The following is a 72089-nucleotide window of genomic DNA, read 5'->3' on the forward strand; positions in this document are numbered from 1 at the left end:
CCCTTCACCTGTTCTTGAGCCCATACATTCCTCTCTCACCCCTCCTTTCATTCCCCACCACCACCATTCACTCCACTCTCATTCCACCCATCCTCTCACCTTTTATACCATTTACTCTACTTTCATCCATGACAAACCAACATTTAAACGAGAAGTCAATAATAATCTGGGCAGCACTTCCAGTGTATGCAACCATTTATAAAAGAAAACCAGTCTCAAAAATTATATTTCAACTAAAAATTGAGATAGTTATAGAAAAAGTTTTCCCCAGTACTTGGAAGCTAGAAATCTTCCGTCACCCACTAAAGGGGTTTCAGCTGGCGCCACAAATGGGACCAACTGATGACATCCAATCTCTCTTCCTCCATTTCCATCATCCGCTTCACCTTATGTAGTATTAAGCCCTCCACCACTTCACAGGGAAGGATTTTATTTCTCAATGAAACCTGACACCGTGCATTCCATAAGTGATACCTGACAGCTAGACTTATCATAAAAATTGTGCATAAATCAAAATCCTCATATCCTTTGAATGCCCCATATGCCCATCCCTGGTAATCCAAACCAGAAAGACAAGGTATTCCTAGAGCGCTTGACACTCTTTTGCAAATGTTTATATTAAAGGTACACTGAAGCAAGAAATGGTCCATACTCTCCTCCTGACCTTGACACTCCTCCCGTGGACAATCACGATCATTGGCTCTTCTAAACTTCAGGTTCCCCCTAACATAGAGTTTCCCTTGGAATGAGAACCAGGCAATGTCCCTAAATTTCAACGGGATCCTCTGAGAATTTATCAGAGAAATCCCTTCTGAACATACAGTTTCTGGGCAATCCTTCAGGGCCAATGGAAGTGAGTTTGCAAGACCCTCTTCCCCAACTCCTTCATACTGAGATCTCTTAACTCCCCCACTCCCAAGCCCCATCGCCCAATCACCTTCAAGCACTGGATCACATAGATCGGGAGGTGGCCTCTTCTGCGCCGAGAGTTTCTCAAATGACCTGCTTCTATCCATACTGTGAGGAAGGGGGATATCCATTCTCTAAAACCGTCTGCCCACTGAGGAGGGGTCTCTGAAAACAGACCACCAAAATTCATTTTTAAAAAAGCTGTTATAAAAAACACCACCGGGTTGACCATATCCAGTCCCCCCTTGGTCCTCGGTTTGCTTGCAATGCCTCTCTTGACCATATTAATTTTGTTTCCCCACAACAGCAAGAAAAACAAAGAGCCAATTTTAGACCACAGTGGTTGTGGCAAAAAACATACATAACTGACATATAAGAACAATGGAATCAGATAGGTTTTACACAAATCAACCCTTTTCCTCAGGGAGAATTTCCATCCTCTCCAACTTCTTACTTTCCGGGTCGCCTCTTCCAGTATCCTTTCCCAATTTGCTGTGGCATAATCGCCCTGGTCAAATCTTATTCCTAGAATCTTAATTGGATGACTGGCCATGGGGAGGCTGTCCGGAAGGTCGAATTCTCGACCTTCCTCCCCCATCCAGAAAGCTTCACACTTGTCCTGATTTATCATGGAGCCCGAAGCTCCTGAGTATTCGCCAATCAGTTGGTCCACATCACAGGCCTCTGTGTTTGAAGACAGAACCACTGTGACGTCATCAGCATAGGCAATTACCCTTAGTGGCTCCCCCTGGCCCAGCTGCACCCCTCCCACCATGCTGTCCTCAATCCTCCGAATAAAAGGATCGATCGCAAACACGTAAAGAAGAGGGCTCAGGGGGCAACCCTGACGGACTCCAGAGTTCACCACAAAGGCAGGCCCTACCCAACCATTAACAAGCGGGAAGCTCTCGGCCTTGCTGTACAATATACGTAGCCAATTGACTAGTTTAACTGGAATGCCATACCTTTCCAGCAGAGTCCAGAGGTACTCATGGTTGACTCGGTCAAAAGCTTTGGACTGATCCAATGCCAGTAAGTATTTCCCCCACCTCTCAACCCTGCACCGCTCTATGGCCTCCCGGACACCAAGAACAGCACTAAATGTGCTTCGACCTTTCACAGTACAGTGCTGAGTAGTCGAGAGCAACTGCCCGGAAAATTCCATCAGCCTATTAAATATGATTTTTGCCAACACCTTCCTATCCGTATTGAGGAGTGCTATGGGGCGCCAATTCTCAATGCGGACTGGGTCCTTTCCCTTAGAGAGTAAAATAAGTGCAGAAAGCCTCATGGAGGGAGGGAGTTCACCCTCTGTCAAGCCACTATTAAAAACCTCCACAAGACGAGGTGCCAGGACGTCTGAGAATTCTTTGTAGAATTCAGCTGTCAAACCATCTGGCCCAGGTGTCTTTTTTGATGGTAAACCGCCAATCGCTTCCCTGACCTCCTCCACAGATATCTCACTCTCTAAGCAATCAATTGAGGCATCCGGTTCCACAAGGCCTGGTATCCACCCCAGAAATTCCTCCATCCTCTCTCTGCTAAGTGCCTTCTCGGACAGCAGATCAGTGTAATAGGTTCTAATGACTTCCAGGATGCCCTCTCTTTCCTCCTGCACGACATCCTTTCCATCAATCAGACCTCTGATTTCCTTTAACTCGTTCTTTCGCCTTCAATTCTGGTAGGGATCTGGGGAGTGGTACTTGCCATAATCCCTCTCCTGAATCAAAGACGAAAGTCGACTTTACTGCAACTGCTGCATCCGAGATTTCACCCGGGAGATTTCCCCATCATCTCCTCTTTCAGAGATCAGGAAATCTAATTTCCTCCTCAGAGCATAGTAGGCATTTTTTAATCAAGTTTTTCTTTACTACCAGCCACTTGATAAACCCTCGGGTCCTCTTTTTGACCTCCTCCCACCACTCCGATCTACTCCATTCTGCCTCCAACAGTGTTTCCTGTGCCTGGAAGAATTCCCTAAAAGATTGTCTTACCTTCTCTTCCTTTAAGAGCTCTGAGTTCAGCCTCCATAGGCCCCTTCCTTTCGAGATGGACTGTGAGGCATTCAAAGAAAAAGTCAAGAATCCGTGATCCGAAAATTCTACCAACCTTACCTGTGAAGGCAAAGTCTTAGAAATTTCTTTAACAAAAAATCTATCTATTGTAGTCCTACTCTGTCCACTAAAATAAGTGTAACCCATGAGGTCTGGATGGTGTCGAATATGGACATCAACCAAACCAGCCTGCCTAACCATTGCTACTAAATAATTTGAATCATAGCCCATGGCTTTTTTGGCTCCTCCCCTGTCTTTTGGCCTAACTACTGCGTTGAAATCGCCACCAAAAACAACCTGCTGGGCCGTAAAAAGAAATGGCTTGATCCTCTTGAAAAGGCATTTCTTATCCCAGGCTGTCTGGGGCCCATAGATATTGATCAGCCTCAGGTCATGCCCTCTCAAGGTGACATCTAAGATCATACACCTTCCAATTTGCAACTCAATAACGTTGTGCATAGTTACTATGCCGGCAAAAAGTACCGCCACCCCACCGTAAGGCTCAGCTGCAAGAGACCAATAGGAGGGCCCTCCTCTCCACTCGCTTTTGGCTTTGTGGAGAGCTGCCAACCTGTTAACCCGGGTCTCCTGCAAAAACAAAATATCAACATCCTGGTTGTTAAAAAAATCAAAAGCCATAAACCGAGCCTTATCGGAAAGAACGGAAGCAACATTAATCGTGGCACATCGTATAGGGTGGAGATCCATGTTTCTTTGGTGATTGAGTTTCACTACCCATTATCCTTATTCACTTTTCCCCGTCACCACCATCACCACCACCACCAACACCACATTCCATTCTTACAACAGCCTCTCCTTCTTTCATCCCGGCTCCCTCCACACCTGAACCAGGTACCGGGGGTTTCCGGATAGTATCCTTTACCGGAGGTTCCTTCTCTATCAAGACATTCTGTCCTCCCCTCTCTTGCGACTCCTCTGTTTCTTCCATCTTCGGTTCTTCCATCTACCTTTTATTTCTCTTTCCCCACTAGGTTTGAGCCTGCCGGGTCCCATTCAAGTTCACTTTCTGATTCCCTGCCTGAACTTTCCCTACAACTGTCCTTCCTCTACTTCTTTTTCCTTCCCTCTTCCCCACTTCCCCTTCCTCTCTGCCTCCTTTTCCTTACCTTCTTCTTTCTCAGCACCAACCCACCCCTTTCCTTCACCACCTCCCCCTCCTCTTCCTCCTCTTCATCAGTGGGAACTCCCTCAAACCTATTAAATAATAATAAGTCCTCCTTAATTACTGTTTTCTTGCTTTTCCCACCCTTTATTACTAGCTGAAAACCTTCCTCCTCATCTTCTTTCCCCTTCAGCCTTCCTCCTGCCAAACTCCACTCCGTCTTTCCTTCCTTCAGCATCACTGACCCTCCTCTCACTTCTTTTCCCATTCCTTCCACCACTCTTGCTCTATTCTTTATACCCACTTCCTCAATACTTTCCCTCCTTCTTCTCCATTCCTTTGTTTTTTCCGCCTCAGGACACCTACTGTAAGGGTGCCCTTCACCACCACATAAGTTACAACAGATGTTATTGCATGACCTTGAGGTGTGGCCCAGTCCGCCGCATAAATTGCATTTGACCGCGTCGCACTCATGGCTCAAGTGCCCAGGGCCACCACACTTGAAACAAGTCTTGGGCTGGCCCTGGTAGAACACCTGAATGCGATCGCGGCCAATATACGCGGCGGACGGCAGATGTTTCACCCCCTCGCAGCTTTTCGTCAAGCACACATTTGCAGACCATGCTCCACCCCATACCCCCAACGTATAATCCGACTTCCCAAGGTTTAGTATTTTTTCACAATGCCTGCTCAACCAAAACTTTATGTCATTTTCAGGAATTGTCTCATTTCGCACAAGAATGGACACTTTTGTGCTATCCACTTTCCCTGTCATGAAGAAAGTTAAGTCATTGAAAAAACTCCCCTCCCCCAGATCAGACAACTTTGAGAAACACTCCTGCATCACCCTGTTTGCCATAAAAGCCACATCAAACTCATTTGAGTTCACAGGGTGGATGCAGGAGTACAACTGCCTGGCCACAAATCCCAACTCAAAAAAATTTCTCAAAAAATCAACTTTTGAAGGAGTGCCTCCTTCACCCACCCACTTAAAATGTATTATTTTTCTTTTACCGAACCCTCCCGCCTCTGCACTACCTCCCCCCGTGTTTTCATCCTGCCCTGAAACAATTGGATTGCTCAGTATCTTAGCATAAGATGCTTCCACTCCCCTCAATACACCATCAGTACCTGTAGCAGAACCAAAGACAGGGGTAGGGCCTGGGGGAGGAACAAGCATAGGCATCACATTCATTTTATTTATAACAGGCACCAAGTTCTTACTTTTGTCTTTATGTTTAAGAGTTACTGCACTTATCAGCTTCGCAGTGGCCCGCATCCTCTCAGGTGCCTGCAAATTTCCATATACAGTTTCCACAACTTCCCTTTCATGCTCTGAAAGTAAACTTTTGTCCAGCCTTGGCAGACCTTGGACTTTGCTAGACTTCTCATCCTCTTTTTCCTTAATTTTTACCTTTTCTTTTGAGTTTTCTTTGCTTCCACCTTGGTCCCCCTCCCCCCTGAAAAGCCCAACTGGGCCCCCTCCACCCAAAAATTCTGGTGCTCCCCCAGTTGCCTCCTTTCTTCCTTTGCTAAGGTCACTCACCTCCAGCTTACTGTCTCCAGTAAGCCCCTTTCCATTCTGCGCAGCTGTTTTGCCACTACTCATGCTGGCCGGGCCATCCTCTGACATCATCTGCTTTGTCACCGGGGTCCTTGCACCACTCCTCTCCGATACCTGGGACCTGATACTTGTGGCTCCGTCCACCTCTCCTCTCTTTCCTTCACCTGCCACATCACCAGGATCCCCCTGCTGCCACTGCTCTGGGCGCTCCGTCTCATCCTTTATTCCGCCAACCGGAGTAGTCCCAAGTTCTGCCACAGCTTTCCCCTCTGCTTCCATAGAAACTGGACTCTCCTTTCCACTGGTCGCATCATCAGGGTTCCCTGTACACCCTTGGTACTGTGGCACTGCTGGCTCCTCCTTCACTTCTCCGTCCCCAGGGACTCCATTCTGGGGACACTCCCCCTGCTCCGCTGGACCTTGCATTGCTACAGGGAAATCCTTAGCAGCCAGCAATGCTGTTAACCCTTGCCGTGCCAAAGGATTTTCTCCATTTTCTTTCTTCCTAAATTTCTCCTGGGCGGCCACCATTTTTCCCTTTATACGTGCCTGATACAGGGTAAGTCTTCTATTTGATCCCTGTACCGTTGTCTGTCCCATACTTGACATTTGTTTCTTTTCTTCTTTGCTTCTGTAATGCGGTTACTTATTTTCTTGAATTCATATATCAGCTCCTGTAATGACATTCCTGCCAGGATCTCCTCTGTACTCGAATCTTCCTCTGATTCTGAATTTAACCCTTCCGATGCTGAACTCCCATTCATACTGTATTCTTCCTCTTCTTTAACCCCTAACCCCCCAGCATCCGCAGATCTCCCCCGGGGAGCTGGCATGCCCACAAGGATACTCTCTGCCTGCTCGGGAGGCTCGGGGGAGGCATCATACCAGGATATTTGTCCAATATTTTTTTCTTTCATTTTTACAACCAGTGGCACCAGCTGCTCTCCTCCGTCCTGCAGCTTCCCCATACTCCCCTCACAGGGACTCCCGGCCATTACAGCATTTCCCCCAGAGACTACACCACCCCCATGGGTACCTGCTGCTGTTGGAACTGGAAGGGGGGCTGCCACGGACAGGGACCCTTCTTGGGATTTCTCTGCTCCATGCAGTGCCGATCGCCGCTCCTCTTCCTTAGACGGACCCGCAGGCACAACTTCCCCTTCAGGAAGAGGACCTTTTGCGGCTCCAGCTCCAAGGATCTCTGCTCTCAGCGCCGTTTGTTCCGAGGTACCCCCCCTTTGCACAGATGGGGTATTTTGCACCGCAGGTCCTGGGCACTCAGATCTTAACTCTGGCACCTTTTTCCTCTGTTCCTTTGCAGCAGCAGACAACATTGCAGTCCTGCCAGATATTTCTTCATTCCCTTTCTTTTTTACTTTCACTGGGGAAGCCAGTAAAATCCTCCGTGACCTCCTCATGATTAAAGACACAGACCCGAGCCAGGCCCTTCCAGGCAGGGGAATCCCTTAGCACAGCTGCCCACTCCCCAGCTCCCACAGCTGGGAGAGGGGGCGGGATACCTCAGGTAACCAGATGGAACTCAGGAGCTCCTGCAGACACGTCCAGACACGTCCAGAACTGAGTAGAATACTATTGTACTATAGTATTATATACTGGTCACCACAATGCAGCACTGATACTGAGCATAGATATTGAGCACTGATGAGGATACTAGAACTGACATGGAGCAGCAAGATACAGCTATGGACTATTGTACTGTATTATTATATACTGGTCACCACAATGCAGCACTGATACTGAGCACAGATACTGAGCACTGATGAGGATATTTGAACTGACACGGAGCAGCAATATACAGCAATGGACTATTGTACTGTAGTTTTATATACTGGTCACCACAATGCAGCACTGATACTGGCCACATATATTGAGCACTGATGAGGATAACAGAACTGACACGAAGCAGCAAGATACAGCAATGGACTATTGTACTGTAGTATTATATACTGGTCACCACAATGCAGCACTGATACTGAGCACAGATATCGAGCAATGATGAGGATACTAGATCTGACATGGAGCAGGAAGATACAACAATGGACTATTGTACTGTCGTATTATTTACTGGTCACCACAATGCAGCACTGATACTGAGCACAGACATTGAGCACTGATGAGGATACTAGAACTGACACGGAGCAGCAAGATACAGCAATGGGCTATTGTACTGTAGTATTATATACTGGTAATGTTTTTTATTTGAATATTGCAACCTTCTTACATTTTATTTACATATTTACAAATTTACAACAAATAAATAAAGTAAAATTGAATAACAAACAAAAATTTCCCATTTATTCTTAACATTTCCTCCTTTTAACATTGCCTTCAAAATGTTACCTTAATTCTAACAATTTCCGTAGGAAACTTTCTTTTTCTGAAACTAGCCTCCTCATCCTCCTCCGTATTCCCCCTTCACCTGTTCTTGAGCCCATACATACCTCTCTCACCCCTCCTTTCATTCCCCACCACCTCCATTCACTCCACTCTCAATCCACCCATCCTCTCACCTTTTATACCATTTACTCTCCTTTCATCCTGGACAATCCAACATTTAAATGAGAAGTCAATAACAAATCTAGGCAGCTCTTCCAGTGTACGCAACCATTTATAAAAGAAAAACAAATCTCAAAATTCTATTTCAACTAAAAAGTGAGATAGTTATAGAAAGTTTTTCCAGTACCTGGAGGCTAGAAATCTTCCATCACCCACTAAGGGGGCTTCAGCTGGCACCACAAGTGGGACCAACTGACGACATCCAATCTCTCCTCCTCCATTTCCATCATCCGCTTCACCTCGTGTAGCATTAAGCCCTCCACCACTTCGCAGGGAAGGATTTTATTTCTCAGTGAAACCTGACACCGTGCATTCCATAAGTGATACCTGACAGCTAGACTTATCATAAAAATTGTGCATAAATCAAATTCTTCATACCCTTTGAATGCCCCATATGCCCATCCCGGGTAATCCAGACCAGAAAGACAAGGTATTCCTAGAGCGCTTGACACTCTTTTGCAGATGTTTATATTAAAAGGACACTGAAGCAAGAAATGGTCCATACTCTCCTCCTGACCTTGACACTCCTCCCGTGGACAATCACGATCATTGGACCTTCTAAACTTCAGGTTCCCCCTAACATAGAGCTTCCCTTGGAATGAGAACCAGGCGATGTCCCTAAATTTCAACGGGATCCTCAGAGAATTTATCAGAGAAATCCCTTCTGAACATACAGTTTCTGTGCAATCCTTCAGGGCCAATGGGACATGGAAGTGAGTTTGCAAGACCCTCTTCCCCAACTCCTTCCTACTGAGATCTCTTAACTCCCCCACTCCCAAGCCCCATCGCTCAATCACTTTCAAGCACTGGATCACATAGATCGGGAGGTAGCCTCTTCTACGCCGAGAGTTTCTCAAGTGACCTCCTTCTATCCATACTGTGAGGAAGGGGGATATCCATTCCCCAAAACCGTCTGCCCACCGAGGAGGGGTCTCTAAAAACAGATCCCCAAAATTAATTTTTAAAAAAGCTGTTATAAAAAACACCACCGGGTTGACCATATCCAGTCCCCCCTTGGTCCTCGGTTTGCACGCAATGCCTCTCTTGACTATATTCATTTTGTTCCCCCACAACAGCAGGAAAAACAAAGAGCCAATTTTAGACCACAGTGGTTGTGGCAAAAAACATACATAACTGACATATAAAAATAATGGGATCAGGTAGGTTTTACACAAATCAACCCTTTCCCTCAGTGAGAATTTCCATCCTCTCCAACTTCTTACTTTCCGGGTCGCCTCTTCCAGTATCCTTTCCCAATTTGCTGTGGCATAATCACCCTGGTCGAATCTTATTCCTAGAATCTTAATTGGTTGGCTGGCCACAGGGAGGCTGTCCGGAAGGTAGAATTCCCTACCTTCCTCCCCCATCCAGAAAACTTCACACTTGTCCTGATTTATCATGGAGCCCGAGGCTCCTGAGTATTCGCCTATCAGTTGGTCCACATCACAGGCCTCTGTGTTTGACGACAGAACCACTGTAACGTCATCAGCATAGGCAATTACCCTTAGTGGTTCTCCCTGGCCCAGCTGCACCCCTCCCACCATGCTGTCCTCAATCCTCCGAATAAAAGGATCGATCGCAAACACGTAAAGAAGAGGGCTCAGGGGGCAACCCTGACGGACACCAGAGTTCACCACAAAGGCAGGCCCTACCCAACCATTAACAAGCGGGAAGCTCTCGGCCTTGCTGTACAATATGCGTAGCCAATTGACTAGTTTAACTGGAATGCCATACCTTTCCAGCAAAGTCCAGAGGTACTCATGGTTGACTCGGTCAAAAGCTTTGGACTGATCCAATGCCAGTAAATACTTCCCCCCCTTCTCAAACTTGCACCGCTCTATGGCCTCCCGGACACCAAGGACAGCACTAAATGTGCTTCGACCTTTCACAGTACAATGCTGAGAAGTTGAGAGCAACTGCCCGGAAAATTCCATCAGCCTATTAAATATGATTTTTGCCAACACCTTTCTATCCGTATTGAGGAGTGCTATGGGGCGTCAATTCTCAATGCGGGCTGGGTCCTTTCCTTTAGAGAGTAAGATAAGTGCAGAAAGCCTCATGGAGGGAGGAAGTTCACCCTCTGTCAGTCCACTGTTAAAAACCTCCACAAGACGAGGTGCCAGGACATCTGAGAATTCTTTATAGAATTCAGCTGTCAAACCATCTGGCCCAGATGTCTTTTTTAATGTTAAAACGCCAATTGCTTCCCTGACCTCCTCCACAGATATCTCACTCTCTAAGCAATCAATTGAGGCATCCGGTTCTACAAGCCCTGGTATCCTCCCCAGAAATTCCTCCATGTTTTCTCTGCTAAGTGCCTTCTCGGACAGCAGATCAGTGTAATAGGTTCTAATGACTTCCAGGATGCCCTCTCTCCCCTCCTGCACGACACCCTTTCCATCAATCAGACCTCTGATTTCCTTTAACTCAATCTTTCGCCTACAATTCTGGTAGGGATCTGGGGAGTGGTACTTGCCATAATCCCTCTCCCGAATCAAAGACGAAAGTCGACTATACTGCAACTGCTGCATCCGAGATTTTACCCGGGAGATTTCCCCATCATCTCCTCTTTCAGAGATCAGGAAGTCTAATTTCCTCCTCAGAGCATAGTAGGCATTTTTCTTTACCAAGTTTTTCTTTGCTACCAGCCACTTGAAAAACCCTTGGGTCCTCTCTTTGACCTCCTCCCACCACTCCGATCTACTCCATCCTGCCTCCAATAGTGTTTCCTGTGCTTGGAAGAATTCCCTAAAAGATTGTCTTACCTTCTCTTCCTTTAAGAGCTCTGAGTTCAGTCTCCATAGGCCCCTTCCTTTCGAAATGGACTGTGAGGCATTCAAAGAAAAAGTCAAGAACCCGTGATCCGAAAATTCTACCAACCTTACCTGTGAAGGCAAAGTCTTAGAAGTTTCTTTAACAAAAAATCTATCTATTCTAGTCCTACTCTGACCACTAAAATAAGTGTAACCCGTGAGGTCTGGATGGTGCCGAATATGAACATCAACCAAACCCGCCTGCCTAACCATTGATACTAAATAATTTGAATCATAGCCCATGGTTTTTTTGGCTCCTCCCCTGTCTTTTGGCCTAACTACGGCGTTGAAATCGCCACCAAAAACAACCTGCTGGGACGTAAAAAGAAATGGCTTGATCCTCTTGAAAAGGCATTTCCTATCCCAGGCTGTCTGGGGCCCATAGATGTTGATCAGCCTTAGGTCATGCCCTCTCAAGGTGACATCTAAGATCATACACCTTCCAATTTGTAACTCAATAACTCTGTGCACAGTTACTATGCCGGCAAAAAGTACCGCCACCCCACCATAAGGCTCAGCTGCAAGAGACCAATAGGAGGGCCCACCTCTCCACTCGCTTTTGGCTTTGTGAAGAGCTGCCAACCTGTTAACCCGGGTCTCCTGCAAAAACAAAATATCAAAATCCTGGTTGTTAAAAAATTCAAAAGCCATAAACCGAGCCTTATCGGAAAGAACGGAAGCCACATTAATCGTGGCGCATCGTATAGGGTGGAGATCCATGTTTCTTTGATGATTGAGCTTCACTACCCATTTTCCTTATTCACTTCTCCCCACCACCTCCATCACCATCACCATCACCAACACCACATTCCATTCTTACGACAGCCTCACCTTCTTTCTTCCCGGCTCCCTCCACGCCTGAACCAGGATCTGGGGGTTTCCGGGCAGGATCCATTGAAGGCGAATCCTTCTCTATTGTGGACTCCTGCACTCCCTCCCCAATTTCCTCCATGTTTGATTCTACATGATCACCTTCCTCCTTGTCCTTCCCCACTAATGTAGAACCTACTGGGTCCCACTCCAACTCACTTTCTGATTCTTTCCCTGAAACCTCCGTTAAACTTCCTTTTCTCTCCTTCTTTTTTTTCCACCTTCCCCACTCCCTTTCTCTCTCTTCCTTCTCTTCCTTACTTTCCTTTGCTTTAGCACTAGCTCTCCTTTTTCTCTCATTATTTCCCCCTCTTCTTCATCTGTAGGTGCCCCTTCAAACCTATTGAAAAGTAGTAAATTTTCTTTAATTATCCCTGCCTGCCTTTTTCCTCCCTTTACTACTAGTTGGAACCCCTCATCTTTTTCTTCCTTTCCTTCCTTTCCCTTCCCTCTTCCTCCTGCCAACTTCCATTCCACCTTCCCTTCCTGTACCTTCACTGATCCTACTTGCACATTTTTCTCTCTTTCTTCCGTCTCCTTTGCCCTTCTCTGTGTTATTAACTCCTCTACACTTTCTCTTCTCCTCCTCCATTCTTTTGTTTTCACCGCTTCCGGGCACCTACTATATGGGTGACCTTCACCCCCACATAAATTGCAACAAATTATATTACATGTCTTTGAAGTATGGCCCAGTCCGCCGCATAGATTGCACTTGACCGCGTCACACTCATGGCTCAAGTGCCCAGGGTCACCACACCTGAAACAAGTCTTTGGCTGACCCTGGTAGAACACCTGAATGCGATCGCGGCCAATGTATGCGGCGGACGGCAGATGTTTTACACCTTCTCCACTTCTCAACAAGTGCACATTTGCTGACCAAGTTCCCCCCCAAACCCCAAGTGTATAATCAGTTTTTTCCAAACTTAATACCTTTTGGCATTGCCTGCTGAGCCAGAATTTTATGTCTTTTTCTGGTATTGTCTCATTTCTTACCAGTATAGAAACCTTAATGCTTTCAATCCTCCCCCTCATGAAAAAGGAAAATTGATTGAAATAACCAACTTCCTCTACGTCGGTTAATTTCAAGAAGCATTCCTGCATCACCCTGTTTGCCATAAATGCCACGTCAAACTCTTTCGAGTTCACAGGGTGAATACAGGAGTACAATTGTCTGGCCGAGAACCCTAGGGCAAAGAATTCCCTCAAAAAATCTACCTTAGAAGGAGTTTCCCCTTTCCTATTCCATTTAAAATGGATTATTTTTCTCCTTGCAAAGCCTCCCGCATCCCCTCCATCTCCCCAAACATCATCACTTTGTCCTACCGCCACTGGTTCACTCAGTACCTTTGCATAAGATATGTCACCATCCTTAGATGTACCACCTTTACCTGCAACAGGGACAGGGACAAATACAGGGGCAGGGGTTGGAAGAGGGACGGATGCAGACTTCATTTGCATACATTTTATAACAGGCACAACATTTTTACTTTTATCTTTATGTTTTAATGTTTCTGTACTTATCAATTTTGCTACCGCTCGCATCCTCTCTGGCACTTGCAGTTCTCCATAAACAGTGTTCACCACCTCCATCTCCTGTTTCGACAGTGAGCTTTTATCCAGTCTCGGCTGTCCTTGCACCATAGCAGGCTTCTCCATATTCCCTCCTTCTTTATTTGTTTTATCATTTTTACCTGTATTTCCTTTATTACCGCCTTGGTCCCCCTCCCCCCTGAAAAGCCCAAGTGGGCCCCCTCCACCCAAACAAATTTCTGGAGCCCCCCTTGCCTCCTTCACTCCTCCACCGCCAGGGACACTCATTGCCTGCCTGCTGTTTCCAGCTGCTTTGCAGATTTCCCCGCTGACCGGGACTCCCGCTGACATCACCTTCCTTTCAGTCAGGATCCCCGCACGGGTCTTTTCTGTCTCCTTTCTCTCAGAGTTTACCGCTCTGGCCACCGCTTCTTGGTCTTCCTGCTGCCTCTGTATCGCCACTGGCTCACCTTCGTCCACGGACCCCGGCTTTTCCTCCGTCTCCATGGCAACCGGGGTTTCCTTTATGTCAGTTGCCGTGTCACCGGGGTTCCCTCGGCTGCCGCATTGGTCTTCTGCTCTCAGGACCACCTCCTTACTGATGTCACAGGGAAATCCATCCTGAAGCTGCGCCTCCTGCACTGCTGACTCCTGCTGCACTACAGGGGAATCCTTGGCAGATGGCAATGCTGTTAACCCCTGTTGCGCCGGCAGATTTTCAATACTGCTTTTCTTACAGCTTTCTTCCCTGGAAATAATCATTTTCTCCTTAATACGAGCATGGTACCGTGTCAAATCCTCTATTTGATTTCTATACCTCTGCCTCTCCCACACTTGACCTTTATTCCGTCTTTTCTTTGCTGTTATAATACGGGTATTAATTCTCTTTGACTCCATTATTAGCTCCTGTAATGACATCTTGGATAATATTTCTTCAGTGTCAGATGTGTCTTCAGAAGAAGAATTTTCCCCCAATTCTGACACTTCTTCCATGCTGCTTTCCTCTTGATTAACCCCTAACCCCCCGGTATCCGCAGATTTCCCCCCAGGGGCTGGCATGCCCCCAAAGGTACTCTCCGCTAACTCGAGGGGCTCGGGGGATGCATCATACCATGAAATTGATTCTTCAATTTTAATTGTAGCTTTTCCAACTAGCGGCACCTGCCGCTCCCCTCCGTCCCGCAGCTTCCCCCCAATCCCCTCACGGGGACCCCCGGCCATTGCAGCATTCTCCCCGGGAGCTGCACTACCCCCAGGGATACCTACTGCTAGCACAGGAAGGGGGGCTGCCCTGGACAGGGACCCTTCTCGGGATTTGTTTCTTTGCTGTGCCGTTCTCCGCTCCCCTTCTCTGGACGAACCTGCAGAGACCACTTTCCCTTCTACGGGTGGACCTTTCTCAGCTCTGGGATTCTCTGCTCCCACCGCCTCTTGCTTTGAGGTACCCCCCCTTTGCACGGAGGGGGTGCTTTGCCTACCTCTTGTTTTCTCAGGTCCCTGGCATTCAGCTTTAGTCTCCTGCATCTTCTCTTTTGCTTCCTTCACAGTAGCAGCCGCCGCTGCAACACGGACAGATGTTCTGATGTTCTCTTTCTTTTTCACTTTAGCTGTGGAGGCCAACGGGCCTCCCCCCTTCTTCATCATGATGATAGGGCACCACCAGGCACCCCCTGATGTTTAGGAATACAAGACCCAGCCTGGGCCCTCCATTCAGGGGATTTTCCTGCTGCAGCTGCCCACTCCCCAGCTCCCACAGCAGGGAGAGGGGGCGGGATCCCACAGGTAACCAGATGGAGCCCAGGAGCTCCTGCAGACACGTCCAGACACGTCCAGAACTGAGTAGTATACTGGTCACCACAATGTAGCACTGATACTGAGCACAGATATTGAGCACTGATGAGGATACTAGAACTGACACGGAGCAGCAAGATAAAGCTATGGACTATTGTACTATAGTATTATATACTGGTCACCACAATGCAGCACTGATACTGAGCACAGATATTGAGCACTGATGAGGATACTTGAACTGACACGGAGCAGCAAGATACAGCAATGGACTATTGTACTGTAGTATTATATACTGGTAATGTTTTTTATTTGAATATTGCAACCTTCATACATCTTATTTACATATTTACAAATTTACAACAAATAAATAAAGTAAAAATTGAACAATAAACAAAAACTTTCCATTTGTTTTTAACATTTTCCCCCATTTTACATATTCCCTTCAAATTTTCCCTTAAATCTAACAATTCCCTTTAGATGCTTTTTTCTACCGCAACCAGCCTCCTCTTCCTCCTCCTTGCTCCCCCTTCACCTGTTCTTGAGCCCATACATTCCTCTCTCACCCCTCCTTTCATTCCCCACCACCACCATTCACTCCACTCTCATTCCACCCATCCTCTCACCTTTTATACCATTTACTCTACTTTCATCCCGGACAAACCAACATTTAAACGAGAAGTCAATAACAATCTAGGCAGCACTTCCAGTGTATGCAACCATTTATAAAAGAAAACCAGTCTCAAAAATTATATTTCAACTAAAAAGTGAGATAGTTATAGAAAAAGTTTTTCCCAGTACCTGGAGGCTAGAAATCTTCCGTCACCCACTAAGGGGGCTTCAGCTGGCGCCACAAATGGGACCAACTGATGACATCCAATCTCTCTTCCTCCATTTCCATCATCCGCTTCACCTTATGTAGTATTAAGCCCTCCACCACTTCACAGGGAAGGATTTTATTTCTCAATGAAACCTGACACCGTGCATTCCATAAGTGATACCTGACAGCTAGACTTATCATAAAAATTGTGCATAAATCAAAATCCTCATACCCTTTGAATGCCCCATATGCCCATCCCTGGTAATCCAAACCAGAAAGACAAGGTATTCCTAGAGCGCTTGACACTCTTTTGCAAATGTTTATATTAAAAGGACACTGAAGCAAGAAATGGTCCATACTCTCCTCCTGACCTTGACACTCCTCCCGTGGACAATCACGATCATTGGCTCTTCTAAATTTCAGGTTCCCCCTAACATAGAGCTTCCCTTGGAATGAGAACCAGGCGATGTCCCTAAATTTCAACGGGATCCTCTGAGAATTTATCAGAGAAATCCCTTCTGAACATACAGTTTCTGTGCAATCCTTCAGGGCCAATGGGACATGGAAGTGAGTTTGCAAGACCCTCTTCCCCAACTCCTTCCTACTGAGATCTCTTAACTCCCCCACTCCCAAGCCCCATCGCCCAATCACCTTCAAGCACTGGATCACATAGATCGGGAGGTGGCCTCTTCTGCGCCGAGAGTTTCTCAAAGGACCTCCTTCTATCCATACTGTGAGGAAGGGGGATATCCATTCTCTAAAACCGTCTGCCCACTGAGGAGGGGTCTCTGAAAACAGACCCCCAAAATTCATTTTTAAAAAAGCTGTTATAAAAAACACCACCGGGTTGACCATATCCAGTCCCCCCTTGGTCCTCGGTTTGCATGCAATGCCTCTCTTGACCATATTCATTTTGTTTCCCCACAACAGCAAGAAAAACAAAGAGCCAATTTTAGACCACAGTGGTTGTGGCAAAAAACATACATAACTGACATATAAGAACAATGGAATCAGATAGGTTTTACACAAATCAACCCTTTCCCTCAGGGAGAATTTCCATCCTCTCCAACTTCTTACTTTCCGGGTCGCCTCTTCCAGTATCCTTTCCGAATTTGCTGTGGCATAATCGCCCTGGTCAAATCTTATTCCTAGAATCTTAATTGAATGACTGGCCATGGGGAGGCTGTCCGGAAGGTCGAATTCTCTACCTTCCTCCCCCATCCAGAAAGCTTCACACTTGTCCTGATTTATCATGGAGCCCGAGGCTCCTGAGTACTCGCCTATCAGTTGGTCCACATCACAGGCCTCAGTGTTTGAAGACAGAACCACTGTGACATCATCAGCATAGGCAATTACCCTTAGTGGCTCCCCCTGGCCCAGCTGCACCCCTCCCACCATGCTGTCCTCAATCCTCCGAATAAAAGGATCGATCGCAAACACGTAAAGAAGAGGGCTCAGGGGGCAACCCTGACGGACTCCAGAGTTCACCACAAAGGCAGGCCCTACCCAACCATTAACAAGCGGGAAGCTCTCGGCCTTGCTGTACAATATACGTAGCCAATTGACTAGTTTAACTGGAATGCCATACCTTTCCAGCAGAGTCCAGAGGTACTCATGGTTGACTCGGTCAAAAGCTTTGGACTGATCCAATGCCAGTAAGTATTTCCCCCACTTCTCAACCCTGCACCGCTCTATGGCCTCCCGGACACCAAGGACAGCACTAAATGTGCTTCGACCTTTCACAGTACAGTGCTGAGAAGTCGAGAGCAACTGCCCGGAAAATTCCATCAGCCTATTAAATATGATTTTTGCCAACACCTTCCTATCCGTATTGAGGAGTGCTATGGGGCGCCAATTCTCAATGCGGACTGGGTCCTTTCCCTTAGAGAGTAAAATAAGTGCAGAAAGCCTCATGGAGGGAGGGAGTTCACCCTCTGTCAGGCCACTATTAAAAACCTCCATGAGACGAGGTGCCAGGACGTCTGAGAATTCTTTGTAAAATTCAGCTGTCAAACCATCTGGCCCAGGTGTCTTTTTTGATGTTAAACCGCCAATCGCTTCCCTGACCTCCTCCACAGATATCTCACTCTCTAAGCAATCAATTGAGGCATCCGATTCCACAAGGCCTGGTATCCTCCCCAGAAATTCCTCCATCCTCTCTCTGCTAAGTGCCTTCTCGGACAGCAGATCAGTGTAATAGGTTCTAATGACTTCCAGGATGCCCTCTCTTTCCTCCTGCACGACACCTTTTCCATCAATCAGACCTCTGATTTCCTTTAACTCGTTCTTTCGCCTACAATTCTGGTAGGGATCTGGGGAGTGGTACTTGTCATAATCCCTCTCCTGAATCAAAGACGAAAGTCGACTATACTGCAACTGCTGCATCCGAGATTTCACCCGGGAGATTTCCCCATCATCTCCTCTTTCAGAGATCAGGAAATCTAATTTCCTCCTCAGAGCATAGTAGGCATTTTTTTTTACCAAGTTTTTCTTTGCTACCAGCCACTTGAAAAACCCTCGGGTCCTCTCTTTGACCTCCTCCCACCACTCCGATCTACTCCATCCTGCCTCCAACAGTGTTTCCTGTGCCTGGAAGAATTCCCTAAAAGATTGTCTTACCTTCTCTTCCTTTAAGAGCTCTGAGTTCAGCCTCCATAGGCCCCTTCCTTTCGAGATGGACTGTGAGGCATTCAAAGAAAAAGTCAAGAAACCGTGATCCGAAAATTCTACCAACCTTACCTGTGAAGGCAAAGTCTTAGAAGTTTCTTTAACAAAAAATCTATCTATTCTAGTCCTACTCTGACCACTAAAATAAGTGTAACCCGTGAGGTCTGGATGGTGTCGAATATGGACATCAACCAAACCAGCCTGCCTAACCATTGCTACTAAATAATTTGAATCATAGCCCATGGCTTTTTTGGCTCCTCCCCTGTCTTTTGGCCTAACTACTGCGTTGAAATCGCCACCAAAAACAACCTGCTGGGCCGTAAAAAGAAATGGCTTGATCCTCTTGAAAAGGCATTTCCTATCCCAGGCTGTCTGGGGCCCATAGATATTGATCAGCCTCAGGTCATGCCCTCTCAAGGTGACATCTAAGATCATACACCTTCCAATTTGTAACTCAATAACCTTGTGCACAGTTACTATGCCGGCAAAAAGTACCGCCACCCCACCGTAAGGCTCAGCTGCAAGAGACCAATAAGAGGGCCCTCCTCTCCACTCGCTTTTGGCTTTGTGGAGAGCTGCCAACCTGTTAACCCGGGTCTCCTGCAAAAACAAAATATCAAAATCCTGGTTGTTAAAAAAATCAAAAGCCATAAACCGAGCCTTATCAGAAAGAACGGAAGCCACATTAATCGTGGCACATCGTATAGGGTGGAGATCCATGTTTCTTTGGTGATTGAGTTTCACTACCCATTATCCTTATTCACTTCTCCCCACCACCACCATCACCACCACCACCAACACCACATTCCATTCTTACAACAGCCTCTCCTTCTTTCATCCCGGCTCCCTCCACACCTGAACCAGGATCCGGGGGTTTCCGGATAGAATCCTTTACAGGAGGTTCCTTTTCTATCAAGACATTCTGTCCATTCCCCTCTTGCGACTCCTCTGTTTCCTCCATCTTCAGTTCCTCTATCTCTGATTCTACTTTTTCTTTTCCCACTAGGGATGAACCTGCTGGGTCCCATTCTAGTTCACTTTCTGATTCCCTGCCTGAACTTTCCCTACAACTGTCCTTCCTCTCCTTCTTCTTCTTTCCTCCTTCCCCACTTCCCCTCTCTCTCTGCCTCCTTTTCCTTACCTTCTTTTTCCTCAGCACCAACCCACCCTTCTCCTTCTCCTTCACCACCTCCCCCTCCTCTTCATCAGTGGGAACTCCCTCAAACCTATTAAATAATAATAAGTCCTCTTTAATTACTGTTTTCTTGCTTTTCCCACCTTTTATCACTAGCTGAAAACCTTCTTCCTCATCTTCTTTCCCCTTCACCCTTCCTCCCGCCAAACTCCACTCCGTCTTTCCTTCCCTCAGTTTTACTGACCCTCTTCGCACTTCTTTTCCCCTTTCTTCCACCACTCTTGCCTTGTTTCTTGTCCCTAAATCCTCAAAACTTTCCCTCCTACTCCTCCATTCCTTTGTTTTTTCAGCTTCAGGACACCTACTGTAAGGGTGCCCTTCACCTCCACATAAGTTACAACAGATGTTATTACATGACCTTGAGGTGTGGCCCAGTCCGCCGCATAAATTGCATTTGACCGCGTCGCATTCATGGCTCAAATGCCCAGGGCCACCACACTTGAAACAAGTCTTTGGCTGGCCCTGGTAGAACACCTGAATGCGATCGCGGCCAATATATGCGGCGGAAGGCAGATGTTTCACCCCCTCACAACTTTTCATCAAACACACATTTGCAGACCATGCTCCACCCCACACCCCCAACGTATAGTCCGACTTTTCAATGCTTAGTATTTTTTCACAATGCCTGCTCAACCAAAACTTTATGTCATTCTCAGGAATTGTCTCGTTTCGCACTAGAATGGACACCTTTGTGCTATCTACTTTCCCAGTCATGAAGAAAGTAAAGTTACTGAAGAAACTCCCTTCTTCCAGATCAGACAATTTTGAGAAGCACTCCTGCATCACCCTGTTTGCCATAAAGGCCACGTCAAACTCATTTGAGTTCACAGGGTGAATACAGGAGTACAACTGCCTAGCCACAAATCCTAAATCAAAAAACTTTCTCAAAAAATCAACTTTTGAAGGAGCGCCCCCTTCACCCACCCATTTAAAATGTATTATTTTTCTTCTACCAAACCCTCCCGCCTCTGCACTACCTCCTCCCACATTTTCACCCTGCCCTGAAACAGTTGGATTGCTCAGTACCTTGGCATAAGATGTTTCCACCCCCTTCGATGCACCATCAGTATCTGCAGCAAAACCAAAGACAGGGGTAGGGCCTGGGGGAGGAACAAGAATAGGCATCACATTCATTTTATTTTTTACAGGCACTAAGTTCTTACTCTTGTCCTTATGTTTAAGAGTTACTGCACTTATTAGCTTTGCAGCGGCCCGCATCCTCTCAGGTACTTGCAGATTCCCATATACAGTTTCTACTACTTCCATTTCTTGCTCCGAAAGTAGTCTTTTGTCCAGCCTTGGCTGACCTTGAACTTTGCCAGACTTCTCATTATTTTCTTTAATTTTTTCATTTTCTTTTGAGTTTTCTTTATTTTCATATTGGCCCCCTTCCCCCATGAAAAGCCCAATTGGGCCCCCTCCACCCAAAAAAACTTCTGGTGCTCCCCCAGTTACCTCCTTCCTTTCTTTACTGAAATAACTCACCTCCAGTTTACTGTCTCCAGCAAGCCCCTTTCCACTTTCCTCTGCCGTTTTGCCAATACTCATACTGGCCACGGCACCCTCCGATGACGTCCGCTTATCAACCGGGATCCCCTCACCTTCCTTTTCTGACATCCGGGTCTCGGCACTTGCAGCTCTGATCACCTTTCCACTGCCACCTTCATCTGCCACATCTCCAGGATCCCCCTGCTGCCACTGCACCGGCCGCTCCGTCTCACCTTTCTTTCCTCCAGCCAAAGTAATTTCAGCTTTAGACACAGGCCTCCCCTCTGTCTCCATAGAAACTGGGTTTTCTTTTCCACTGGCCACGTTATCAGAGTTCCCTCCACTCTGTTGATGTTGCGCTACCACCAGCACCGCCTCTGCTTCTCTGTCACCAAGGACTCCATTCTGGGGCCACTCCTCCTGCACCGTTGGACCTTGCATTGCTACAGGGGAATCCTTAGCAGCCGGCAATGCTATTAACCCTTGCTGTGCTGAAGAATTTCCTTCATTCTCCTTTTTGCTTAATTCCTCCTGGGCGACCACCATTTTTCCCTTTATACGTGCCTGATACAGGGTAAGGTCTTCTATTTGTTCCCTGTACCGTTGTCTGTCCCATACTTGGCATTTATTTCTTTTCTTCCTTGCTTCTGTAATGCGGTTACTGATTTTCTTTGATTCATATATGAGCTCCTGTAATGACATTCCTGCCAGTATTTCCTCTGTACTTGAATCTTCCTCTGTTTCTGAATTTAACCCCTCCGATGCTGAACTCCCATCCATACTGTATTCTTCTCCTTCTTTAACCCCTAACCCCCCAGCATCTGCAGATCTCCCCCCGGGAGCTGGCATGCCCCCAAGGGTACTTTCTGCCTGCTCAGGGGGCTCTGGGGAGGCATCATACCAGGATATTTGCTCAATTTTATTTTCTTTCATTTTTACAACCAGCGGCACCATCCGCTCTCCTCCGTCCTGCAGCTTTCCCCTTTTCCCCTCACAGGGACTCCCGGCCATTACAGCATTCCCCCCAGGAGCTACACCACCCCCAGGGGTACCTGCTGCTGTTGACACTGTAAGGGGGGCTACCTTGGACAGAGACCCTTCTTGGGGTTTCTCTGCTCCATGCAGTGCCGATTGCCACTCCCCTTCCTTAAACGGACCCGCAGGCACAATTTCCCCTTCAGCGAGAGGACCTTTTGCAGCTCCTGCTCCAGGGCTCTCTGCTCTCTGCACTTTTTGTTCTGAGGTACCCCCCCTTTGCACGGAGGGGGTGTTTTGCTCACCTCTAGCCCCTGCAGGTCCTGGGCACTCAGATCTTGACTCCGGAAGCTTTTTCTTTTGTTCTTTTGCTGAAGCAGCCGCCATTGCAATCCTGTCAGATGTTCCTTCATTCCCTTTCTTTTTTACTTTCACTGGGGAAGCCAGTAAAATCCTCCGTGACCTCCTCATGATTAAAGACACAGACCCCAGCTAGGCCCTTCCAGGCAGGGGAATCCCTTAGCACAGCTACCCACTCCCCAGCTCCCACAGCTGGGAGAGGGGGCGGGATCCCTCAGGTAACCAGATGGAACTCAGGAGCTCCTGCAGACACGTCCAGACACGTCCAGAACTGAGTAGTATACTGGTCACCACAATGCAGCACTGATACTGAGCACAGATATTGAGCACTGATAAGGATACTAGAACTGACACGGAGCAGCAAGATAAAGCTATGGACTATTGTACTATAGTATTATATACTGGTCACCACAATGCAGCACTGATACTGAGCACAGATATTGAGCACTGATGAGGATACTAGAACTGACATGGAGCAGCAAGATAAAGTTATGGACTATTGTACTGTATTATTATATACTGGTCACCACAATGCAGCACTGATACTGAGCACAGATACTGAGCACTGATGAGGATACTAGAACTGACATAGAGCAGCAAGATACAGCAATGGACTATTGTACTGTAGTATTATATACTGGTCACCACAATGCAGCACTGATACTGTTATGCACACCAGTGCCTGCAGGAAAGTACTGGTGTCAGAACTGTTATGCACTTCAGTGCCTGCAGGAATGTACTGGTGTTTGAACTGTTATGCAAAACAAATGGACTCACAGACAGACTGGGGGATATGACATAACGTACACAGAAGGTGATAGGGTAACAAAATACACACAAAAGTGAACAGAGAAGCCCAGAGGCTAAGGAACTGGGTATCTCCCTTGTATTAGAACTGCTCAGATGAGAAAAGCAAGATGTTGTGTTTTAATACGTAGAGAACCCGAAATGCTGTTGCTAAGGGCAACAGCAAAACCCTAAAGGGTTACCAACGGGTGTGGCAGTAAACTCCTTGGTCAGAGATGGAATGATAGACACAAGGAGAGTCTCCACAATCCTAATTCTCACTTGCAGTGCACAGGTTCAGCTTACTGCCACTAAACTGACCCCTGACACCTAGCACAGTGAGACAGGATTAGACAGGCAAGTCTTAGAATACAGCCGCAAACTTGCTAAGTTCACAGAGTAGTAACAGAACCCCAGCAAGCTAAACGACTGACTCCAGGCTTACTGCTAGGTCTGGATTGGCAGAGTGTAATACCAAATCCCCAGGCCTATTTGCAGTAAGCAACAAACAAATACAAAGCTACACAGTACTGGCTAACTTTCATGAACTGACTAACCAACAAAGATTCAGCAGCATCTGCTTACCCTGAAAAGAGGCCTTATAAAGCAGGTGCTGTCCACGCCCCACTCAGACCTCACAGACTGTGAGCACAAAAACCAGCACCGGATCCCCTGCCGTGCACAGAGCCTATAACCACTGCACAGCAAAAGACCCGAACCGGAGTATCAGCTGCGCTCAAGTTACTCCACTAGCACTTGTCTCCCGGTTGCCATGACGATGTGGCAGCACAGGGCAGGAGACCCTAACAGATACTGAGCACAGATATTGAGCACTGATGAGGATATTAGAATTGACACGAATCAGCAAGATGCAGCAATGGACTATTGTACTGTAGTATTATATACTGGTCACCACAATGCAGCACTGATACTGAGCACAGATATTGAGCACTGATGAGGATACTAGAACTGACATGGAACAGCAAGATACAGCAATGGACTATTGTACTGTAGTATTATATACTGGTCACCACAATGCAGCACTGATACTGAGCACAGATATCAAGCAATGATGAGGATACTAGAACTGACATGGATCAGCAAGATACAACAATGGACTATTGTACTGTAGTATTATTTATTGGTCACCACAATGCAGCACTGATACTGAGCACAGATATTGAGCACTAATGAGGATATTAGAATTGACACGGATCAGCAAGATACAGCAATGGACTATTGTACTGTAGTATTATATACTGGTCAACACAATGCAGCACTGATACTGAGCACAGATATTGAGCACTGATGAGGATACTAGAACTGACACGGAGCGGCAAGATACAGCAATGGACTATTGTACTGTAGTATTATATACTGGTCACCACAATGCAGCACTGATAATGAGCACAGACATTGAGCACTGATGAGGATACTAGAACTGACACGGAGCAGCAAGATAAAGCAATGGACTATTGTACTGTAGTATTATATACTGGTCACCACAATGCAGCACTGATACTAAGCAGAGATATTGAGCACTGATGAGGATACTAGAACTGACATGGAGCAGCAAGATAAAGCTATGGACTATTGTACTGTATTATTATATACTGGTCACCACAATGCAGCACTGATACTGAGCACAGATACTGAGCACTGATGAGGATACTTGACTGACACGGAGCAGCAATACACAGCAATGGACTTTTGTACTGTAGTTTTATATACTGGTCACCACAATTCAGCACTGATACTGGCCACATATATTAAGCACTGATGAGGATAATAGAACTGACACGTAGCAGCAAGATACAGCAATTGACTATTGTACTGTAGTATAATATACTTGTCACCACAATGCAGCACTGATACTGAGCACAGATATAGAGAACTGATGAGGATACTAGAACTGACAAAGAGTAGCAAGATACAGCAATGCACTATAGTACAGTAGTATTATATACTGGTCACCACAATGCAGCACTGATACTGAGCACAGATATTGAGCACTAATGAGGATATTAGAATTGACACGGATCAGCAAGATACAGCAATGGACTATTGTACTGTAGTATTATATACTGGTCAACACAATGCAGCACTGATACTGAGCACAGATATTGAGCACTGATGAGGATACTAGAACTGACACGGAGCGGCAAGATACAGCAATGGACTATTGTACTGTAGTATTATATACTGGTCACCACAATGCAGCACTGATAATGAGCACAGACATTGAGCACTGATGAGGATACTAGAACTGACACGGAGCAGCAAGATAAAGCAATGGACTATTGTACTGTAGTATTATATACTGGTCACCACAATGCAGCACTGATACTAAGCAGAGATATTGAGCACTGATGAGGATACTAGAACTGACATGGAGCAGCAAGATAAAGCTATGGACTATTGTACTGTATTATTATATACTGGTCACCACAATGCAGCACTGATACTGAGCACAGATACTGAGCACTGATGAGGATACTTGACTGACACGGAGCAGCAATACACAGCAATGGACTTTTGTACTGTAGTTTTATATACTGGTCACCACAATTCAGCACTGATACTGGCCACATATATTAAGCACTGATGAGGATAATAGAACTGACACGTAGCAGCAAGATACAGCAATTGACTATTGTACTGTAGTATAATATACTTGTCACCACAATGCAGCACTGATACTGAGCACAGATATAGAGAACTGATGAGGATACTAGAACTGACAAAGAGTAGCAAGATACAGCAATGCACTATAGTACAGTAGTATTATATACTGGTCACCACAATGCAGCACTGATACTGAGCACAGATATTGAGCACTAATGAGGATATTAGAATTGACACGGATCAGCAAGATACAGCAATGGACTATTGTACTGCAGTATTATATACTGGTCAACACAATGCAGCACTGATACTGAGCACAGATATTGAGCACTGATGAGGATACTAGAACTGACACGGAGCGGCAAGATACAGCAATGGACTATTGTACTGTAGTATTATATACTGGTCACCACAATGCAGCACTGATAATGAGCACAGACATTGAGCACTGATGAGGATACTAGAACTGACACGGAGCAGCAAGATAAAGCAATGGACTATTGTACTGTAGTATTATATACTGGTCACCACAATGCAGCACTGATACTAAGCAGAGATATTGAGCACTGATGAGGATACTAGAACTGACATGGAGCAGCAAAATACAGCAATAGGCTATTGTACTGTAGTATTATATACTGGTCACCACAATGTAGCACTGATACTGAGCACAGATATTGAGCACTGATGAGGATACTAGAACTGACACGGAGCAGCAAGATAAAGGTATGGACTATAGTACTGTAGTATTATATACTGGTCACCACAATGCAGCACTAATACTGAGCACAGATATTGAGCACTGATGAGGATACTAGAACTGACACGGAGCAGCAAGATACAGCAATGGACTGTAGTACTGTAGTATTATATACTGGTCACCACAATGCAGCACTGATACTGAGCACAGATAATGAGCACTGATGAGGATACTAGAACTGACATGGAGCAGCAAGATACAGCAATGGACTATTGTACTGTAGTATTATATACTGGTCACCACAATGCAGCAATAATACTGAGCACATATATTGAGCACTGATGAGGATACTAGAACTGACATGGAGCAGCAATATACAGCAATGGTCTATTGTACTGTAGTTTTATATACTGGTCACCACATTGCAGCAATAATACTGAGCACATATATTGAGCACTCATGAGGATACTAGAACTGACATGGAGCAGCAATATACAGCAATGGTCTTTTGTACTGTAGTTTTAAATACTGGTCACCACAATGCAGCACTGATACTGAGCACAGATATTTAGCACTGATGAGTATACTAGAATTGACACGGAGCAGCAAGATACAGCAATGGAATACTGTACTGTAGTATTATATACTGGTCAACACAATGCAGCACTGATACTGAGCACAGATATTGAGCACTGATGAGGATACTAGAACTGACACGGAGCAGCAAGATAAAGCAATGGACTATTGTACTGTAGTATTATATACTGGTCACCACAATGCAGCAATAATACTGAGCACATATATTGAGCACTGATGAGGATACTAGAACTGACATGGAGCAGCAATATACAGCAATGGTCTATTGTACTGTAGTTTTATATACTGGTCACCACAATGCAGCACTGATACTGAGCACAGATATTGAGCACTGATGAGGATAATAGAACTGACATGGAGCAGCAAGATACACCAATGGACTGTTGTACTGTAGTATTATATACTGGTCACCACAATGCAGCATTGATACTGAGCACAGATATTGAGCAATGATGAGGATACTAGAACTGACACGGAGCAGCAAGATACAGCAATGAACTATTGTCCTGTAGTATTATATACTGGTCACCACAATGCAGCACTGATACTGAGCACAGATATTGAGCACTGATGAGGATAATAGAACTGACATGGAGCAGCAAGATACAGCAATGGACTGTTGTACTGTAGTATTATATACTGGTCACCACAATGCAGCACTGATACTGAGCACAGATATTGAGCACTGATGAGGATACTAGAATTGACACGGAGCAGCAAGATACAGCAATGGACTATTGTACTGTAGTATTATATACTGGTCACCACAATGCAGCACTGATACTGAGCACAGATATTGAGCACTGATGAGGATATTAGAACTGACACGGAGCAGCAAGATACAGCAATGGACTGTTGTACTGTAGTATTATATACTGGTCACCACAATGCAGTACTGATACTGAGCACAGATATTGAGCACTGATGAGGATACTAGAATTGACACGGAGCAGCAAGATACAGCAATGGACTATTGTACTGTAGTATTATATACTGGTCACCACAATGCAGCACTGATACTGAGCACAGATATTGAGCACTGATGAGGATATTAGAACTGACACGGAGCAGCAAGATACAGCAATGGACTATTGTACTGTAGTATTATATACTGGTCACCAATATGCACCACTGATACTGATGTAACATTAATATGAATATTTATTATTTCTTTTATATTATTAATATAATATTAGTCAAGCTGTTCTGTGCTTATATTTGAAATATAGTGCAAATAATGTATATATTTATTGCAATGAAGATGTGCATATATATATATATATATATATATTGGAGAGTAGTGTTTTTTTGACAGGGAATGGCAGAGTGTGGTGAGTTGCAGTGAGGGAAATAGACATGTATGCTTCACACATTTTGCGTGTAGGGAGAGCAGCAGAAGGGGAGGGTGGCCGCACGCCGGTGACATGGGGTCCGTGTGCAGTAAAGGACCCACGTGCCGGTAGAAAGTGAGAACCGTGTCCAGAGGGGGGCCTCACGCCGTTGGAAGGGAGAGAATCGTGTGCAGAGGGAGACCCGCGCGGCTGGTAGCGTAGAGTGTATAAAAGACGCTCTCGGCCGGCGGGGCTCCAGTCTGCAGAACCCCCTGACCAATGTGCACCTCTGCTCCTTATGCTACAGCTGAGCAAAAGATCGAGCTGTAAACACAGCGGCGGCTGCGGAGATAGAGGGAGCGCCAGTGCAGGGCATTGTAGGCCAGTCACCAGAGGCCATGGTGGTATAGGAAGCTGAGCTCCCGCTGGTAAGCGGCGCCATCTCTTACCGCACAGAGCTGTAATCACGGAGAGAGGCTGCTGCTCACAGTGCTGACCCATAACCAGGGGAGCCCCAACACCCAACCACAAGGCAGGTGATAGGATACTGGCTAATGAGGGGCCGTCCGGAAGAGCTGGAGAGGTCATCAGTAAGCAGCCAACCAGAGTGACAGGGGAGTGGCCATATTACTGAGAGGTCTCCGGTGAGCAGCCAGTCAGAGAGTCGGGGGAGTGGCCATACTACCAAGAAGTCTCCAGTGAGCAGTCAGTCAGAGAATCGGGGGAGTGGCCAGACTGCAGGAATCAAAGCAAGGAGGAGGGGTGAGAGAGCTAATCTGCATTACACAGCACCTTCTACCTTACCCCACTATGAGACTAAGATTAACATATGTCTGCCCATTGGTAGACACTGAAACCAGGCAATCCATTGTGGGTTGGTAGCTTTGAAGTGGTTATGAATCTACAGGCAAACTTATTATAGTCCAGAGATGCTTTCAGGGGACTCTATAGACTGGACAAAGGGGAATGTTGATGACTGTTTACTACAAGTTTCAGGAAGCCAGGAGGAGAAAGGATTATTATTTATCACCAAGCCAGTATGCATATGATGTAGCACCATATCTCAGTAACTGACTTAAGTAATGATAATGCCGATTTTATTACCTTATAACATTCACTATATATGGGTAAGAGACTAAGTATGCAATTTGCGTATCAGGTACCGTAAGGGTACGCACTTAGCGTAGCAGTTGCTTAGCCGTGGTCGAGATGCACGTGCGGCACGTACGCTCATGGCTTAATGCGTAGAGTCAAGCATGCTATAGGCTGCCGACAACCGTAATGATACGCTACCAGCGTAGCGGATGCTCCAGACCACGAGAGGAACACGAGCGGCGCAGACGCTCACAGGATGACACTCAGTAAACCTTGACTGCAACACTTAGAAAGGATACTCTTATGCTGTAAACCTTGTTAATGCTAAAGCTGCTTGAGCGATCGAGACGCTTCTATTACCCACAGTAATGTAATGAACACACAATACTTTACTAAGGTTCCAAAACCTTTACTAACAAGCTTTTAGTTATATCGAAAAGGGGAAACAGTTGACAAGTCATACACTACAAGCTAACATATAATTCTAACAGAATATCTAGACAGTAAAATACACAATAGTGAACGATCGCAAATACAAATACATAGACTAAGAATGAATGGCTAACATTACACGGGTAACAAAGTGGCCACAGAGAAACATACCATACGGGGAACGCTCGCTAGCGCAACCGGAATCCAGTCCTCCAATTATCAGAGATAAATGTTGAAGAGTGAGAGTACTGGCCGGTCTGGGGACAGTGACCCTTATATACACAACATACAGTGTACTTCAAAAGGCCCTACAACCTTATTGTTCATTGGACACAGGAATGTCTCTCTGCACTATAACAAAAGGTCATAGGTGGATTTGAACAGGTGGGCTATGACTATTACAAACAGCTCAGGTGGGAGGGAATCGCCGGATTCCCGCCGCATGGATAATGAACTGCAAATATAGGACATGTCCAGAAATTACTAATGGCCATAACTATACGCAGGAGCGATTAATCTTTACCTAACCAACACCGGATTGTTGCTATTAAAATACTCTTCGGTTAGGTACCAGACATCACTGTTCAACCTTAGACAGACCCTTTGCATCACGAAAAGAAGGATTCCCATGTCCATGAACAAGTCACTTTAAACAAACTTACAGATATCACTATGGGGAACATTACCAATAAAACCAGCTATATGGATTTATTAAGCAGCGATTGAGTCGCTCGCTAGACGCACACAAACTCTACCGTAAATGCACATACCATGCGCTCGAGCGCACGCCCGTAGAGGCGCCGTCACACAATTGCGAATATGTGCACGCACGCCAGAGAAAGTGCATGTGCAGCGGGCAAGCGCATGAGGTGAATATATGGCAACGTGTAGCGTGATATTTTTCTGACTTTGACAGTCCACCCTTTGGCAGTCATCAATAACTGCCACTTCCTAAAACAGTTCAAAAAGAGAAAAATATATGTCATATGTAAATACATTTCTATGATTGGGTAAGGAAGGAGAGAAGAAGGTGGGAAAAGGGTATGACCTAGTGAGATAGTAGAAGCATGTTTGTATGAATCCATGTTTGAGGGGTCATGTATCATCGTGCCGTACGTGTTTTAAATCAAGCTTCGAGGTATTGCGAAGTATACATTTTAATCCTTCTTATCCCGTATTAAGGGTCTGTGGATGGGCTGTCAAACTTTACCGAGCTCTTTTTGGCTTTTTGTTGCAACAAATGGGGGAGCACATTTAGTTGATGATACATGAATGGGGGAATATGTGAGTGCTGATATCTGTGTCTATATTCCCTATCGACTATGTGTGTCATTACCTGAAGGTTGTAGAAATGAAGATAAGAAGCAATTATGGCAAATGCAGTCATAATCTATGTGAGGTTAATATACATTTGTTGATTGAGGTCTTGTCTTGTGTCTTGTCTCGATGTACATGTTGACTGTAGTCTCCCGATTGCTTTTGCTATAAGTGGTGAGCAAAAGCTTTCTCAATGTCCATAGACTTACAATCTTTAAAGTATTGGGCTATCGTAAAAGTTAAAGTCACTAGGGATATTGGGCGGTCTATGGCATTGTCCATCAGTGGTCTGTATAAATGAGGTTGTCAAATTCTTCTTCCAAGCGGATGTCTTTGTACCTTGGAGGAAAACAAAGGAGAAACGGGTGAAAGAAACGGACCGTGGAATCACATTTTCATCACAACATTGTCTCTATCGTTGGGTCATAAATCAAATTAGTCGTTGTTATTACAGTGTTTTCGCTCCTTAAGCTCATCACTCTGGTATTACCTTTACACTTTGTTAAACCCCGAACGCATCTAAATATCAGACCGACCAATATGATGACACCCAGAATACACAAAAGAAATTTCCCTACATCCATAATAATACCTTGGGCCCATTCTCCTAAACCAGAGAACCAATTTTGTGGGTTCAACCATGACACCCAACTGGTCAGCTCATTACCCACAGCAGCAAGGGTGAGGTTGTGTTTCCTTCGGAACTCCGATTTTAATTGTAAGATGTCATCCATCTTTTGGTCTATGACCTCAACCGGGTCCTCAGTGCTGTTTGTAATATACGTGCAACACTTTACTCCATATTGAGTAGCCAAGGTGACACAATACCCGCCCGTTACTGCCGTGAGATAATTGAGAATCATCCTATGCTGAACCAGTTCTGTTTTGTAGGCTTGTAACTCTCTCCCAGTATACCTGAACGTGTCGTCATACATTTCAGTGATATTGTCTAACAAATTTGCAAGCGCAGATATATACCTATAATTTATCACTCCCCTGGCGGTACGAGTGATATCCATCGCGAGAAGGAATTGAATCCCGGTGGATTCATGGATCAAATCAGAGGCATGATGCTCTGTTTTCACTATCAGTTGCCTTTTAACGACGTGCTCGTAATGAGTGTGAGTATAAGGAGCTTGGGCACCGCAGTGAATATCTTTCATTTTGGTATGGGATACAGTCATTACTTCAGGCAGTACTTCTCCAATATAACATAATCCCTCTGAGTTTGGGGTGAGGAACCTATACGCCTTCCTCCCGCATATGAAATATGCTTCATCGGGGAGAACATATGGGACGGAGTATGTCATAACCATGATACAAATTTTCCATGTGAAATCTCCTAACCCTAATTCTCCCATCTGTTCACTACACGTATCTGTTTGTACGACATGTGCACAGTATCCTGGTGATACTTCTCCAACTTACATAATCCTATTTCCTAGAATGTACCTATACCGGAAATATTTTCCATTCTCGACTATCTGGCGTATAATCTCTGTGTCTATGGGCATTCGGTCGGCTCTATGTGAAAATGTCATGGTTTGATTACTCCATGACACTTCCCATTTTCCCGGCTTTCGGGGATTGGAAATGTTAAAGCAAACTAGGGATCTATCCACATGATATTGGTGGAGCTTCAAACTAGGAGGACTAGAGATATTAAACCTCTTGTCCACCGGCCTCCCACCACTTAGCTCAAGTACCTCTCCTACAGTTAAAGGGAATGGTACTAGTCCTGATTTGCTATGGCCTTGAGGTACTTGAGAGCATACCCAACAGTCTATCTTATTTAACACTTTACCCACTAATGAGTGATAGTCACTCAATGGATGTCGCTCCATGCGGATATTAAAACTGGACTGACATTTCTTGATGCACCCATCCTCAACTATGTTATCGCAATGCCTACAGATGCAGTTTTCTTCAGCTAACAATCCTTCACAATTTCTTCTATTGTCAATGCTACCAGATCGTTTTCTGATACTCGCCTTTACTCGGTGGTTATGGTGTTCTTGGAAATTTGCGCCTTCATCCTGGCCATCAGAACCCATTCCAGATCCTTTCTCGACTTCCATGGTACTCTCACCGAAACAGACTGCTCTGGTCGACATCATGGTTAACAGGAAAATCCAGATCACAGTCTCTTGGGGCAAGTCCATCTTAGAGGAGTAAAGGAGAAAAATAAGAAGGGGGAAGGGAAATAGGAGGGATGTGGGAACTGGAGAAAATAACAAAGGAAAAAAAAATCTGGCTCGACAAACGCCTCTGGTCTTATTATTCTCCACGCTCAGGTGTCGTCTCAATCTTCCCTGAACAGACACTCTAGTAATACAACCTCTACCATCTGTTCTTTGTCACGGGACCTCTCTGGATCCGCAACCTTTTTACAATGAGACGTATGGACCCAAGTCTCTCTCTTGGCAACCTTCAATGCAGTGGTGCTGGTCAATAAGACTTGATATGGTCCTTACCATCTGTCAATAAGGCAACCTGAGAATAGAAAATTCCGTATCATTACATAATCCCCAGGTTCAATGTCATGGCAATTACGGTCTGGTAAATCAGAAATCACCAACTGTAGATTATCATTCTGATTCCCCAATTGCTTACTCATCTTAACCAAGTACTTTACGGTTACTTCATTGTTACTGTTATGATTCCCGTACTCCAGACCAGATGAGATCTTATGGCAGAGGTCTGAGTACTGGAAAGATATGCTGGTTACGGGAGCAGGAAAGCCTAGTAACCCCTGGCGCCCTAACTCCGTTGTCTCGTCCGTGTTATCAGAAATCCCCTGCGAGACTATGGTTGCTTGAGCCCATGGCAGCCGCGTTCGAAGGGCGGATTATGTCTTCCCAACCCCGATGCCCCCTCAGGTCTTAATGGGAGACAAAGGGAAATCCGAGACAGGGTGATAACAAGGGGCCCTCTGACTAAGCAACCAGGCCAGGGGTTACAAGCCATCTAACTTAACCAAAAGTATGTGCGGACAAACCGCCAGGGAAAAGGACAACCAAAGATCCACTGATCCGTTACTCCTATCCAGCACCGCTGGATACCAGAGTGGACTTGTGGGAGCGGAATCCTCCGCAAAAGCTCCGGAACACAATAAAACTAAATAATAAATAGTAAGCGGTCAAGCCGCAACACACGGCTACGCCGCAACTCAGGAACGCCACAGGATGTTAAAGGTTCTCGGTAGGACTCCAGGAATAGATGACAAATTCCGAGTACTGGATCACTGAGGACAGGAACAACCGGATTGAGCAGGACTGGAAACTCTCTGTAACTGACACAGCAAACAGGAAGCTAACACCGGCGTCTGTGAGAAGTCCTGAGAGTGCTTTTATTTGGAAACCCTCCAATCAGGATCCAGACAGGGTAATAATAATCATGCCGTGCAGCTGCATGCTGCACGGCCAGGATACAATTTGAACTGATTAATTAGACCCAGCAACGGGGAACGCGGTCCGACAGTGGCGTCCCCGTTGCTATGGTCTGAGCGGCTCCGTGCGCCCGGCGTCTAGCGTTGCTAGGGAGCCGGCGGCTGTCTGCCTGCGGCGTCCCTAGTTGCTAGGCGCCGGGCCGCACTGACGGGCGGACCCTCGGCGCCTAACAGTACCCCCCCCTTGAGGAGGGGTCAAGGAACCCCTAAGGCCAGGTTTCTGAGGAAATTCTCGAAAAAATGCCCTTTTGAGCCTCGGGGCATGGAGATCCTCATCCAGGACCCAGGACCTTTCTTCTGGACCATAACCTCTCCAATGTACCAAAAAATAAAGCCGACCCCGGGACAACTTGGAATCGAGAACCTTCTCCACTAAAATCTCCTGCTGACCCTGTACATCTATTGGTGATTTCCCCTGAGAGATCTTGCGAGGAAATCTACTGGACGAAACATATGGTTTTAACAAGGAGCAATGGAAGGTATTTCCGATCCGTAAAGTTTTTGGTAACCGTAACCGGAAAGCCACTGGATTGACTTTTTTGATAATATGAAATGGTCCAATAAATTTAGGACCCAATCTGGCTGAGGTTTGTCGAAGTTTAATGTTGCGAGTCGACAACCATACCCTATCTCCAACTTTAAAAGTGCACGGCCGCCGGAGCCTGTCAGAAATTTTTTTCTCCCGAAATGCCGCTTTTCTGAGAGCCAGGTGCACTTTTCTCCAAATGAGTTTGAGATGAGAGGTCAAGGTCAGTGAGGAAACAGAGGAATGTTGAAAAAAGGAATTAGCTCTGGGGTGAAAACCAAAAACTGTAAAAAATGGAGATACATTGGTGGAGGAATGACAGGCATTGTTGTAAGCAAACTCTGCTAACGGAAGAAACTCAGACCAGTCATTTTGGAGTTTGGCCGAGTACAAACGCAAATATTGTTTTAATGATTGATTGACTCGCTCAGTCTGCCCGTTGGATTGGGGATGGTAGCCAGACGTTAAAGATAATTTCATCTTTAATGAGGCACAAAAAGACTTCCAAAATTGTGCAATGAATTGTGGACCCCGATCAGAAACAATATCAGTGGGTAACCCATGGAGTCTGAAAACATGGCGGAGGAACAAGACTGCCAATCCCTGGGCAGATGGCAATCGGGGAAGAGCAATGAAATGGGCCATCTTGCTAAAACGGTCCACTACCACCCATATGACTCGGCATCCGGCTGACAGAGGGAGGTCCACCACAAAATCCATGGAAATATGAGACCATGGCCTAAGAGGAACATTCAAGGGCATAAGTTGACCGATAGGCAAGGAACGGGGAACCTTATGCTGTGCACAGACCTGACAAGAAAAAACAAACTCCTTAATGTCTTTGGAAAGACCAGGCCACCATACCGAGCGGGAAACTAATTCAAAAGTTTTAGCGATCCCCGGATGCCCGGCAACTTTGCTATCGTGAAACTCCGTCAAAACCGTTGCTCTCAAAAACTCGGGGACATAAAGACGACCAGCAGGAGTATTTCCAGGAGCTTGATGTTGAAGCTGCTTCAACTGGGTAAATAAATCTTGTGTGAGGCCTGCCCGAATGACTGAAGACGGAAGTATAGGAGTAACAGGACTGTTGTCTTGAACTGGAAGAAAACTGCATGACAGGGCATCTGCCTTGGTATTCTTGGAACCTGGCCTGAAGGTGATAATGAACTTGAAACGAGTAAAAAATAAAGCCCAACGAGCTTGCCGGGCATTCAGCCGTTTAGCTGATTCAATGTATTGAAGATTTTTGTGATCAGTCAAAACTGAAATGGTATGAGTGGCTCCTTCAAGACAATGCCTCCACTCCTCGAAAGCCCATTTAATAGCCAGTAATTCCCGGTTACCAACATCGTAGTTGGATTCAACAGATGAAAATTTCCTGGACATAAAGGCACAAGGATGTAATTCTAGGGAATCCGGATCCTTCTGAGATAGGATAGCCCCTACTCCAACCTCCGAGGCATCGACCTCAACAATGAAAGGCAATTCTGGGTTGGGATGTCTGAGGACAAGGGCTGAGACAAAGGCTGGTTTCAAGGCCTGAAAAGATAACTCCGCTTCACGTGACCAGTTGGTAGGATCTGCTCCCTTCTTAGTCAGTGCCACAATGGGAGCAACTAGGTCAGAGAAAGAGTGAATAAATCTTCTATAGTAATTCGCAAACCCTAAAAAGCGCTGAATTGCTTTTAAATTGGTGGGTTGCGCCCAACTAAGGATGGCTTGGAGCTTCTTTGGTTCCATACAGAATCCCCGAGGGGAAATAATGTACCCTAAAAAGGATACCTCCGTGACATGAAATTCACACTTCTCCAGCTTGGCATATAGGTGATTTTCACGTAATTTTTTTAGAACCTGACGCACCTGGGTAACATGTTGTTCTATAGAGTCAGAATATATCAAAATATCGTCTAAGTAGACTACAAAGAATCTTCCAAGAAATTCACGGAGCACATCGTTAATGAGATCCTGGAAAACTGCCGGAGCGTTGGACAGGCCGAATGGCATAACCAGATACTCATAGTGGCCTGACTGAGTACTGAATGCCGTTTTCCACTCATCCCCTGACTTGATTCTGATGAGGTTATATGCTCCTCTCAGGTCAATCTTAGAAAAAATCACAGCCGAACGTAGCTGATCAAAGAGGACAGAAATCAGCGGCAAAGGGTAAGTATTCTTTACTGAGATTTTATTCAAGGCTCTAAAGTCAATGCAAGGTCTGAGTGATCCATCCTTCTTCTCCACGAAGAAGAAGCCTGCACTTAAAGGGGATTTAGATGGCCTGATAAATCCTTTCCCTAGGCTTTCTTTAACATATTCATTCATGGCCACAGTTTCAGGTCCGGACAATGCATATAACCTTCCCTTAGGCAAAGTGGCACCAGGAATTAACTCAATAGCACAATCATAAGGCCTATGGGGAGGCAGAATATCTGCATTGCCCTTGGAAAATACATCAACAAAATCCTGGTATTCCACAGGAATGGGTGCGGGAATGACAGCAGCTATTCTGATGGGAAGCGTAATACATTCCTTATTACAGATGGTACCCCATTGTAAGATCTCCCCCAACTGCCAATCAATGATGGGATTATGAAAGGCCAGCCAAGGGTGACCCAGAACCACAGGAACTGCTGGGCAATGGGTAAGGAAAAACTCAATCTTTTCAGAATGCAGAGCTCCAACCGAAAGTAGAACAGAAGGTGTACAGAGAGAAATAACCCCATTGGACAAGGGACTCCCATCTAAACCATGCATGGTGATACACCTACCCAAGGCTAACTGAGGAATACCTAAGGCCTTGGCCCATGATAAATCCATAAAGTTCCCTGCAGCTCCACTGTCCACAAAAGCCGAGACCGAGGAACAGAGGCTGCCAAAGGAAACTTTAGCTGGAACCAACAGTGAATTATTTGAGGAGATAAGCTGTAGACCAAAGTGAACCCCCTCACAACTCACTTGGTCGAGGCGTTTCCCGACTTGTTCGGACAACTACGGGCAAAATGTCCCTTACCCCCACAGTATAAACAAAGACCAGAATTTTGCCTTCTGGTTCTTTCTTCAGGAGACAGTTTGGAGAGGCCTATCTGCATGGGCTCCTCTATGTCCACAGGAATGGAAAAAACACAAGGAGTAGACCCGACAGATGCTCCTTTTTCAGCCCTCCGCTCTCTGAGACGACGATCAATCTTAATAGAGAGCTCCATGAGTTTATCGAGAGTCTCAGGAGCGGGATACTGAAGGAGACTGTCTTTTATAGACTCGGATAAGCCGAGGCGAAACTGACTGCGCAGGGCTGGGTCATTCCATCCACAGTCGTTCGACCAACGGCGAAACTCCGTACAATAAATCTCTGCGGGATTCCTACCCTGTCTGAGAGCACGCAACTGACTCTCGGCGGATGCCTCTCTATCAGGGTCGTCATACAATAGCCCTAAAAACCCTAGAAAGGCGTCTACAGACAATAAAGCCGGATCGTCTGTCTTTAAACCAAAAGCCCAGGTCTGAGGATCCCCCTGTAGCAAAGAAATAATAATTCCTACCCGCTGAGATTCCGTACCTGAGGAGACTGGTCTTAAACGAAAATACAGTTTACAAGACTCTTTAAAATTAAAAAACTGCTTTCTATCCCCAGAAAAACGGTCAGGCAGATGCATTTTTGGTTCAGGAATGACCCTCGGGGAAGTCCGTAACAGATCTTCCTGTGACCTCACCCGAAGGGACAGATCCTGAACCATCTGAGTAAGCTCTTGAATCTGGCTAACTAAAAGCTGGCCAGGATTTGGCCCAACACCGGTGGGATTCATGAGGCTGACAAATCTCCCAACTGAATAAGGGAAAAAATTAACTCCTGTTAATTTAAAATTTTAGTTTGGCCGGTGTTAATGTTATGATTCCCGTACTCCAGACCAGATGAGATCTTATGGCAGAGGTCTGAGTACTGGAAAGATATGCTGGTTACGGGAGCAGGAAAGCCTAGTAACCCCTGGCGCCCTAACTCCGTTGTCTCGCCCGTGTTATCAGAAATCCCCTGCGAGACTATGGTTGCTTGAGCCCATGGCAGCCGCGTTCGAAGGGCGGATTATGTCTGCCCAACCCCGATGCCCCCTCAGGTCTTAATGGGAGACAAAGGGAAATCCGAGACAGGGTGATAACAAGGGGCCCTCTGACTAAGCAACCAGGCCAGGGGTTACAAGCTATCTAACTTAACCAAAAGTATGTGCGGACAAACCGCCAGGGAAAAGGACAACCAAAGATCCACTGATACGTTACTCCTATCCAGCACCGCTGGATACCAGAGTGGACTTGTGGGAGCGGAATCCTCCGCAAAAGCTCCGGAACACAATAAAACTAAATAATAAATAGTAAGCGGTCAAGCCGCAACACACGGCTACGCCGCAACTCACGAACACCACAGGATGTTAAAGGTGCTCGGTAGGACTCCAGGAATAGATGACAAATTCCGAGTACTGGATCACTGAGGACAGGAACAACCGGATTGAGCAGGACTGGAAACTCTCTGTAACTGACACAGCAAACAGGAAGCTAACACCGGCGTCTGTGAGAAGTCCTGAGAGTGCTTTTATTTGGAAACCCTCCAATCAGGATCCAGACAGGGTAATAATAATCATGCCGTGCAGCTGCATGCTGCACGGCCAGGATACAATTTGAACTGATTAATTAGACCCAGCAACGGGGAACGCGGTCCGACAGTGGCGTCCCCGTTGCTATGGTCTGAGCGGCTCCGTGCGCCCGGCGTCTAGCGTTGCTAGGGAGCCGGCGGCTGTCTGCCTGCGGCGTCCCTAGTTGCTAGGCGCCGGGCCGCACTGACGGGCGGACCCTCGGCGCCTAACAGTTACATTTCAAATCATCCTGGGGGTTAATCATAACATGGGGTTGTCGACCAAACAAAATTTCAAAAGGAGACAGATTAAGAGGGGACCCGGGAGTGGTTCTGATGCTGTATGCTACAATTGGCAAAGCTTCAGGCCACAACAGTCCTGTTTCAGTCATTACCTTGCTCAATTTATTTTTAATAGTGCTGTTAACTCTTTCCACCTTTGCACTCGCCTGGGGGCGGTACGGAGTGTGCAGCTTACTATTAATTCCCATCAACTTACACATTGTTTGAAAAACTTCACCTGTAAAGTGGGTACCCCTATCACTCTCAATGATTCTAGGGATACCGTACCTACACACAAATTCCTGCACAATTTTCTTTGCAGTAAACACAGCGGTATTTGTGGCCGCAGGAAATGCTTTGACCCAATTTGAGAATACATCAATACAGACCAAAACATATTTTAAATTTCTACAAGGTGGTAATTGTATGAAATCAATCTGTATTACCTGGAAAGGGCCATCTGTCGGAGGGATATGGGATGGCTCTGTCGGTATTGCCTTTCCGATATTCTTCCTCAAGCAGGTGAGACATGTCATTGCTCTTTTACCCGCATGGGAGGAAAATCCTGGGGTGCACCAATAAGCTCTTACTAGCTTACACATTCCTTCTTTGCCTAGATGAGTCAGCCCATGTGCTGCTTCCGCTAGACTTGGAAGATATGCTCTGGGTGCCACTGGTTTACCATGTCCATCTGTCCAAAGTCCTGAGGACTCTTAGCCATATCCTTTTGACCTCCAAACTGCCTTTTCCTGAGGAGAACACAAATTTTGCATTTCACACAATTTCTGTGTGTTTACAGTATTAAATACCATCAGTTGTGTGATGTGTGTCTGTCTGGGGGTACCGGCTGCTAATTTAGCAGCTTTGTCTGCTCGGCTGTTACCAAGTGATACCGGGTCTTGGCTATATGTGTGAGCTTTACACTTGATAACAGCCACTCTGTCTGGTTCCTGTATCGCTGTTAGAAGTCTTTTGATGTGGGCTGCATGCGCTACGGGTGTGCCAGCTGCTGTCATGAAATTTCTGAGTCGCCATAGGGCTCCAAAATCATGGACTACTCCGAATGTGTACCAAGAATCTGTGTAGATATTGGCTGACTTGCCCTTAGCCAATTCACATGCTCTGGTTAGGGCAACCAGTTCAGCAACTTGTGCTGAGTGTGGTGGGCCTAGCGGTTCTGCTTCCATGGTACTTTGGTCATCTACGACTGCGTATCCAGTACACAAGTCTCCCGAGTCCGTCTGTCTGTGACAACTACCGTCAGTGTAGAAAGTAAAATCTACATCTTCCAGTGGGTTGTCACTGATGTCAGGCCTTGCCGTGAAATTTTGGGTCAAATATTCCATACAATCATGCGTGTCATCTCCCGTACTAAATCCTCCTTCCCCATCACTCTCATCCTCCACCCTTTGTGACTGTCCAGGCACACCTGGGAGATATGTTGCAGGATTTAGTGCGCTGCATCTCTTTATAGTGATGTTTACCGGGGCCATCAATGCTAATTCCCACCTTGTAAACCGTGCTGATGAGACGTGTCTGGTTTGGGCAGAATTCAGCAAGGCTGACACTGCATGTGGCGTATGGATTGTGAGGTTGAATCCTAGCACTACATCTTCGCTTTTTGTAACTAGCAATGCTATTGCTGCAACACTTCGCAAGCATGTGGGGATCGCGCTACCATATCTAGCTGAGCGCTGTAGTAAGCTACCGGCCTGCTGGCATCACCATGCTTCTGGGTTAGGACACCTGCTGCGCACCCAGCACTCTCTGTTCCGTACAGCTCAAAGGGTTTCCCATAGTCTGGCATACCCAATGCCGGTGCCTGCGTTAGGCACTGTTTAAGTCTCTCAAATGCCATCTCAGATTCGTCTGTGATCGAAATCCGATCAGGTTTATTTGATGAAACCATCTCCTGCAATGGCAAGGCCAGTATGGAAAAACCTCGGATCCAGTTACGGCAATACCCACACATTCCTTAAAACATTCTAATCTGTTGCTGGGTTTGTGGCAGGGTCATGTCACGAATTGCTTTAATTCTATCAGCGGTGAGGTGTCTCAGTCCTTGTGTCAGACAGTGTCCCAAATATTTCACCCGGTCCTGGCATAATTGTAACTTGTCTTTGGAAACTTTGTGTCCTGTGTCTGAAAGATGAAACAGGAGTTGTTTCGTATCTTTCTGGGACGCTTCCAGTGAATCTGAACACATTAGTAAGTCATCCACATACTGTATCAATATTGATCCACTCTCTGGTTGGAAACACTGTAAATAATCATGCAGGGCCTGTGAGAAAATACTTGGACTGTCTATGAAACCTTGTGGTAAGCGAGTCCATGTGTATTGAACTCCTCTGTATGTGAATGCAAATAAGTATTGACTGTCAGGGTGCAGAGTTACCGAGAAGAAGGCGGAGCAGAGGTCAATCACAGTGAAAAATTTGGCAGTGGGAGGGATTTGCATAAGGATAACAGCTGGATTTGGCACTACGGGGAATTGACTCTCAACTATTTTGTTGACCCCTCTTAGATCCTGTACTAATCTGTAACCCCTCCCCCCACTCTTTTTTAACAGGGAAGATGGGACTATTGGCAGTGCTGGACGTCCTTACCAGAATACCCTGTTGTAGCAAGCGCTCTATTACAGGGTAAACTCCTAACTCCACCTCTGGCTTCAGAGGGTACTGTGGGATTTTTGGAGCTATCCTACTATCTTTTACTTGCACAACTACTGGGGCTACATTTGCCATCAATCCAGTGTCTTGTCCGTCCTTGGTCCAAAGTGACTCCGGTATCTGGGAAGTCATTTCTTCTACCCTGGACGGACACCTATTTACAATAACAGTGTGTGACATTAATCTTGTTGGGGAGTCTAACATATCTTGCGCTTCCTGAGCGTGGTTTTCGGGTATGTCCAAGAACACACATTCAGGAGTACAATATATCACGCATCCCATTTTGCACAGTACATCTCTACCTAAGAGATTAGTCGGAGCCGATGCAGCCAGCAGAAAAGAATGCTTGGTATGCAAAGGCCCTATCGTTGGTTTGCTTAAAGGGTATTGTCGTACTACTCCTGTTACTCCCATGGCTGGAATTGTTTTACCAGTGGTTCTCATGCCCACAGTCGAATTTATCACTGACTTGGCCGCCCCCGTATCTACAAGGAAATTTAGAGATTTACCAGCTACATCAATTGTGACCTCGTGTTCACTTCCAGGGCTCGCAATCAATTTCACTGGCTGCAGATTACAGGTGTGGCCTAACCCCTATGGTGTGTGGTGACCTACCTGCATTGCAGTTGCAGCTATCACCTGTGAAGGGGGTAAATGGGTATTATCAGAGACTTGTCAGTCTCTTTTTGGGGGATACCTTCTTGTTTCCCCTGCGTGTGGCTCATAACTCCGTCTCTGCGGTCCTTGATCCCAATTTCGTATGTCATGTCTGTTAGGTGCCGGGGTCCGCTCGTCGGTGCAGCCCGGCGCCTAACAACCAGGGACGCCGTACGCGGACAGCCGCCGGCTCCCTGGCAACGCTGGACGCCGGCGCGCTGAGCCGCACGGACCCTAGCAACGGGGACGCCACTGGCGGACCGCGTTCCCCGTTGCTAGGCTTTAGGAGTTAATGTATTCACCTGCTCTCTGGCCGTGCAGCTAGGCAGCTGCACGGCATTTATTCTAATCAGCCTTTTGGCAGCAGATTGGAGGACTCCTTGTTAAATACACTACCAGGGCTTCTCACAGACGCCGGTAATAGCTTCCTGCATGCTGTTTGTGTTTTCTGAGAGTCTGTTCCAGTCTTGCTGTATCCGGTCATTCCAGTATTCGGAAGTCCTGAACTCGGAAGTTTGTCATCTTATTCCTGGAGTCCTGACTAATCACCATATAACATCCAGTGGTGTTCGTGAGTCACGGCCTTGCTGTGTGTTGCGGCTTGTCCGCTTTATTATTTATTATTTGTGTTTTGGAGCATTTCGCGTAGGGTTCCGCTTCCACGGGTCCACTCTGGTATCCGGCGGTGCTGGGTAGGAGTATTGGACAAGTGGATTTTGGTTGTCCTTTTCCCTGGCGGGTTTCCGCACATACTTCAGGTTTTGTTAGTTAGCTTGTTGCCCCTGGCCTGTTGTCAGTCAGAGGTCCTCTTGTTATCATCCTGCCTCGGATTTCCCTTTGTCTCTCACTAAGACCGGGGGGCACCGGAGTTGGGCAGACATAATCCGCCCTTCAAACGTGGCTGCTAGGGGCTCAAGAAACCATAGTCTCGCAGGGGATTTCCGATAGCACGGTTGAGACAATAGAGTTAGGGCGCCAGGGGCAACTAGGCTTTCCTGCTCCCGTTACCTTCATTCCATTCCAGCGCTCTGATCCTTGTCATAAAATCTCCTCCGGTCAGGAGTGCTGGAATCATAACAATGTCGTTGTCTAGGGTTTTTTATGTGCATTATGTGAGTTATTTGTACAGTTTCTTGCAAAATGTCTTTCCCTGTTACAATTGTAACATTTTACCACATACGACTTACCACCAGGGGTCTGTTATCGGGACTGAGGCGGCCTTGTTGTAAGGGCTTGGATACTTATTGCCATCAGTCTATCACTTTGTGACTCCCTTCGTCTTGTGATGTTCCTGTCGTGCCCAACAGCAGTCTCTCTTAGGGTGGCCACCGACATACCTCTCCAGTTAGGTTGAGTGGTTTGTACTCTACTCCTTAATACCTCCTTTATACCGTCCATCAAGACGGACACCGCTACCTCTCTATGGTGTATATTTGCCTCAATGTCCACGATCACAGTATACTTAGCCATTTCCTCCAGTGCCCTGTGGAAATAGTCAGGGGCAGTTTCTCCTTCCATTTGTTTGATGGAGAATATTTTGTTCCATTTTACTACATCTGGGAAGTATACTCCCAACTGCAAATTGATTCTGGTTACATTGTCTTGATTATATTCATCCGTAAGGGGTACCTCCTCATCTAGTTTACAGTCAGCTATAAACTTTACAGGGTCAATACTAGAGGGCAGACATGCCCGCAGTAGGGTCCGCCAATTTTTGTTGTTAGGCTCAGTGGAGTTACCTAGGTCCTTAATGAACCTCTGACATGCGGCTAAATCTTTCCTGGGATCAGGAAATTCAGACAAAATTGTTCTTAATTCTGCTCGGGACCAGGAACAGTGCATGGCAATATTCCTAATGGGTGTGGCTCCACTTGTGTCAGTCTTACCATTGGGGACCGCTATTACTCTAACAGGGTTAAGATTAATTACTTCACTCTGGTTTGATTATACAGCGTGTGGTGCAATAGTTTCAGCATATTGTACAGTGCCGTACATCACAACGTCACCTGTCCCTGAGCTATGGGCCTTTGATGCCACTCTTACTGGTTGGGCGGTGCCCACTGGAGTATCGCTTATGGTGGCTGGTAGAGAGAGAGCTAAAATCGTAGTGGGCTCATCTTCTTGGTCGCATTCCTGGGGGAAGTTTAAAATAGGATACAACTTGCATGGGTTAGCGTTAGTATCAACATTTGCATTAACTTTTATCTTAATCTTATCACTAATACATTGATAAAGTGCACCCGCATGTCATTCTCTGCAGCCACTTTGTCCCCTACTATATATGGTGGTGCTGTTGCTATTAAATTTCTACCAGGATTTGGAATTGCTTTTTGAGCTAATTCCTGTTGTATTTCACTTTCCTGTTGCCATATCTGTAAACAATCATAATGTCTAATCCTCTGCTTTGCAGATTTTATTAGACCTATCCTTTTTCTTAGGTTCTGCAATACCTCAGGGTTCAAACTGCCTACCCGGGGAAACTGTTCCCCATCATCCTCTGTCATTCGTTCCCATTCTTTGCATAATACCTGTGTGTGATCCGTATTTTTCACACATTATATACCGTGCGGACCCTTTGGGCCAGCAACTACCAACGTGAATCCTTGTTGGACGTCCCTTCTTTGAACAACTGGCCCCCATAGTTTGTAGATATTGCTGTCTTAGCGAATTCTTACAAACAGACCAAATTGCCCGCGGTAAGGCGACGGTGAAAGTTCAACTAGTGTCTTCACTCACTTCTGCTTTCCTGTAACCTCTATTTACTGGGGCGCGTGGGAGTATGCTACCCTCCCCAGTAAGTATTGGTTGTTAGAGATTTCCTGAGTGAACAGCGAAACTCCCTTAAAATAACAAACAACTACACAAATCACATTAGAATGTACAAATAGTGTTTATGATCCCACAGTAAATTTTGTAATGGGTATCAAGGTAACAAACTAATGCACACAATTACGTGCGGTACAGTCGCACTGCGTATAAGTAGCTTAATATTTATACGCTTTACAACCAATGGAATCGGTTATTTAGGCTGCGAAACCTTCAGCCGGAGCTTTAACTTGACTATATTGGTGCTACGCCAAACCCCCGGGGCTGCGCTTAAAACTTCGCAGTCCTTTTGTCTGCGGATACTACTTGCTCCTTTTCCTTATACAATGTTAACGCGGGCAAGCCAGTCCCACGCCACCAAGTGTCCACTCACCTGATGTGGTCTCCGATGGGATCCCGATTTGTGGGTTCACAAAAAATAATACTTTAATTTCCACACTCACTCCTACGCACTCATATACACACTGATCTTTCTGTACAGAAATTCCTTTCATACAGGCAGGGGTCCAATCCCTGGGTTTTGCAATAGAAAAAGGTTTTCTTTTAACTAATACTTTTTTTGGAAAAAAAAACTGAACAAAACCTGTGCTATTATCAGGTGGCTATACTATACTGCCCACACTAAACAAGGTTATTGTGTGATTTGAGTCTCGGTGGGCGTATCCGTACGCTCCGTTTGCGTAAACACGCCACGTGCGTATGCCTCTGCGTCACGTACGTGATTTCGCACGTTGTCCGAGATACGTATGCACAAAGTTCAGATATGCCCACAGCGACACAATCAACACGCTTCTATCAATGTAAACGATATTCAACTGTAATCGCTTACCATACACCACACAGTATTTGCTATGCTGTGTGCGTGTCCTTTACAATTATTCCCTTAAAAAGTATCCTTTTTAATCTCAACTAAATAGCACCAGAATTCCTCAGCACGTCTCTAATAATCAGTTCTAATGGCAACAAGGGAGTGAGCTACAACAATGTAGATGTGTGCGTGCGTGCGTGCTTGTGTGCGTACGCAAAACAGAAATAAACAGTTTAAAAGACAATAGCGTTTTGTTCTTACCTTTCTACCTTCCGGTTCCCGATTCCACCCCAGCACTCCTACAGCGTAGCGTAACAGGCGCTTATCTAGTCAGCACCACTGTATCCCTCACCACCAATACGGATACGAAAGGATACTGCGTTCCCGCCCTTTGCTGACAAATAAAGTCTGTGTTCGCTAGTGCGGATGAATGTGTGGAGGACGGACGAGCCCCCAATTGATAATGCCGATTTAATTACCTTATAACATTTACTATATATGGGTAAGAGACTAAGTACGCAATTGGCATAACAGGTACCGTAAGGGTACGCACTTAGCGTAGCAGACGCTTAGCCGTGGTCGAGACGCACGAGCGGCACGTTCGCTCACGGCTTAATGCGCAGAGTCAAGCACGCTATAGGCTGCAGACAACCGTAATGATACGCTCACAGGATGACACTCAGTAAACCTTGAATGCAACACTTAGAAAGGATACTCTTATGCTGTAAACCTTGTTAATGCTAAAGCTGCTTGAGCGATCGAGACGCTCCTATTACCCACAGTAATGTAATGAACACACGATACTTTACTAAGGTTCCAAAACCTTTACCAACAAGCTTTTAGTTATATCGAAAAGGGGAAACAGTTGACAAGTCATACACTAACATATAATTCTAACAGAATATCTAGACAGTAATATACACAATAGTGAACAATCGCAAATACAAATACACAGACTAAGAATGAATGGCTAACATTACACGGGTAACAAAGTGGCCACAGAGAAACATACCATACGGGGAACGCTCGCTAGCGCAACCGGAATCCAGTCCTCCAATTATCAGAGATAAATGTTGAAGAGTGAGAGTACTGGCCGGTCTGGGGACAGTGACCCTTATATACACAACATACAGTGTACTTCAAAGGGCCCTACAACCTTATTGTTCATTGGACACAGGAATGTCTCTCTGCACTATAACAAAAGGTCATAGGTGGATTTGAACAGGTGGGCTGTGACTATTACAAACAGCTCAGGTGGGAGGGAATCGCCGGATTCCCGCCGCATGGATAATGAACTGCAAATATAGGATATGTCCAGAAATTACTAATGGCCATAACTATACGCAGGAGCGATTAATCTTTACCTAACCAACACCGGATTGTTGCTATTAAAATACTCTTCGGTTAGGTGCCAGACATCACTGTTCAACCTTAGACAGACCCTTTGTATCACGAAAAGAGGGATTCCCATGTCCATGAACAAGTCACTTTAAACAAACTTACAGATATCACTATGGGGAACATTACCAATAAAACCAGCTATATGGATTTATTAAGCAGCGATTGAGTCGCTCGCTAGACGCACACAAACTCTACCGTAAATGCACATACCATGCGCTCGAGCTCACGCCCGTAGAGGCGGCGTCACGCAATTGCGAATATGTGCACGCACGCCAGAGAAAGTGCATGTGCAGCGGGCAAGCGCATGAGGTGAATATATGGCAACGTGTAGCGTGATATTTTTCTGACTTTGACAGTTAAGTGTCTGAAGAAGGAAGGGAGGGATTTGTACATCATTTATTAACAGCTGTCACAGAAATGGAAATCATAATTGTGTATGTTTATATACTAAAGGGAGATGAGATTTCTTATACAGCTGAGCAGGACTAAGGACAGTTGTGTATAATCTCAGACTGTTTGATGTCACAAATAAGAGATGCTCAGCATATATACATACCTCCCAACTTTGTGCTGCACTAAAGAGGGACACACGCGCGGCGAAGCCGCGCGCGCTCCCAAAAAAGGGATGTGGCCTATGGAAAAGGGGCGTGGTTTCACGGGAGGACCCGCAATCGCGAGTCACGCCCCCCGATTTTGTCACTAAGGGGGCATGCCCAGCGCTCCGTGAGCCGCTGGCATGCCTCCTCTCCCCCTGTCTGCACTGAATAGACGCTGTGCGCATGCGCACAGCGTCTATTCACCGCGGCTCTGCTAAGCAGGGCAGCGAGAGACAGAGACTCCCAACTGTCCCCCCCACCGCGGGACACTGCGACCCGCGGGTGAGACAGCGGGACAGTCCCCAAAAAACGGGACTGTCCCGCGAAAATCGGGACAGTTGGGAGGTATGATAGATATATATATATATATATATATATATATATATATAGACATGGAGATACGGGCGGCACTCGAGCAGACTTCACAACTGAGTTAAATCACGTCAATTTATTGCCAACATGTTTCGGGGACAGCGCCCCGTCCTCAGGGCCAGACAAGCCAAATAGGACAAACATACAACATTTTATAGACATAGACAAGGACATTAGTGCAGAACATACTCACCTGCTCCACGGCGCGACCGCCCGCCAGTCTGAGTGGCCCCACTTCCGTGTTGCTTCCTGCTGAAGTCACGGTGCGCCGCGTCGCAGAGAGATAACCATGGTGACTATAAACAAACAACAGTACGTCAGCCATGGAAGAAAAAATACACATACAGAGTTTGCTTGGTAATAAAAAACATATAAGTGAGTGCATAAACTTTAAAAGCTCAGGATGCACCACGCTTGGTGTGGACAGCAGGAACTCAAAACAATTACTTTTCACATTTAAGCTGTGCATGATAAGCTATACTTCATGAAAATAGCAAAAAGATATCTGCAAATATAGAGGAGCATTGTAAAGGAGGAGCAATGTGAGGGAAGGGATATATAATCAAAATTATATGAGGGTAAGATAGAGGCGATTAACTGTTAGTATACCTGAACTGTTGTTTTACAGAAAACACTGTAAGCCCAGGTTCTCGTTGAGCCCCCCGGGAGACAGTGTTCCCAATTTAAAAATCCATCTAGATTCAAGCTGGAGCAGGGCCCTATCCCTGTTACCCCCCCTAAGATTACGGGGGACATGGTCGATTAGAATGGCCCTAATGCTGGCTACCCCATGACCATTCCGCATGCAGTGGCGTGCAAACGGTTGTTCACTCTCCCTCTTTTCCAATGCTTTCTTGATGGCACTCCTATGGAGGGCCATACGTTCACGAAATTGTCTTATGGTCTTGCCAACATATGCAAGACCACATGGACACGTGAGTAAGTAAATCACATGTGTGGTAGTACACGTCATTCTATGTTTGATAGGAATTTTGCAACCTGTGGACGGATGGTTGAAGGTTGTGCCTACTGTCAGTGTATTGCAAGTGGCACATCCTAAACAACGGAAACATCCATTTTTAGGTCTCAAAAAGTGGGATTCCCTGTTCCTAGCCAATTCAGTGATATCAAGTTTCACTATGTGGTCGTTGATATTTCTCCCCCTTGTGTGACTTGGTAATAAGGCTGTGTTGGCCAAAGATGACAATGCTCCATCTGTTTGTATGATGGGCCACATTTGTTTGGCCTTCTTTACTACTTTCTGACTCCTATTGATATATTTGTTGATCCAAGGGAAAATATCCCGAGTCGACCGTTTTTTAGGGCCCGCCTCCAGCACCTGTTGTCTTGTCATACTTAGTACCCGCTGTTTAGAGGACTCCAGTTCCCTTAAGGGATAACCTCGCTCCCCAAATTTATGCTTCATCTCCTCCAGTGCCCTAAGGGTTTCCTCCGGGTCTGTGGTGATTCGCCGCACTCGCAAAAATTGCGAGTATGGGAGCCCTTTGCGTAGGGGAGCTGGATGAAAACTCTGATATTTCAATAGAGTATTTCTATCAGTAGTTTTCACATACAGGGAGGTGACCAAATGAGCATCATTCTTAGTTAAGGTTACGTCCAGATAATTGATGGTTTTCTCATGTATCGTGAACGTAAGCTGTACAACATGTCCAGTTGAATTATGGCTGGTAAGTAGAGACACCAATTCCTCCTTTGGACCCTGCCACAAAATCAGGAGGTCGTCTATGTAACGCCTGTAATAAAAGACCTGCGTGGACACCAGTGGGTCCAGGGAAAACATTTTACATTCTAACTGATACATAAATGCATTCGCATACGACGGGGCTACTACCGACCCCATCGCTACTCCTGCCAGTTGTAACCAAAATTTACCATTGTAAACAAAGTAGTTCCGACTAAGTACCTTGTTCAACAATGACAAGAAAAAAGAAATCTCAGGCCCTTTGTACTCCATATTGTCAACAATCAACAACCTTACTGCCTCCATACCTGCATCATGCGGGATGCAGGTATAGAGGCTCGTAACGTCCGCACTACACAGGACTAGTCCCTCCGGCACTGGACCCAGGTCCTGTAACTGAATCAGTAGTGACGTGGTGTCTTTTAAGTAAGACGGTATGGATTGTATACACGGATTTAGATACGTGTCTAAATAGACAGATATGGGTTGAAACAGTGATCCCCTAGCCGATACTATGGGTCGACCCGGAGGGTCAGTAATAGTTTTGTGGACCTTGGGGACCGTATAAAACAGCGGAGCTTTAGGGAAATCTACTGTGAGTGCCTTGTGGATTTGTAAGTTAATGATATCTTGTTCTAAGGCATTTTTCAATGAGAGATCTAATTCTTACTTAAATTCCCTAGTGGGATCACTAGTTAACCTCTTATATACAGCAGGGTCATTGAGTTGGCAGTCACTTTCCTTCATGTAATCCCCAAGGTCCTGTACCACTATAGCCCCCCCTTTATCAGCTTTCCTGATCACTATGTCAGTCCTGTTAGATAAGTCCTTCAGTGTCGACATCTCACTTCTGGTCATGTTGTTATGTCCCTGGTGCGGACTTTGGCAATTGCCCTCTGACTCCAACATGCGTGAGAAAGTCCGAATAGATGGGTTAAGACTCTGTGGGTCAAACTGTGATCGGGGGGCAATCGCCTGTAATTTAGGCGGGATAACTGTGGTCGGAGATCCTGGGGTCCGATCATTGAAGAATTCTCTCCTTCTCAAGGATCTGTTCAAACGGAGCATTTCAACTTTCCACTCCAGTGGGTTAGGTACTGTTGTAGGGACGAATGATAATCCCTTGGATAACACTTGATACTCCATGCCTTAAGGGAACTGGAGTCCTCTAAACAGCGGGTACTAAGTATGACCAGACAACAGGTGCTGGAGGCGGGCCCTAAAAAACGGTCGACTCGGGATATTTTCCCTTGGATCAACAAATATACCAATAGGAGTCAGAAAGTAGTAAAGAAGGCCAAACAAATGTGGCCCATCATACAAACAGATGGAGCATTGTCATCTTTGGCCAACACAGCCTTATTACCAAGTCACACAAGGGGGAGAAATATCAACGACCACATAGTGAAACTTGATATCACTGAATTGGCTAGGAACAGGGAATCCCACTTTTTGAGACCTAAAAATGGATGTTTCCGTTGTTTAGGATGTGCCACTTGCAATACACTGACAGTAGGCACAACCTTCAACCATCCGTCCACAGGTCGCAAAATTCCTATCAAACATAGAATGACGTGTACTACCACACATGTGATTTACTTACTCACGTGTCCATGTGGTCTTGCATATGTTGGCAAGACCATAAGACAATTTCGTGAACGTATGGCCCTCCATAGGAGTGCCATCAAGAAAGCATTGGAAAAGAGGGAGAGTGAACAACCGTTTGCACGCCACTGCATGCGGAATGGTCATGGGGTAGCCAGCATTAGGGCCATTCTAATCGACCATGTCCCCCGTAATCTTAGGGGGGGTAACAGGGATAGGGCCCTGCTCCAGCTTGAATCTAGATGGATTTTTAAATTGGGAACACTGTCTCCCGGGGGGCTCAACGAGAACCTGGGCTTACAGTGTTTTCTGTAAAACAACAGTTCAGGTATACTAACAGTTAATCGCCTCTATCTTACCCTCATATAATTTTGATTATATATCCCTTCCCTCACATTGCTCCTCCTTTACAATGCTCCTCCATATTTGCAGATATCTTTTTGCTATTTTCATGAAGTATAGCTTATCATGCACAGCTTAAATGTGAAAAGTAAGTGTTTTGAGTTCCTGCTGTCCACACCAAGCGTGGTGCATCCTGAGCTTTTAAAGTTTATGCACTCACTTATATGTTTTTTATTACCAAGCAAACTCTGTATGTGTATTTTTTCTTCCATGGCTGACGTACTGTTGTTTGTTTATAGTCACCATGGTTATCTCTCTGCGACGCGGCGCACCGTGACGTCAGCAGGAAGCAACACGGAAGTGGGGCCACTCAGACTGGCGGGCGGTCGCGCCGTGGAGCAGGTGAGTATGTTCTGCACTAATGTCCTTGTCTATGTCTATAAAATGTTGTATGTTTGTCCTATTTGGCTTGTCTGGCCCTGAGGACGGGGCGCTGTCCCCGAAACATGTTGGCAATAAATTGACGTGATTTAACTCAGTTGTGAAGTCTGCTCGAGTGCCGCCCGTATCTCCATGTCTGCTTATCTGGGATCTAGCATCTCTTATTGGGAGGGCACCGCAGCAAGTTGTCATTAACAGTGAGTGGAGTGCCGGGCATATCTATCCTTGTATATATATATATATATATATATATATATATGTATATATATATGGAGAGAGAGATGACACTGATGTTACAAATTGTAACAGAATATACAAGATAGACTTCAGTCAGTAAGAAGAAAGACCGTCAGTTAACGGACTGATCAGTCTGGGTATAAATGAATTTAGTATAATTCACTCAAGGTCAGCATAATGATTATCAACACACTGAGGAGAAACTTTGTTTGGCTGCATGCAGCTGGCAGCTACTGGATACAAAGTAATGTAACTGAATCCTACTGTGACATAATTGTAAATTTCAAAGGAACTGTTACACAGCCAGGAGAGAGGAGTTCATTACTACTAGGTGAAGGTCGGTATTAGACTCAGTAAAAGAGGAAAAGAACTTTCTGATATAATTATCTAGAGTATTATCATCACTATTCACCACTGATTTTATGGGCCCCAACTTGCGCATTTTTTCAGTTAATGAGTACCCGGGTCACTCACTGAGTAAGGTCACTAATGCATTTTTTTTGTACTGCATGCATTATTTATATGTATAGGTGTTAAGGGGGTTTAGTGAATGTTAGGACTATAATATGTGCATTTCTGTTAATATGAAAGTGTATAAGCATGGCAAATTAGCTGTATTAAAATAATATACTTAGCATTTGGTTGACTCTTTTGGAAACCATCTCAAGAGATCTGCAGAGAAGAACAGGTATATTATCTGTATAAGTAATATTATATTTTTTGGTGGAGAATCTGGGGTACATTAACACTTTCATCATATATCGGGCTATCCAAACAACCTGATAGTAATAATGATTAGCTTGGGTGAAGGCACACTTTTAGATACCCCTTTCATTGGAAGGGAGGGTTACACTGGGCACAGATATTGAGCACTGATGAGGATACTAGAATTGTCATGGAGCAGCAAGATACAGCAATGTACTATTGTACTGTAGTATTATATACTGGTCACCACAATGCAGCACTGATACTGAGCACAGATATTGAGCACCGATGAGAATAATAGAACTGACACGGAGCAGCAAGATACAGCATTGGACTATTGTACTGTAGTAATTATATACTGGTCACCACAATGCAGCACTGATACTGAGCACAGATATTGAGCACTGATGAGGATGCTAGAACTGACATGGAGCAGCAAGATACAGCAATGGACAATTGTACTGTAGTATTATATACTGGTCACCACAATGCAGCACTGATACTGAGCACAGATATTGAGCACTGATGGGGTTTCTAGAACTGACTTGTAGCAGCAAGATACAGCATTGGGCTATTGTACTGTAGTAATTATATACTGGTCACCACAATGCAGCACTGATACTGGGCACAGATATTGAGCACTGATGAGGATACTAGAACTGACATGGAGCAGCAAGATACAGCAATGGACAATTGTACTGTAGTATTATATACTGGTCACCACAATGCAGCACTGATACTGAGCACAGATATTGAGCACTGATGGGGTTTCTAGAACTGACTTGGAGCAGCAAGATACAGCAATGGACTATTGTACTGTAGTATTATATACTGGTCACCACAATGCAGCACTGATACTGAGCACAGATATTGAGCACTGATGAGGATACAAGAACTGACACGGAGCAGCAAGATACAGCATTGGACTATTGTACTGTAGTATTATATACTGGCCAGCACAATGCAGCACTGATACTGAGCACAGATATTGAGCACTGACGAGGATACTAGAACTGACACGGAGCAGAAAGATACAGCAATGGACTATTGTACTGTAGTATTATATACTGGTCACCACAATGCAGCACTGATACTGAGCACAGATATTGAGCACTGATGAGTATACTAGAACTGACACGGAGCAGCAAGATAAATCAATGGACAATTGTACTGTAGTATTATATACTGGTCACCACAATGCAGGACTGATACTGAGTACAGATATTGAGCACTGATGAGGATACTAGAACTGACAAGGAGCAGAAAGATACAGCAATGGACTATTGTACTGTAGTATTATATACTGGTCACCACAATACAGCACTGATACTGAACACAGATATTGAGCACTGATGAGGATACTGTTAGGCGCCGGGGTCCGCTCGTCGGTGCGGCCCGGCGCCTAGCAACCAGGGACGCCGTACGCGGACAGCCGCCGGCTCCCTGGCAACGCTGGACGCCGGGCGCACTGAGCCGCACGGACCCTAGCAACGGGGATGCCACTGGCGGACTGCGTTCCCCGTTGCTGGGTCCAGGTTTTAATGAATGTGCACCTGTTTCCTGGCCGTGCAGCAAGGCAGCTGCACGGCATTTAGGTAATTAGCCCTGTCAGCACCTGATTGGAGGACTCCTGTTCATATGCACTCTCAGGGCTTCTCACAGACGCCGGTAATAGCTTCCTGCATGCTGTCTCTGTTTGCTGAGAGTCTGTTTCCAGTCTTGCTGTATCCGGTCGTTCCAGTCTTCTGAAGTCCTGTACTCGGAAGTAGTCATCTTGTTCCTGGAGTCCTGACTGATCACCGTTTAAACATCCAGTGGTGTTCGTGAGTCGCGGCTTTGCCGTGTGTTTCGGCTTGACCGCTTTATCATTTATTATTTGTGTCTTGGAGCATTTTGCGGAGGGTTCCGCTTCCACAGGTCCACTCTGGTATCTGGCAGTGCTGGGTAGGAGTATTGGACAAGTGGATTTTGGTTGTCCTTTTCACTGGCGGTTTTTCCGCACATACTTCAGGTTTTTAGTTAGCTTGTTGCCCCTGGCCTGTTGTCAGTCAGAGGTCCTCTTGTTATCATCCTGCCTCGGATTTCCCTTTGTCTCTCATTAAGACCAGGGGGCACCGGAGTTGGGCAGACATAATCCGCCCTTCAAACGTGGCTGCCAGGGGCTCAAGAAACCATAGTCTCGCAAGGGATTTCCGATAGCACGGGTGAGACAATAGAGTTAGGGCGCCAGGGGCAACTAGTCTTTCATGCTCCCGTTACCTGCATTCCATTCCAGCGCTCTGATCGTTGTCATAAGATCTCCCCTGGTCAGGAGTGCTGGAATCATAACATTATTACCGGCCATACCAAAACTTAAAATTAAACGGAGTTCTCATTCAGTTTTGTAAGAATTTGTCGGCCTCATGGATCCAACAGGTTTAGGACCAAATCCTGGTCAGCTATTAGTCAGCCAGATTCAAGAACTTACTCAGATGGTTCAGGATCTTTCCCTTTGGGTGAAGTCGCAGGAAGATCTTTTACGAACTTCCCCGAGGGTAGTCCCTGAACCAAAAATGCATTTGCCTGACCGTTTTTCTGGTGATAGGAAAGAGTTTTTTTAATTTTAAAGAATCCTGCAAACTTTATTTTCGTTTAAGACCGATCTCCTCGGCTACTGAATCTCAGCGGGTCGGGATTATTATTTCTTTGCTCCAGGGGGATCCCCAGACCTGGGCATTTGGTTTAAAAGCAGAGGATCCCGTGTTATTGTCAGTAGACGCTTTTTTTTGGTCTTTAGGACTATTGTATGATGACTCTGATAGAGAGGCATCCGCTGAAGGTCAATTGCGCGCTCTCAGACAGGGTAGGAATCCTGCAGAGGTTTATTGTACGGAGTTTCGCCGTTGGTCGAACGACTGTGGCTGGAATGACCCAGCCCTGCGCAGTCAGTTTCGCCTCGGCTTATCAGAGTCTATTAAAGACAGTCTCCTTCAGTATCCCGCTCCTGAGACTCTCGATAAACTCATGGAGCTTTCTATTAAGATTGATCGTCGTCTCAGAGAGCGGAGGGCTGAAAAAGGAGCATCTGTCAGGTCAACTCCATGTGTATATTCCATCCCTGAGGACATAGAGGAGCCCATGCAGATGGGTCTCTCCCGGTTGTCTCCTGAAGAAAGAGCCAGAAGGCAAAACTCTGGTCTTTGTTTGTACTGTGGGGGTTAGGGACATTTTGCTCGTAATTGTCCGAATAAGTCGGGAAACGCCTCGACCAGGTGAATTGTGAGGGGGTTCACCTAGGTCTGCAGCTTATCTCCTCGAATAACTCCCTTTTAGTCCCAGCTAAGGTTTCCTTTGGCAGCCTCAGTTCTTTGGTGTCGGCTTTTGTCGACAGTGGAGCTGCAGGAAACTTTATGGATTTAACTTGGGCTAAGGCCTTAGGCATTCCTCAGTTATCTTTGGGTAAGTGTGTCACCATGCATGGCTCAGATGGGAGTCCACTGTCCAATGGGGTTATTTCCCTCTGTACACCCCCTGTACTACTTATGGTAGGAGCTCTTCATTCTAAAAAAATCGAGTTCTTCCTTACCCATTGCCCAGCAGTTTCAGTGGTTCTGGGTCACCCTTGGCTGGCCTTTCACAATCCCACCATTGATTGGCGGTCGGGGGAGATTTCACAATGGGGTACCTTCTGTGATAAGGAATGTATTACGTTTCCAGTCAGAATAGCAGCTGTCATTCCTGAACTCATTCCCGTGGAATACCAGGAGTTTGCTGATGTGTTCTCCAAGGGCAATGCAGACATTCTGCCTCCCCATCGGCCTTATGATTGCGCCATTGAGCTAATTCCTGGTGCCGCATTGCCAAAGGGAAGGTTATATGCTTTATCCGGGCCAGAAACTGCGGCCATGAATGATTATGTTAAGGAGAGCCTAGGGAAAGGATTTATTAGGCCATCAAAATCTCCTTTAAGTGCAGGCTTCTTCTTTGTGGAGAAAAAGGATGGCTCACTTAGACCTTGCATTGACTATAGAGCCCTGAATAAAATCTCCGTTAAAAATACTTATCCTCTGCCGCTGATTTCTGTCCTCTTTGACCAATTGCGTTCGGCTGTGATTTTTTCCAAAATTGACCTAAGAGGAGCGTATAACGTCATCCGAATCAGGTCTGGAGATGAGTGGAAGACGGCCTTCAGTACTCAGTCGGGTCACTATGAGTACCTAGTGATGCCGTTCGGCTTGTCTAACGCTCCAGCAGTTTTCCAGGACCTCATTAACGATGTGCTCCGTGACTTCCTAGGGAAATTCGTGGTCGTTTACTTAGACGACATCCTGATTTATTCTGACTCAATTGAACAACATGTTACCCAGGTGCGTCAGGTTCTTCAAAAGTTACGTGAGAATCAGCTACATGCCACAACTGGAGAAATGTGAGTTTCATGTCACGGAGGTATCTTTTTTAGGGTACATTATTTCCCCTCAGGGATTTTTCATGGAACCTAAGAAGCTCCAGGCCATTCTTATTTGGGCACAACCCACCAATTGTAAAGCAATTCAGCGCTTTTTAGGGTTTGCGAATTATTATAGGAGGTTCATTCATTCTTTTTCCGACCTGGTTGCTCCCATTGTGGCTCTGACAAAGAAAGGAGCGGATCCTACCAACTGGTCGCGTGAAGCCGAGTTGTCCTTTCGGGCCTTGAAACAAGCTTTTGTCTCGGCTCCAGTCCTCAGACATCCCAATCCAGGATTGCCCTTCGTTGTGAAGGTTGATGCCTCGGAGGTTGGAGTGGGGGCTATACTATCTCAAAAGGATCCGGAGTCTCTGGAACTACATCCTTGTGCCTTTATGTCCAGGAAATTCTCCTCCGCTGAATCCAACTATGACGTTGGTAACCGGGAGTTACTGGCAATAAAATGGGCTTTTCGAGGAGTAGAGGCATTGGCTGGAGGGAGCAACACATACTATTTCAGTATTGACTGACCATAAAAACCTGCAATACATCGAATCAGCTAAGCGGCTGAATGCCCGGCAGGCTCGTTGGGCTTTATTCTTTACTCGTTTCAAATTTATTATAACTTTCAGGCCAGGTTCCAAGAATACCAAGGCAGATGCTCTGTCACGCAGTTTTCTTCCGGTTCACAATAACAGTCCTGTTACTCCCATACTTCCATCTTCAGTCATTTGGGCAGGCCTCACACAAGATTTATTTACCCAGTTAAAACAGCTTCAACACCAAGCTCCTGGAAATACTCCTGCTGGTCGTCTTTTCGTCCCTGAGTTCTTGAGAGCTACTGTTTTGACTGAGTTCCATGATAACAAAGTTTCCGGGCATCCGGGGATCTCTAAGATGTTGGAGTTAGTCTCCTGCTCAGTATGGTGGCCTGGTCTTTCTAAAGACGTTAAGGAGTTTCAGTGGCGGAACAAGCAAGCGGTGGGCCCAGGTGCAACAAAATGCTTTGGGCCCCCCCATCCAAGTCCACCCCATGGGCAGTGCGCGCCGTAGGCGCGCGCAAAAATACATAGTGGCGTGGCTTTGTGGGGAAGGGGTGTGTCCACAAAATAATACCAATTCATAAAACGGTGCACAGTAGTCTCCATTCTTCAAATTACGCCGCACAGTAGCACCACTACACCAGGTAGAGACCCTTTTACTCCTTACAGCGAACAGATTCCCCTTTTTACACATAACGGCAGACAGCGTGCACTTTTTACACATAACGGCAGACAGCGTGCCCTCGTTACACATAGCGGCAGACAGCATACACTTTTTACACAATGGCAGACAGCGTGCCCTCGTTACACATAGCGGCAGACAGCGTGCCCTCGTTACACATAGCGGCAGACAGCGTGCACTTTTTACACATTACGGCAGACAGCGTCCCCATTTTACACATTACGGCAGACACCATACACTTTTACACATAACGGCAGATAGCGTGCCCTTTTTACACATTACGGCAGGCAGATTCTACCTTTTTACACATAGCGGCAGGCAGATTCTACCCGTTATACGTTATACATTATGCTACCCACTGCAATGCCCCTGATACATTATAGCACATACAATGTCTGTGACACGGTATGACACACACCACAATGATCCTGAGACATTATACCACATACCACAATGCCCGTGACATAGTATACAACACACCGTAATGCCAGATACATTATGACACACACTGCAATGTCCGTGATACATTATGCCACACACCGTAATGCCCATTACACATTAAGTTCTACAGTAAGGCTTCCAATTACTTTTAAATTACCTGCTTGTTGCCAGGGTTTTCAGTGCCAGATATTCCCCCCCAGTGCCTGCTTCCCCCCCAGTGCCGGGTATATGCCCCCCCCCCCAGTGCCAGGTATATGCCCCCCCCAGTGCCGGGTATATGCCCCCAGTGCCAGATCTGTCCCCCCAGTGCCAGGTATATGTCCCCAGTGCCAGATCTGTCCCCCCAGTGCCAGGTATATGCCGCAGTGCCTGCTCCCCCTGCTCCCCCCCTCCCCCCTCTATGTGTTGGAGGGACACGAGCGCATCGCACGTCTCTCCTGTGTCCCTCCTGGCTCTCCCCCGGCCGGTCTAAGGAAGCATGTGCCGTTCATGAGCCAATCAGAGCTCATGAACGGCACATGCTTCCTTAGACCGGCCGGGGGAGAGCCAGGAGGGACACAGGAGAGACGCGCGATGCGCTCGTGTCCCTCCAAGCTCCAACACATAGAGGGGGGAGGGGGGGCCGGGGGAGCAGGCACTGCGGCAAGGAGGGAGAGGAGACCGCAGATTGACATGCGGACGATCGTCCGCATGTCAATCTGTTCTAAATGCCGGCGGCTGTGGGCCCTTGAGTGCGGCGGGGCCCCAGTGCAATGCACTGCCTGCCCCGCCAGTAGTTCCGCCCCTGAGGAGTTTGTTTTTTCATGTCAGGTTTGTGCACAGCATAAGGTTCCCCGTTCCTTGCCTATCGGGCAACTTATGCCCTTAAATGTCCCTCTCAGGCCATGGTCTCATATTTCCATGGATTTTGTGGTAGACCTTCCCCATTCAGCCGGATGCAGAGTCATTTGGGTGGTAGTGGACCGTTTTAGCAAGATGGCTCATTTCATTGCTCTTCCCCGACTGCCATCTGCACAAGGATTGGCAGTTTTGTTTCTCCGCCATGTTTTCAGACTTCATGGGTTGCCCACTGATATTGTTTCTGATCGGGGTCCACAATTCATTGCACAATTCTGGAAGTGTTTTTGTGCTTCATTAAAGATGAGATTGTCATTAACATCCAGTTACCACCCACAATCCAACGGGCAAACCAAGCGAGTTAACCAATAATTGAAACAGTATTTGCGTTTGTACTCAGCCAAACTCCAGAATGATTGGTCGGAGTTTCTTCCATTGGCGGAGTTTGCTTACAATAATTCTTGTCATTCCTCCACCAACGTGTCTCCATTCTTTTCAGTTTTTGGTTTTCACCCCAGAGCTAATTCTTTTTTTCAACATTCCTCAGTTTCCTCGCTAACCTTAACCTCCCATCTCAGAGCCATTTGGAAAAAAGTGCACCTTGCTCTCAGAAAAGCGGCCCTTCGAGAGAAAAAAATTTCTGACCGGCTCCGACGTCCTTGCAATTTTAAGGTGGGAGATAGGGTATGGTTGTCGACTCGTAACATTAGACTTCCACAATCCTCAGCTAGGTTGGGACCCAAATTTATTGGACCATTTCATATTATTAAAAAAGTCAACCCAGTTGCTTTCCGGTTACGTTTACCAAGATCTCTCCGGATTGGAAATACTTTTCACTGCTCCCTGTTGAAACCATACATTTCTTCCAGTAAATTTCCTCGGAAGATCTCTCAGGGAAGATCTCCAGTGGACGTACAGAGACAACAGGAGTTCCTGGTGGAGAAAGTTCTCGATTCCAAATTGTCCCGGGGCCGGCTTTATTTTCTGGTTCACTGGAGAGGCTATGGTCCAGAGGAAAGGTCTTGGGTCCTGGATAAGGATCTTCATGCCCCAAGGCTCAAGAGGGCATTTTTTCGGGAATTTCCTTGGAAGCCTGGCTTTAGGGGTTCCTTGACCCCTCCTCAAGGGGGGGGTACTGTTAGGCGCCGGGGTCTGCTCGTCGATACGGCCTGGCGCCTAGCAACCAGGGACGCCATACGCAGACAGCCGCCGGCTCCCTGGCAACGCTGGACGCCAGGTGCACTGAGCCGCACGGACCCTAGCAACGGGGACGCTACTGGCGGACCGCGTTCCCCGTTGCTGGGTCCAGGTTTTAATGAATGTGCACCTGTTTCCTGGCCATGCAGCAAGGCAGCTGCACAGCATTTAGGTAATTAGCCCTGTCAGCACCTGATTGGAGGACTCCTGTTCATATGCACTCTCAGGGCTTCTCACAGACGCCGGTAATAGCTTCCTGCATGCTGTCTCTGTTTGCTGAGAGTCTGTTTCCAGTCTTGCTGTATCCGGTCGTTCCAGTCTTCAGAAGTCCTGTACTCGGAAGTAGTCATCTTGTTCCTGGAGTCCTGACTGATCACCGTTTAAACATCCAGTGGTGTTCGTGAGTCGCGGCTTTGCCGTGTGTTGCGGCTTGACCGCTTTATCATTTATTATTTGTGTTTTGGAGCATTTTGCGGAGGGTTCCGCTTCCACAGGTCCACTCTGGTATCCGGCGGTGCTGGGTAGGAGTATTGGACAAGTGGATTTTGGTTGTCCTTTTCACTGGCGGTTATTCCGCACATACTTCAGGTTTTTAGTTAGCTTGTTACCCCTGGCCTGTTGTCAGTCAGAGGTCCTCTTGTTATCATCCTGCCTCGGATTTCCCTTTGTCTCTCATTAAGACCGGGGGGCATCGGAGTTGGGCAGACATAATCCGCCCTTCAAACGTGGCTGCCAGGGGCTCAAGAAACCATAGTCTCGCAAGGGATTTCCGATAGCACGGGTGAGACAATAGAGTTAGGGCACCAGGGGCAACTAGTCTTTCTTGCTCCCGTTACCTGCATTCCATTCCAGCGCTCTGATCGCTGTCATAAGATCTCCCCTGGTCAGGAGTGCTGGAATCATAACAGATACTAGAACTGACACGGAGCAGCTAGATACAGCAATGGACTATTGTACTGTAGTATTATATACTGGTCACCACAGTGCAGCACTGATTCTGAGCACAGATATTGAGCACAAATATAGGCCCTCATTCCGAGTTGATCGGTCGCAAGGCGATTTTAGCAGAGTTACACACGCTAAGCCTACGCCTACTGGGAGTGTATCTTAGCTTCTTAAATGTGCGACCGAAGTATGCGCAATATTGCGATCACAAACGAGTTAGCAGTTTTTGAGTAGCTTCAGACTTACTCTGCCTGTGCGATCATTTCAGTGCTTTTCGTTCCTGGCTGACGTCACAAACACACCCAGCGTTCGCCCAGACACTCCCACCGTTTCTCCGGCCACTCCTGCGTTTTTTACGGAAACGGTAGCGTTTTCAGCCACACGCCCCTAAAACGCCGTGCTTCCGCCCAGTAACACCCATTTCCTGTCAATCACACTACGATCGCCGGAGCGATGAAAAAGCCGTGAGTAAAAATACTTTCTTCATAGTAAAGTTACTTGGCGCAGTCGCAGTGCGAACATTGCGCATGCGTACTAGGCGGAATTTCACTGCGATGCGATGAAAAACACCGAGCGAACAACTCGGAATGAGGGCCATTGAGCACTGATGCGGATACTAGAACTGACATGGAGCAGCAAGATACAGCAATGGACTATTGTACTGTAGTATACTGGTCACCACAATGCAGCACTGATACTGAGCACAGATATTGAGCTGATATTGGGCTTTTCAGGTAGAGAACGTAGCCACGTCCTCTCCGCTTAATCTACAATCCATGAGTGAAAATGCCGGCGACGCACAACTCTTTATATGGAATCCGAATATCGCGAGAATCTGACAGCGGGATGAGGAAGTTTTACCCCGTTCAGGTTTTGCGAGTAAGGCGGGAAGAACTGCGGCTGCCTCGAACCCGTGTAAACCACGTGAAGTTCGGGTGGGTTCGGTTCTCGGTGAACCGAACCCGCTCATCTCTAGTTAAAGCATGACGAAAAACACATTTTCAGCAAAAAAAAGTGAAAAACTAACCCCAAACACAAAACTTAAAAAAATACATGCAGCAATACAAGAAAGACCTGCAGCAATACAAACAGGACCTATATACACTAGAGATGTGCAAAGGAAATTTTTCGGGTTTTGTTTTTTGTTTTTGGATTCGGTTCCGCAGCCGTGTTTTGGATTCGGACGCGTTTTGGCAATACCTCCCTGATAATTTTTTGTTGAATTTGGGTGTGTTTTGGATTCGGGTGTTTTTTTCAATAACCCCTCAAAAACAGCTTAAATAATAGAATTTGGGGGTCATTTTGATCCTATAGTATTAGTAACCTCAATAACCATAATTTCCACTCATTTCCAGTCTATTCTGAACACCTTACACCTTACAATATTATTTTTAGTCCTAAAATTTGCACAGAGGTCGCTGGATGACTAAGCTAAGTGACCCAAGTGGGCGGCACAAACACCTGGCCCATCTAGGAGTGGCACTGCAGTATCAGACAGGATGGCAGTTTTAAAAACTAGGCCCCAAAGAACACATAATGCAGAGAAAAAAAAGGGTGTAATGAGGTAGCTGGATGACTAAGCTAAGCAACACAAGTGGTCGGCAAAAACACCAGGCCCATCTAGGAGTGGCACTGAAGTTTCAGACAGGATGGCACTTAAAAAAATTGGCCCCAAACATAACATGCAAAGATAAATAATTAAAAAAAATAGGTTCAAGATGGTATTGTCCTTGGGCCCTCCCACCCACCCTTATGTTGTATAAACAGGACATGCACACTTTAACAAACCCATCATTTCAGCCACAGGGTCTGCCACACGACTGTGGCTGAAATGACTGGTTGGTTTGGGCCCCCACCAAAAAAAGAAGCAATCAATCTCTCCTTGCTCAAACTGGTTCTACAGAGGAAAGATGTCGACCTCATCATCATCCTCCGATTCCTCACCCCTTTCACTGTGTACATCCCCCTTCTCACAGAGTATTAATTCGTCCCCACTGAAATCCACCATCTCAGGTCCCTGTGTACCTTCTGGAGGCAATTGCTGTTGAATGTCTCCACAGAGGAATTGATTATAATTCATTTTGATGAACATCATCTTTTCCACATTTTGTGGAAGTAACCTCCTACGCCAATCGCTGACAGGGTGACCGGATGCATTAAACACTCTTTCGGAGTACACACTGGAGGGGGGGCAACTTAGGTAAAATAAAGCCAGTTTGTGCAAGGGCCTCCAAATTTCCTCTTTTTCCTGCCAGTATATGTACGGACTGTCTGACGTGCCTGCTTGGATGCTGTCACTCATATAATCCTCCACCATTCTTTCAATGGTGACAGAATCATATGCAGTGACAGTAGATGACATGTCAGTAATCGTTGGCAGGTCCTTCAGTCCGGACCAGATGTCAGTTATCGCTCCTGACTGCCCTGCATCACCGCCAGCAGGTGGTTTAGGAAATCTGATCCTTTTCCTGGCAGCTCCAGTGGCGGGTGAAAATGGAGAAGGAGCTGTTGCCGGGTCACGTTCCGCTTGACTTGACAAGTGTCTCACCAGCAGGTCTTTGAATATGTGCAGACTTGTGTCTGCCGGAAAGAAAGATACAACGTACGCTTTAAACCTAGGATCCAGCACGGCTGCCAAAATGTAGTGCTCTGATTTCAACAGTTTGACCACTCTTGAATCCTGGTTAAGTAAATGAAAGTCTCCATCCACAAGTCCCACATGCCTAGCGGAATCGCTCCCTTTTAGCTCCTCCTTCAATCTCTCCAGCTGCTTCTGCAAAAGCCTGATGAGGGGAATGACCTGCCTCAAGATGGCAGTGTCTGAACTGACTTCACGTATGGCCAGTTCAAAGGGTTGCAGAACCTTGCACAACGTTGAAATCATTCTCCACTGCGCTTGAGTCAGGTGCATTCCCCCTCCTTTGCCTATATCGTAGGCAGATGTATAGGCTTGAATGGCCTTTTGTTGCTCCTCCATTCTCTGAAGCATATAGAGGGTTGAATTCCACCTTGTTACCACTTCTTGCTTCAGATGATTACGGGGCAGGTTCAGGAGTGTTTGCTGGTGCTCCAGTCTTCGGCACGCGGTGGCTGAATGCCGAAAGTGGCCCGCAATTCTTCGGGACACTGACAGCATCTCTTGCACGCCCCTGTCGTTTTTTAAAACATTCTGCACCACCAATTTCAATGTATGTGCAAAACATGGGACGTGCTGGAATTTGCCCACATGTAATGAACGCACAATATTGGTGGCATTGTCACAAATCCCCAGGAGAGTCCAATTGGGGTAAGCATTCTGCAATGATGTTCCTCAGTTTCCGTAAGAGGTTGTCAGCTGTGTGCCTCTTATGAAAAGCGGTGACACAAAGCGTAGCCTGCCTAGGAACGAGTTGGCGTTTGCGAGATGCTGCTACTGGTGCCGCCGCTGCTGTTCTTGCTGCGGGAGGCAATACATCTACCCAGTGGGCTGTCACAGTCATATAGACCTGAGTCTGCCCTGCTCCACTTGTCCACATGTCTGTGGTTAAGTGGACATTGGGTACAATGCATTTTTGAGGACACTGGTGAGTCTCTTTCTGATGTCTGTGTACATTCTCGGTATCGCCTAGAGAAGTGGAACCTAGATGGTATTTGGTACCGGGGACACACTACCTTAAGGAATTCTCTAAATCTCTGTGAACGAACGCCGGATACCGGAAGCACGTCTAACACCAACACAGCTGCCAAGGCCTGAGTTATCCGCTTTGCAACAGGATGAATGCTGTGATATTTCATCTTCCTCGCAAAGGACTGTTGGACAGTCAATTGCTTACTGGAAGTAGTACAAGTGGTCTTCTGACTTCCCCTCTGGGATGACGATCGACTCCCAGCAGCAACAACAGCAGCACCAGCAGCAGTAGATGTTACACTCAAGGATCCATCGGAGGAATCCCAGCCAGGAGAGGTCTCATCAGACTTGCCAGTGACATTGCCTGCAGGACTATTGGCTTTCCTGTCTAAGGAGGAAATTGACACTGAGGGAGTTGGTGGTGTGATTTGCAGTAGCTTGGGTACAAGAGGAAGGGATTTAGCTGTCAGTGGACTGCTTCCGCTGTCATCCAAAGTTTTTGAACTTGTCACTGACTTCTGATGAATGCGCTCCAGGTAACGTATAAGGGAGGATGTTCCTAGGTGGTTGATGTCCTTACCCCTACTTATTAAAGCTTGACAAAGGCAACACACGGCTTGACACCTGTTTTCCGCATTTCTGTTGAATTAATTCCACACCGAAGAGGTGATTTTTTTTGGTATTTTGACCAGGCATGTCAATGGCCTGATTCATCCTATGGCCAACAGGTGTCTCCCCGGGTGCCTGACTTAAACAAACCACCTCACCATCAGAATCCTTCTTGTCAATTTCCTCCTCAGCGCTAGCAACACCCATATCCTCATACTGGTGTACTTCTACCATGACATCTTCAATTTGACTATAAGGAACTGGACTGTGGGTGCTCCTTCCAGCACTTGCAGGGGGCGTGCAAATGGTGGAAGGAGCCACCTCTTCCCGTCTAGTGTTGGGAAGGTCAGTCATCGCAACCGACACAATTGGACTCTTCTTGGGGATTTGTGATTTAGAAGAACGCACAGTACTTTGCTGTGCTTTTGCCAGCTTAACTCTTTTTATTTTTCTAGCGGGAGGATGAGTGCTTCCATCCTCATGTGAAGCTCAACCACTAGCCATGAACGCAGACCAGGGCCTCAGCCGTTCCTTGCCACTCCATGTCGTAAATGGCACATTGACAAGTTTACACTTCTCCTCAGACGCTTTTAATTTAGATTTTTGGGTCATCATTTTACTGAACTTTTGCTTTTTGGATTTTACACGCTCTCTACTATGACATTGGGCATCAGCCTTTTCAGACGACGTTGATGGCATTACATTTCTGTTCTCCATTTTTTAATGTGTGGAATTATATGCCAGAAATATTATTATATCAATAGCAATGGCCTACTGTACTGTCCTACTATATACTGCTCACAACAATGCAGCACAGATATGGATACTTGAAGTGATACGGAGCTGCAAGATACAGAAATGGACTACTGTACTGTACAACTATATACTGTTGGTCACTAAAATACTGCACTGTACTACTATATATACTGCTCACAACAATGCAGCACAGATATGGATGGATACTTGCAGTGACACGGAGCTGCAAGATACAGCAATGGACTACTGTACTATACAACTATAAACTGTTGGTCACCAAAATGCTGCACTATACTACTATATATACTGCTCACAACAATGCAGCACAGATATGGATGGATACTTGTACTGACACGTAGCTGCAAGATACAGCAATGGACTACTGTACTGTACAACTATATACTGTTGGTCACCAAAATGCTGCACTGTACTACTATATATACTGCTCACAACAATGCAGCAAAGATATGGATGGATACTTGTAGTGACACGGTGCTGCAAGATACAGCAATTGACTACTGTACTGTACAACTATATACTGTTTGTCACCAAAATGCTGCACTGTACTACTATATATACTGCTCACAACAATGCAGCAAAGATATGGATGGATACTTGCAGTGACACGGAGCTGCAAGATACAGCAATTGACTACTGTACTGTACAACTACATACTGTTGATCACCAAAATGCTGCACTGTTCTACTATATATTCTGCTCACAACAATGCAGCAAAGTTATGGATGGATACTTGCAGTGAAACGGAGCTGCAAGATACAGCAATGGACTACTGTACTGTACAACTATATACTGTTTCTCACCAAAATTCTGCACTGTACTACTATGTATACTGCTCACAACAATGCAGCAAAGATATGGATGGATACTTGCAGTGACACGGAGCTGCAAGATACAGCAATGGACTACTGTACTGTACAACTATATACTGTTGGTCACCAAAATGCTGCACTGTACTACTATATATACTGCTTACAACAATGCAGCAAAGATATGGATGGATACTTGCAGTGACACAGAGCTGCAAGATACAGCAATGGACTACTGTACTGTACAACTATATACTGTTGGTCACGAAAATGCTGCACTGTACTACTTTATATAATATATACTGGTCACACAACAAAGCAGAAGATATTGAGCACTGATGATCAGGATACTGTCTAGAACTGAGTCTGACACGGAGCAGCAAGATACAGCAATGGCCTACTGTACTGTACTATAATTATGTACTGGTGGTCCCCACAATGCAGCACACTGAGCACAGATATGGAGCTTTTCAGGCAGAGAACGTAGATATTTGCAGCACACTGAGCACAGATATGGAACGTTTTCAGGCAGAGAACGTAGATATTTGCAGCACACTGAGCCCCAGATATTTGCAGCACACTGAGCAGAGATATTTTCAGCACACTGAGCACAGATATGGAGCTTTTCAGGGAGAGAACGTAGCCACGTTCTCTCTGTTCAATCTCCAAAGCACGAGTGAAAATGGCAGCGACACGCGGCTCTTTATATGGAATATGAATCTCGCGAGAATCCGACAGCGGGATGATGATGTTCGGCCTCGTTCGGGTTAACCGAGTAAGGCGGGAAGATCCAAGGCTGCCTCTTACCCGTGTAAAATAGGTGAAGTTCGGGGAGGTTCGGATCTCAACGAACCGAACCTGCCCATCTCTAATATACACACACCTGTACACATATACATACCCCAAACACCCCAAAGCAGCACCACATGTACACCTCATGGCACCCCACCACCACCCAAACATTACATACTGCACTCATACCTCATCCAAAACAGTAGCCAAGCACTCAAAACAACACCCATACACTACACAAACACCTACATGCAATGCCAGACCACATGTGGTACTTACCTACAAATGTAGAATTCGCTCCAAAAACGACTCTCCTTCGGGGTGACAGGTCTTCTGTCCATCCTGGATTAAAGTCTACTGGGAGTACAAATGATACCACAGCAAAAACAACCAAATTGATCACTCTGCAGCTCCTCACTCCACTCTGAAGGTTCACAAAATGGATGCTGAGCAGGCAGCAAACAAGCCCTATATAGGATTCCGAACGGCGGCAAGTCGAATTCAGGCAGCCCACTATTTGCCGATAGCACGTTTATCGACGGAGGGCATGTCGAATCCTTTTTTAATTGAATACGTCGAATTCAGGATCCCGGGTGGAGGGTTTCGGCTGTCGAATAGTGTCGAATCCAAAAACGGACGAATTCACGCCGGAATTCGACTTCAATTGGATATACCACTTTATGTTTAAAAATGGGGACTCTGCTGCAGTAATGTGTAAAAAGGGGACCATGCTGCTATAATGTGTAAAAATGGGGACTGTGCTGCATGGAACAATTTAGCACGTACATAATTTTCCACTTATACCGACTACCAGACACATTCATGCTTAATGTCCTATCTTATTGTATGAAACTTTCTACACCCCACCCACCCCTCCCCCAGCCTTTTCCATCCTTTCCCCTCCCACTGTCTTTGTCTTATTGTTTGTCCTAATTAACATCATTGATATCCTGTTTACCAGACTATGTTGATATGTTGGTTTCAATTTCCAAAATAACAACGAAACTATGTTATCTAAACAGCAATGATATACTTGACTATGTAAATCCTGTTGCTACCTTACTCACTGTAATATTATATCTCACAGCGGTTCTTTCACCCAAGTCTGTATGTAAGAAATGCTAATGTATATTACTCCTCAAGGATTACTCAATTTAATAGACAACTCATGTTAATCCGTATATCCCTTACATGTTTGGAAAAATCAATAAAATCTGTAACCCAAAAAGAGGACTCTGCTGCTGTAATGTGTAATCAGAGGACTTTGCTGCTGTAATGTGTAAAAAGGGGACCATGCTACTATAATGTGTAAAAATGAAGACTCTGCTGCTGTAATGTGTAATCAGAGGACTTTGCTGATGTAATGTGTAAAAAGGGGCCGTGCTGCTGTAATGTCTAAAAATGTGGACTCTGCTGCTGTAATGTGTAAAAAGGGGACCATGCTGACAAAATGTGTAATAATGGGGACTCTGCTGCTGCAATGTGTAAAAAGGGACATGCTGTCGTAATGTGTAAAAATGGGGACTCTGCTGCTGTATTGTGTAACAAGAGGACTCTTCTGCCGTAATGTGTAA

Source organism: Pseudophryne corroboree, chromosome 9 (genome assembly GCF_028390025.1).
Source record: "Pseudophryne corroboree isolate aPseCor3 chromosome 9, aPseCor3.hap2, whole genome shotgun sequence".
NCBI classification, from domain to species: Eukaryota; Metazoa; Chordata; class Amphibia; order Anura; family Myobatrachidae; genus Pseudophryne; species Pseudophryne corroboree.